A 72089-nucleotide genomic window follows, 5' to 3' on the forward strand; every position below is an offset into this window, starting at 1 on the left:
TACTTCTCATTTACTCACAATCTACTGCAGGCTGTAAAATAAACAAGTCATTGATAAGCTTTATTATCTGTTACCGCCAAATTTTGTAGTAAAGATCTCAATATCTGCATTATGAAAGTTCAAGGTTTCTGGAAATCTGACCTTTAGATAAGTGAGGCAGTTCTGCCCCTTGCCTCAAAAAAAAAACTCTTCCCCTTATGAAGGACAGTAGATTTCTACAGAAGCCTTCCACTTGTGCAGAGATTATTTTAGCTGGATCCTCAGAAGATTTTGTTATTTTTCTGACTCTCAATACTTCCAAGAATTTTCAAAAATGACTTTGTTGCTAACCCAGATATTCTGTTACAGAATATTAATTGCTAAAAAGATTCTTTATTCTCTTTTTTTAAAGCTCATATATAACTCCCTATATTTTCTATGCATTGGTCCTGAGACTTTCAATTAGACAAACAGAATAAGTCTACACAGCTGACTCTAGATATTAGCTTTGTATCACCGTGTTCTAGGGAGCTTTCTGCAAAACAGATGCCCAGGCACCATCCTGGGAGGTTCTGATTCATTTGGTCTGGAGCGAGCTGAGGCATTGTATTTTTACATGGTTCTGACAGGTGATGCAAATGCACAGTTAGGTTTGAGAAATATGCCTACACTTCCTACATGACAGCCCTTCCCTTCCAATGTGGGAACATGATCACGTTGTGTTCTCACCTTTCTGAGCCACATAGCTCTGGTTTCTTCAATAGTTCATGGGCCTTGATTTGCACATCTCTCTTCATTTAGATCACCACCCCTGAACTTAACTTTCTGAATGAGCTTTTCAGTGTGGCACCTGAGTTTTGAACTCAAAGCTGCAGATGTGGTCTCATTAGAGTAGAATTGAACTTATCTCTCCCATTGTCCATACTTTTATTGCTACTTTCTAACAATATATTTGTTTAAGTCATGTTGTACTATCCTCTTATCCTGAAGGTATGACTATAAATTACAGGACTCCTTACCTGATTTTTCCTTACTTTCTTTATTTTTGCCTGTATACATGTTAGCATTTCTCTTTTCCCTTATCAGTAATTACTGAATGTTACTTGGGGTTTGGCCCTGGGGTTCGGGAAGGAATTAAACAGACACAGTCTCAGCCATGCCAGAGTTGAGATTCAGACAAGCGAGTAGCAATTATTCCTTTAGTCTAATTCTTACCTGTGCTGTGCCTGTAAAACTGATTTATGAACATCCCTAACTTGAGCCAGAAAGGATTTAGGGCTATTGACAGAATTCTTGAAGGACTGCTGCTCAACTTATCTTGCTATGCGGAATGCCAGAATCTTGCCTGTACCAGTCAGGTAGGTTCTGGTATCTGTATTTAACAACACCTGGAAGGGGTAAATCAAAATTTTATGGGTACGGCCAGAGGATTTGACAAGAATGATGGGATTTAGGTCTTGTAGTGACAACTATAAACATTTTATTACCTAACCCTATATTCTCCGGTCATGGGTGCCAGGCTGGTGGAGACCATCTTCGTTCTGGTTCCTTTGAATTCTTTGTTTTGTCCCCCGGATGACTATAATGAGGGGCTCAAGCTGTGATTCAGGATACATTACTGTACTCAGTGAACTATTACTTTGTGAATGTGTAAAGAACTATTTTGTAGTACTGAAGGCCTTGCTCTCCTCCCAAACTCTTGTTGGCTGTTTTTCCAGGTGGGATGCTGCTGCTGCTCTGTGGTTTTTGATCCTGAAGGCTGTGTGCGTGTGTGTGTGTGCATGCTGCATGCACTTTGTGCGTTTCCTTTGCCAGTCCTCTCTGAGAGTTAACTGTCCTACATGTTCCTGCAATTGAGTGGGCATTTTAAATTCCATTTGAATGCAAGAGCCACTTGTTCTTCGGAGGCCCCAAGCCAGATCAACTCATGGAGCCCGATTGACATTTCTGGATAGACCTTTTGAAATACTTCTTGACAGCAGGAGCCCTGGGGCCTTCCCTGTCTATCTCCTGATGGCCACCGTTTGGTGTGCTACATGCATTATCCCTGATACATTTCCTCTTGTTGGTTTGGGGCTACAATGACAAGCCTGTCAAGACCTTCTTGAATCTTGATTCTGTCATCTATCTTGGTTTTATGCTTCTTCAAATGTCATAACCATGGCTCCTTCGGTGGCATATCAACCCTGAACCAAAACATTGGCAGTTTCAAATTAAGACTAGAGAACTGAGAACACAACCAGACACTTCTAAGCGGATATCGATCCACTATATACATCCTATTTTATTAGGGCCATCAGCCAGTCTATGTTTCTGTTATCATTTTGTTGTTTTGAACATCTTATATTGTTAAATATAAAATACATACTGAAACCTGCCAGAAGCAAAAGCATACATCATAATTATCACAAAGTAAACCAATGTGCAATCTCTTCCCACATCAAGAATAGAAAATTTCTCTTCCAGACACTACCCAATCATTATCTTTTTCTCCTATCCTCAGAGTTAACCACTGCACTGATTTTTATGGATGTCTCTGCTTTGTTTTATAGTTTTATCAGTATATACCACTAAGCATAAGGGTTTAGTTTTACTTGTTTTTTTGTAATTTATATAAACAGAATAAAACAGCATTTCTTCTTTTATGCTTAGCCTGTCTCTTTATACTACTTGTGGTATCTTTTGATGAACGGAGGTCTTAATTTTAATATAGTATATCAATTTTTTTTAATGCTAAGCATTCTTTCCTTTACCAGATCATGAAGATAATTTAGTATTTAATTTTTAGAAACTTTACCTTGTTTTTCCTTTCACATATAGATCTTCCATGAATCTAAGAACTTTTTTTTTTTGTATGGTGTGTGGTAAAAGAATCATGATCCATATATCCACATTATCCATTTATTTAATATCCCCAGGACTATTTATTGAGAAGCCATATTTTCTCACTGTTCTAGTTGCTCTTTGTCATAAATCAACAATCTCCGACTTCTTTAATCTATTCTACTTGACAACTTTGTTTCAAGAAAACAGTATATTAGTTTCCGTAGCTTTAAAATAAGCTTGATACTTGGTAGAACAAAATCTGCCAGAAACAAAAGCATACATCTTAATTATCACAAAGTAAACAAATGTGCAATCTCTTCCCACATCAAGAATAAAAAACTTTTCTTCCAGGCACTACCCAATCATTATCCTTTTCTCCTTTCCTCAGAGTTAACCACTGCCCTGATTTTTATGGATGTCTCTGCTTTGTTTCTTCTTCAAGAGTGACTTGCCTACTCTCAGTCCTTTGCATTGCCATGCAAATTTCAGAATCAGTTTTTCAAAACACCAGTGTTTCAAAATCAATAATATATCAAATCATTATTTTGTACACTTGAAACTGATATAATGTTATATATCAATTATTTTCCAATAAAAAGTAATTTAAAAATTAAAATATTGTAATGCGAAAAAAATAAATAAGAAAATCATGTTGGAACATTTTTAGTATTTTATTGAGTCAACGTGGGGAATATTCATATCTTTAAATATCGAGTCTTTCATATAATTAATGTGGTATATCACTCTAGATCATCTTTGATTTTACTTCTTAGCATTTTATAGGTTTTTTTGTTGAAAGTTTTATGTACCTAGATAGTTAAATTTATTTCTAGCTATTTGAAACTTTCTTTGCATGCTGCTTTAAGTGATTTTTTTCTTTCTAAATTTTATTTTCTGTTTCTTTCTTGTATATAGAAATGAACTTGATTTGGGGTACTTCCCTTTCATTTGGTAGGTTTGCAAAGTTCACTTTGTAATCCTAATGATTTTTTGTGGATTCTTTTGAAAATAAGATATTTTTAATTATTTATTTCTAACTCATATATTTTTTTATTTCTTTTTCTTGACTTAATAAGATTTCTAATACAATGTTGAATAGAATTGGTGACAGTAAGCAACATTGAATTTTTCCCAATCTCAAAAAAAGAAAAGTCCAATACTTTTGCAATTGGCACCATGCATGCTATATAGATTTTTTCAGATTGCTCTGATAAAATTAAATAAGTTTTTTTCTATCTCTACTTTGCCAAGTGTCTATTTTTTAATCGAGGATGCATTTATATATTATCAAATGTTCCTTTTGCATCTATTAAGACTATCATATAATTTATCTCTTTTGGTTTGCCTATATGGTCAATGCATTAATTAGTTTTTGAATATAAGACCAACCTTGAGTTCATGGAATAAATCCGACTCCTGATTTATTATCCTTTGTATATATTGCCAAATTCAATTAGATAATATTTTGTTTAGGAGTTTCGCATCTAAGTTCACGAGTAAGAATAGCTAGTAATTTTCTTTGTACTATCCTTGATAGATTTTAGTATCAAGGTTATAATTACCTTGAAAATGAATTGAGGAATATTCTCTTTTTTTACTATTCTCTAAAATTAGTTTTATTTCTTCCTTAAGTATTTGGTACAATTTATTCGAAAAGCAATCTTTGGGTTTCTTTTGTGAAAACATATTTAATTAGAAAATCAATCTCTCAAATATTATATAATCATTTAGATTTTATATTTCTTTCTGTTTCAGTTTCAGCATGTTTTACATTGTTGAGAATATGTCAATTTGCTCTAAATACTAAAGGTTATTGACATTACATTTATAACATTTTTCTTATTTTTATTTATTGTTGGTAGAGATATCTATTTTATATTTTAAAATACTTTCTAATTTACATTTTACTTTGTTATTTGACCCATGAATTACCTTTCTTGACTTCTGCAGAAGAAAAGAAAAAATTGTTGAGTTAATTTTAAAATTGATTTACTATGATATAGCTACATATTTATTATTTATTTTCTTTTCAGCATCTCTCAGGATTTAGAGAATTGTCCCTCTGCCAAAAAAAAAAAAAAAAAAAAAAGTCTTTCAGTATTGATGTTACTATAAGCTTACAGGTGATAATATAAATTTATTTTTTGCTTGTCTGAAAAATATTTTTATTTTATTTTCATTCTTGAAGGAAATTTTTCTATCTATAGAATTATATATTAGCAGTTTTTTTTCCAGATTTTAAACATGTTATTCCATGTTTATAACATTTCTGTTTAGCAATTAGCTGTCAGTCAAAATTTTAGCTTTTAAAAGCAATCTCTTTTTCTTTGTTTTTGCTATTTTTAAGGCTTTATTATTGTTTTTGGTTCATAATAGTTTTGCTTTAATCTGTCTAGATGTAGATTTTAAAAAATTTATCTTGCTCTGAAGTTTTACAGATTTCTTAATGTCTCTCATTAGTTTTGGAAAATTCATGGCCACTATTTCTTCAATTTGTGCTTCTCTCCTAGTCTTTCTCTTCTCTCTTTGGAGGGTTTCAATACACACGTATTATATCTTCTCTCTATATTTCTATGTCTCATACCAATTATTTCATTTTCCACCCTTTTACCATTCAGTGCTTTATTCCAGATTTTTCTCTCTAATTTCTAGTTCACTAATTCTTCAGCCAAGTGTAATTTGTTATTCACTCCATTCATTTAGACTTTATTTTTAGTTATTATACTTTTCAGTATTACAATTATAATCAAGTTCTCTTTTACAGTTTCCAAATCTCTGTTGAAATTTTAATTTGTCTCTTGTAGCTCTTAATATAGTAGAATAATTGCTTTAAATGCCGTATCTGATGACTATGTTACCTGGAGTTCCAGGAGCTCAGTGGTTCTGTTTCCATTTGTTGTTTCTATTGGTGTCTACTCACCTTGGCTTGTCTCCTTTTATATCTTGTTACTTTGTTTGTTGCTATTTAATTAGCAAAAATTGTTTGTAGAAATAATTTGAGGTCCGAATGACATTATATTCCATCCTGCTAGATCTTTCTGATTCTATCAATCAAATTTCAGAAACCAAGGGGATTCAAAATTGCTTTGTGGTCTCCGGTCTACTTGCAACTTACCATTATTCCTAGGGTTTCAACGTTGATTCCAACTATAAGTAAAAGGCTTTCATCGGGGCTCTCAAATGCGAGAATTCTAATTCCTATCTTACTAATTTATTGAAACATTCGAAGAACCAAATCTTTTTTTCTATAGCTTTATTGAGATATAATTGATGTATAACATTGTGTAACTTTAAGGTATATAATGTGTCGATCTGATACACTCATATATTGCAAAATGATTATCACCATAGCAGTAACTACTACCTCTACCTGGTCACATAGTTACCATTTTGTGTGTGTGTGTATGTGTGTGTGGATTGAACATTTAAGGTTCACTCTCTTAGCAGTTTTCAAATACATAAACAGTATTAACTTTAATCACCTTGTTGTATATTAGATCTCCAGAATTTATTTATCTTACAACTGGAAGTTTGTACTCTTTGTACAACTGGAGATATTATACCAACATTTCCCCTTTACCTCACCTCCAGCCTCTGGTACCCACCATTCTAGTCTGTTTCTGAGTTCGACATTTTTAGATTTCACATTAGCGACACCACAGTGCATTCTTCTTTCTCTATCTGGTTTATTTCAATTAGCAGGATGACCTCAAGGGCCATTCATGTTTTCACAAATGGACCATTAAGTTTTTTAGGTGCTCAGATACTCCCACTGAAATCAACAAGTGTACCTAGAAGAAAAACAATTCTAAAATTGGTTTCGTTTTCATGGGCATTAACATTCTTCCAGATCTTATCCCAGTAATTATTTGCTATTATTTTTTACTCCCCAATGTCATCAAAGATATTAAAAAATATTTTGTGTAGCTTTGCAAGTAGTCTTTAGCAGGAGTATTGGTTGAATTATCTGTAACTCTGTTATTACCAGATGTAGAAGTCTTCCAATCTACAAGTTTTCCTTTATCCATAGGTATAAATAAATACATTGTCAACTATTTTCTGAAATCAAGATTTTTGTTATTTTCTATAATATCAATATGTAATTAAATTTACCAAAAAAGTAGAAAAACTAAATTGACTTGGCTTTATATTAGCAATTTTATTCAAGTTTCAATGAATACAACTTTGTGTGTGTGTGTATGTGTGCGTGTATGTGTGTATGATCTTAATGTTCTTTCACAGACTTTCAAATCTATATTCATCATATTTTTCACACTTAGTTGAAGCGAAGTTTTTCTTCAAGTAGTGGTTTTCATAGCAGAAATTAGCCATGCAAACAACAGCCATTGACCAGGGTTTTGCATGATTCATTTAGCTATATTTCTTCTGTCACATGTGTAAACTTTAATGGTCATATAAATGGTATTATCAACCTCTATAAAATTAAATAAAGGTATATTTTTGGGAAAGTATTATCATGGAGAAGACAGACTTTGGAGACGTGTGTTTCCCATGAGTCGTAGCTTCTCACTGTTATGGCAAATTAAAGAAAAAATAGTACTTGCCACTTTTAACTATACAACATAGATTATCTTGAAATGGACTCTGATAAAAAAAGTTCAAATGTCATACATGACACATGGGATATGACAATGCAGTGTGGGTGGAGAGATGGGCTAGAACTGTGGAATTAATCCCCCATGGCAGAGGGGAATATTTTATCATTGACATTATTTAGAGTGGCTCGAGTATACTACTAATAAGAAGAAAGCTGACTTATAGTTTGACTTCTTATTACTATCTTGTTTTTAAGCCTTCCACAGATAATAAACTTCCTTAATGCCTATACTCAGAAGGCACCATTCCCCATGTCCTGGGATAAATGGCCTAAATCCAGGCTTAATGCTAATGACAAACAAAAATAGGAAGACTATAGTTGTTATTTTATGGCATAATTTTGATATCTTACAAATAAAGATTAGAATGCATTAAAGCATAATTAATATTAATAATAAAGTTGTATATTTTCTGTTATTTCTTTTCATTTCAGTACATGAGGGTGTATACTGATCTAACAAATACAATCAGGATAAATGAGTTAAGTCAAAAGTATTATGAGTCTTTTCAGAATGATCCATAATGATACATACAAAGAACACCGTATTAAGATTCAGATGGCCTCCTTAAAAACTTAAAATCTTTGAGCTTCAGTTTCTTCATCTAAAAAATGATACTTGTGACTTTATGACTACTTCACAAAAAGGCTGTGAAAATAAAAGATAGATAGCAAGTGAAAGCACTTTAAGCATTGTAAACGTGTGCGACATAAGCCAATATTTTATAACAATGAACGAAGATATTATAACTCTTTTAATAGGACATTCATTCATATTTGAATGTTGCCAGTACTTTCTGTGAAATGGTTTAGTTTTATATTATTACCTCAATTCTCACAGTATATCCGTTTCCAAGGCTACTCAATTCTTATTTTAAAACAAAGTAAAACAAACAAAAATTCTTGTTGTCTACCTTCATCTCTTTAGAAAATAGTCAATTGTCACATTCTATCTGTTTAGTATCCTATCATATACTAAACCAAGAAAACCACAAAACAAGAATACTCTCAGATCCCTTCTAGTTTTGTCTTCTAGATTTTAAGTTGAATGATACAGATTCAGTCATGACTATTTCTCCAAAATGAGTAATTTCTTTAGCATTTTGACGTGATTAAATTTTAAATTTTTATCATTTTATTTAATATTTTGATGTAGAAAATTACTTCATTTTCTCTATAGTATTTGGATTTTTTGTTTGTGAATTTATTCATATGAATGTCATTCTTTTACTGTTGACCTATCTGTATGAATGTTATTTTTTTCTCTGTATGTTGTTTTTTTATTAGAACTTTTAAAAATAGATTTGATAAGAAAATAGATATAGGTGGTTTAAATTACATGAAGTAAAAACAAAGAGAAGACAAGTAAAACATCAGTTTTGTCATTCTCTATTTTTTGAAGTAGGTATGAAGCTGCTACTAAAACATAAAAAGCCATTGTTGATTTTATAGAACATATCATTCATGGCTCAGTGAAAGGTATGAGGAAAATTTGGACCCATTTTTTTTGAAGGAGACACAGAGAAATTTTATTTTTTTATTTTTTAAAAGAGATGCTCATAGTAGCTTCAGAATAGCACTGATTCTTGCAACTACAGGTGTATGTATGTGTTTATTTACATTATTTATATTTATATTTATAACATTTTCCTCAAATCTACTTATTACAACAGTCAAGACTGTTATTTTGATTCTAGTATTATTTTTTCAATCATTTCTTCATCAGTTTTCCTTCTGATAGTATTTTCTATCATATTTAAATCACAACAACAGATGGATTTTGAACAAATTTCCTAATTAATTTCTAGAGTGGCTTATTATGGAGCAGAATTATTCCAATATCTAGGGTGTTTGGCAAAGTTTTGTCCAACACATTTAGTGAAACTACCCAACACCTGCAGTCATAGAAATCTTTTAAATGTCTGTTTAAATTCTTGGCTTTAGTAGGGCAACAGACTCTTGGTTAAATTAATTCTAAGGAGCACTCCTGTTGAAGTAATTTGTATTTGGTCCCATATAAAGGTCCTTAACATGAGCAGACATTACAGAAGCATACAGTATTTCAAATAAAATTCAAGTAGTCGCTAATAATTGTTAATATCATAAAGGAGTAGGGAACTATCTCATTTTTTAAAACTTTATCCTTCTGGTTAGAAAGGCACTTTATTAACATTAAGAGGCATGTATTCACTAGGAAAAGATGGATATGTAGCCAAATCGTTGAGATATTGGTTCTGGTAGCCATTCTTTCACTTATATATTCTGTTTTTTGGACACAATAGATCTTTAAGCATTTATTTTCTCATCTGCAAACCAAGAAGGTTAAGTTAATCAGACTATAAGGCAGCTCAGTGTTCCCAGTGGAAAAGTAGACACAATATTAGGGAAGGTACAAAGGCATACCAAAACCTTTCCTCTCATTAGCGTTGAGCAGTTGGAGTACTTCCACTTTGTCGGCTGTGTAAATCAGCAATCTAAAAGGCTTTTGATGACAAAAATGGCTGAAAGCCACGTGTTTGTGAAGCCAAATAAGCCCTTAGAAGAAACATTTGACTTTTCTAGTTAATAGAGATGGATTAAGTTAAAAAGGAATATGCTAAAAAGAATTTTGAATATTAAGCACAGGCACAAATTCAAAATATTTAAGAATTAGAGAAAAAGGCATTTCTTTTGAAGTGTTCTTCAGAACCATTTATATTTTAGATGTAGTATTATGCAATAATGAATAATATTTTAATTTAATTGATATTACAAGGAATTTTATTTGTGTAAAGGAACTTGTTTTATCTCTCTCTTTCACAAGCAAACTCCTTGAAAGTGCTGTCTCTACTTATTGTCACCATTCTGTCACCTCCTACATCTTATCCCCCTGCCACTGGGTTTTTGCTGCCACCAATTCACTGCAGTTGCCAAGGTCAGAGCGACCTATTTGTTATCAAATGGAATGGACACATCCCAATCACTCAGACTTCTCTGCATCACTGAATGCTCTGTCCTTGAAATACTCTCATTTCTTAGCTTTCATGATTCATCCTCTTCAGCTCCTACTTTTCTTCCATTTTTCTGATCCATCCTTTTCAGCTTCTTATATATTTTTTTAAGATTAAAAACAAAACTTGCATTAATGCACACAGTGCACATCACTTGGGAGAAACCTAAACCAGAAGTAACTCGAAATAGCTCAGAATTCTTGCTTCTATAGCATCTTGACAAAGAACGACTAAGTAGATAAATGACAGGACAAAGGAAAGCAGCTTTAGGCTTCCAGGGTTGGCAAAAGGTGGCAAGGTAAATATATAGGCAGAAACTAATGGAGTAAGGTTTGTTTGCAGATTCCTCTGGAGCTGTCTCTGGGCTGATAAGAGTGTCTTCTTTCCTCCTGGTGCAGGGAGGGAGGGTACCTTTCAAATGGGAGTAATATCTCCATTTGGGACCAATCAATCATTGCAGAGGTGTGATTTGGCTTTCTGGTCTAGAACCCCTCCTCTGTCCATCCCTTAAAAGTCTGTTCAGAATTGCTTCTCTCTTTTATCGCACATTGCCTGGATAACCTCATCTACTTCCAAGGCTATGTGCTGATAACTCCCAATTCTACAGCATTTCACAGATTTGCCTCCTGAATTTGGGGACCTTATATCCAATAGTCTTCTGAATATTTTATTTGGATTTCTGGCTAACACTTGAACTACAAAATTCCCACAACAGATCCCAGTCTGGGTCGTCTTCTAGGATCTTGAACTTGATTCTTAAGTTTCATACTGATCTCAACTATTATTCACTAAAGCAATGGAAAATTCTAGATATTTACTTTTTATTTCTAAAAACTACTCACTCCTTTCTATCATCATTATCATCATTGCCTTCATCATCTCTCACTTGGATTATTGTAATTGTTTCCTAACTAACTGACCTACCATGGCTCTGTTCTCTCTACTCCAGTCATTATGGAGTTTTAAAAATACACACGTAATACTATTATTGTCTTTGTTGAAACTCATCAGTGTCTTCTCATTGCTCTTAGAATAATGTGTAAATTTACTAACAAATTGAATAAGTCTCTGCATGATCTGCATGCCATTCTTTCTAGGCTCATCTCTCACTACTTTCTCCTCCCCCGTCTTATTGTGCTTACTACATTGAATGTCTTTCATTTCCTGAGACACTCCTGTTCTTTTAGGCTTAGCACTTTTAACGAATGGTTTCCCATTTTATTCCCCCACCCTCTCATGTTTGGCTAACTCTTACAGACTCTTCATGTCTCAAATCAGGGGCACTTTTTCAGGAAAGCTTTCCTTGATGCCCCAGCTGCCAAGTCTGAGTAAGACCTCCTGTTGTGTGTTTGCATAGGTTTTTATACATCCCTTTCATGATCCCTTATTATACATTACAATCTCCATGAGGACAGGGACAGTGTAGACCTCATTCACCTTCATATTTCACACACAGAGGGATACCTGACACATAGTAGGTGCTCAATAACTATTTAAGTTTAGTTTTCATCTCATATTATTTGTTTCATTTTTTCATATGTTTTATCTCAAATAAACCAAACTTTGGCATAAAACATGTTGGATGCTACACTGATTACCAGGAGTCATTGACCCTAAATTATAAGATCAGTTTGTTAGAATCATGAAAACCATCCTTCGAATGCTGGAACATACAAACATAGACACAACTGTTAGACTGGGACCATTCAGCACTAGCAAGGTCTAAATTGGAGTCATATGCAAACTGTTTTTATATAATGATGATGATGATGATGATGATGATGATGTTAGTGATGGCCATAGCAAAGTAAATGTCATCACAGCACCAAACCCCAGACACAAGTTATTATTTTAAACCTGGCAATCAGCAACGTTCACAATATATGATTTTTTAGAATGTAGTATTGATAAAATAAGTATTGGTTATTCTAATATAATCAAACATTCAAGTCATTTTTAAAATCAAGTCTGTGAATTCCTTTAAGCATATTCAAGTCCTGGCTTCTCTCTCTACTGCTTGTTTCAGTGGCCAGCAGATGAAAAATAGAGTAGGAGAAATTAAACGAAATCAAATTTATACCTTCTAATCTTATTGCAAGTAATTCTACTATTTTAAAAATTATCAGCTTTGGGGTGGACAAGGATAACATAATCAATAAATGAGCTTGGGAGACTGTGGAATTCAGTGATTCTCTTCTTGCCCCTCATAACTAATCATAATTAAATTATGTGAACTTTGTGTATAGGCTGCCCTGACTCACAAACTGAATACACACACATCATTTAAGAATTTTTCTTACAAAATACACACATTATTTAAGGGTTTTTCTTATTTTCCTTTCTGAAAAATAAAATATAAATGATTGCTACCTGTCACTTTCTTTTTCACTTTGGAGATTCGTGAACGTCTTATAATATGTTCTACCCGAAGATTATGCCATTATGAATACTAAATGGAATGCTGTCTTGTTATGAGAAAGAATGGTATGTAGTGAAAACAAGGCAAGTCCTTCACAGACCTGAGCACGATCCAATTCCTTAAGGATGACTGCACAGGGGATAGTAAAAATTATATAACATTAGCAGATTTTCTCATTAAAAACAAAACTCTTTTGATTTAATGTGCTTATGGAAATCTTGATGAGATTCATCTGAGCTACATTAGCTTGAAATCAGAACCAAGTTTTTGCTTTAAATCTTCAGCCTAACTAATAATGCATAGATGCTTCAACAAAACTCATGGAATAGGTGTTTCTTTGCATGTTTGTTTGTTGTTTTGTTTTGTTTTGTTTCTTTGTGTGATTGTTTTTAAGTGCAACAGATGACCTACTAATGTATTACACTAGTAGGTGTTATGGCTAGAAAAGAGAAGGTCTCATTTATAGGTGTAGTCATTACTGCTCCATCTTGAAACAACTTTTGTCCCTTTCTTATCATAGCTCATCTCTGTGCAGAGTTCTAAGGAGCTTTGTCATAATTCAAGACACCCTTGATTACATCTGTAATTGAATCAAGATATAAGATTGAAAATTGATTTCTTAGAGGTAGTGTTAAATAATACAGTTGAATTATCTTCCACTATACAACTACCACCATCTAACTCCAATTCATTATGATAACAAAAAATGCATCTTAATATGTGTTCTGGTTAAAAAAGTCACCTCTCATAGTCCAAATGCTAGACCATTCCTTTGTACTTTTATGTTAAAATTCTTATTTTTGCACTCTCAGGCATAATAGGATGCTTAGAAGCTCACAGAAAATCTATTTCGAAGCAATATTTTAGTTCAAATGTGACATTAAATATTCATCTTCTTAACTATTGTTAGCCATTCATCTTATTGATTAGCACATTTTGAACCATTTAAGTATTTATTTTAAAAATGTTTCTTGCCATGGGGAATGGTGTGTGCCTTCCAGACATGGGCTAGGCGGCTTGGAAAGAGAGTGTAAAGAAAGATTTCCTGTGGAACTTTTGTACTTCTGATATTTGAACTATGTGAATATTACCTACTTAAAAATATATACTAAATGTTTTTTTTTTAATGTAATACAAATATTTTTTATGCAAATTAAATGTGTTTTCCAATAGCTCAAAACCACTTTCTTAGGGTAGGAGATCATTGCCAGTCACAAGTCGTTAAGAATTCAGATCAAATGTCCCTGTCTCACAGACCTATAAATAAAGCCTACAGAAGTAGTTGATGTAGCATCAGAAAGTAAAAACGTTTGCCTCAGATTAACACTTGTAGTTTGATTGAGAGATAAAAATTATTCTGTGACTTTGAACCCAGAATCTCAGGAAGTCATGGGGATTACTATGCATAATCCACGAGAGAGAGATAAAGTATTGAGGTACTCCTCCAGGACAACATTCCAGAGAATTTCCAGTGTGCACCTCTGGCCCGCTAGACCCCCACATGTGGTCTGCATTATCACTTCAGGGCCAGGAAGCCATAAAGAATAGTAACGTATACAGGAAATGGTTGAAAAGAGATAAGTGGCTTAACAAAAGAACGTGGAAGGTTCCTGTTCATTATTATCATTTAAGGAATGAAAAAAGAAAGAAAATGAAAACTGGCTTCTATAAAAGAGAGACTTACCAAATGATAACTGAAAATTCATGTGCATTTTTAGTGAACACTACTAGAGAAGATGTTTCGTGAACTCCTGAACTCCTCATTTAAGTAATTATATACAAGTTTGTATAGGGAATATATGTGACCTTTCTGTCTGAATTGTAGACCTTTGGAAAAGAGGTACAATGACTTGTTTGAAAGGTAAAGGGTTAAGAGAACATACCTGGAGACAAACCCTGGCTCCAACATTTACTAGGTGTATGACCTTGGGCATGGTTGGCAACCTCTCAGAGCATTAGCATCTTCCTCTGTAAAATCGGATTAAATAGTATGTACCCAGAAAATAGTTTTGAGGATTAAATGAGTTAATATTTATAAATCACTAAGACAGTGACTGGAACATAGTAAATATTATATCAGTGTTTGTTAGAGAAAAATACATGTGAGTAAAACAGAAGTTTGCTTGAGTAAAATTGACTTGTCAATGCCCTATGGCCTCTAAAAGCATTAGCTGAACCCTTAAGACTCTGTTCATGGTTATTGGCTACTCTCTTGTCTACCTCTGATCCCACCAGTAGAATTGTTTGCTTATCAAGATTTGGTTGTGTTTATTGCCATGTCTATTTATAACATAATTTTTGCTTTTTTAATTATGCAATTGAATCTTATGCGTAAATCTATTAAATGCGTATTGAAAGAAGAATTTTTTGTGTGACAGCTATGTCGAAGGCTTTGAAGAAACTTAATAAAGAGAGGTTTTTTTTTAAAAAAAATGCTCTTGCATTCAGTGTTTATAAAGCAACTGAACAGATTGAGGGAAAAATCATAGAAATCTGGAAAGATTTTTGTGCTGAAAATTGTTTTTTAAATGTCCTTAAGTTCTGGCTTCACTTAATAGAAACTGAAATTGGAAATTGTAGACAATATTTTGTGGGTGTGATTTGTTCAAGAAAGACAACATAGGATTCCAAGGGAATGATCCATAAGCAAGAGCAAAGTTTGGCTCTACAGTGAAAGTTTGGTGGATTTATGTTTTAAACACAGAGAAAACATCTTCAAATATTATAGATCTTTTCTGATGATTCTCTGAACAACTAAAATTTTTAATGTCATGTAAAGATTTTTTTACCACAATTAAGACTATTAGGTTTTAGAATACCTGGCCTGGCTTTGAAACCAGACTTGGCCACTTACTAGTATGAGATCTTGGGAAGCTAATTTGCCTAACTTCTCTAGAAGTCAGTTTCCCCAACGTTGAAGTATCAATAATTCCTCTGAGGTTTTAGGGAGGATTCTGTGTAATACTACATTAAAAATAAGTACTTGGCACAGTGCATACCACATGGCGATCATTGACCACTATTATTATTAATGCTCTCCTGCATTCCACTGATTGCCTACCTTAGTGCCTTACACATAGTTGTTACAGAATAAATAGAATAAATGTTCTTTTTATTTTTTTAGGTAATGCTGATGATTAAATCATTCGACAAATAATTATTGAGCATACTATATGTCAAACACTGAAATACGATGCTTAGAACACAGAAATGAATTAAGATATAGTTCTCTGCCTCCTTTGAGAATCTTTTTCATTAGCCAGAAGTTAGATTAGAAATTGCAATGAACCTAACCATTATTGATCTTGTCTTGTGACCAAATGCTAAATGAAAAAAAAAAAAAATGATATTGATGATGATGGGTAAGGATCTAGCTATTAGTGTTTTAGAAATATTCATTCATTCTTTTCACTATTTATCAAGATATATTTAGAGGAAGAAATAGGGTCATAGATAATAAAAACACATAAAATAAATAATTAAGTAGAAATGAAATACATTATAAGGGAGCACGGAGGAGAGAGAGAAATGACAACAACGTTGTATAAGGATGCGTCATATTTCTAAAGTTTCTGTCATATTTTGTCCATGTATAAATCTAAAGAGTCTATTCATAAAATCAGACATGATGTCAAGTAGGATTAGCTTTTACAAGTTGGTGAAAGTATACGTTGTGGATATAAACATGGATTTTAAGTAAGTCCAAGACTGGAATCCTAATTCTGCCATTTATTAGCTATTTGGCACTGAGAAAGTTACTAAACCTATTCAAGTCTTAATTTTCTTGTTTGTAAAATAGAGTTAAACTTAACTATCCCCAAGGGTTGTTGTGAGAATTCAATGAGGAAAACATACCTAAGCTGTCTAGAGCTATGCCTGGTACAGTAATACTTCAGAAGGCAGCTGTTGTTATGACATATAAGAATCAACACTATCCTCAGGCAGCATGGCAGATTGCCAAAATGTGTCCCCAAGACCACAGGCAGCACAAAGGCTCCTTAAAAATCCTTGACATAGACTTATGGAGTTTGTAGCTTAGCTCGGTGCTAGGTTCCTATGCTGATCCACTGAGTCAACTTTCTACTGGGCAGCTGTCCTTTTATCTGTTCCTCTTTTCAGTCAGAGCTTATCTGTAAAGTTGAAAAAGTTAAATCCACTCAAAGACATCAACCCTGTATATTTAAAGAAAGACTTTGATGTTTTTGTTTGTTTGTTTGTTTATCAAGTTTATGCTATTTGGGGTATGCAATGGGACTCCCGATATTCGATTGCAAGTTCCTTTAGACTTTGTGTACATTACTCCATGAAACATGCACAATTTTGCACAGACTTTTTCATGGCATAGTCAGTTCCTCTGAGTATCTTCTAAATAATTATCTACAATATTTGATGAATATTAGACGTTTTTGAGCTTAAATTCTTTCTCCGTGGATTAGAAATATGTTCCAACTCTAGATATCTTGGTCTACCAACATTCTACCAACAGAGATGTCCAATAGATATTTGTCAATTGATTTATTGTGCAGAGTGAGTGAACTCTAAGGCCTCATTCAGTGTCCTTATGCACAGCTGTGTAAACTGTATTGAATGAAACTGAAGCTTGCCACATTCCAGGAGTAACAGGGAATGAGTTAGCCAAGTACCTCTTCTCTAACATGTCATCCATCAAACGGCTTTAACATCTTGCTGACATAAAAGCAGCTTCAGGAGAATAAAAACACTATGACAAAAAAAAAAAAAAAAAAACACCAAACCCCCCCCCCCCAAAAAAAAACCCAAAACAAATAAAACATGGAAGCACTTGCACAAAAGGTTTTAAAATAGGATAGTAAAAGGACCAAAATGCACATGTCTATTAATAAAGGAAAGAAAGAGAGAGATCACTTTCAAATTGCAAGTGAGAGTTAAACACAATTGTATAAAGTTCTCATGGTTTCTGCTCCACCACTGCAGAATTCCAAATCAACATGCTAGGAGGCTGATGCACTTTAATTAGATCCCTAGATATGCTCCTGAGTTTAACAAGCAACCTCATACCTTTAGACAGACTCGCTGGGAGGAGGGATTGTTCTGAAGCAGCTAGCGCACAACTTCAATCCCCTTTTCTCCCCTCCAACACAACAGACTCAGACCTGGAGGAAAATGGAAATGGCATCTTATCAAAGTAATCTCTGTTCATACTTGCTCCAAAATATAATTTTGGAAAAATTAGATTGCATATTAGGGTTTTAGAAAATCGATTAGTTCTCATCTCTGACTTGGAAATGATTCGCTAGCTAGATAAATTGACTGATTGACTTTCCCCATTTCTCATCCTAAACATTTTCCAATTTAAGTCTAAATTTATTCCTTGCATTTAAGTGCGACAGAAAGAAGCAGAAATGGAATTATACATGATGTCTTGCTTAAGCCCAAATGAACAAGATGAAGTGACAGAAGGAAAACATCTAAACTCATCATGAGCTTCCTAAAATGTTATTTCCTGCAGAGGTTTTTGCATGGCGAAGGTCTTATCCTCAAGGGCTCTTATTCTCTCCATCTAATGTTCTAGCATTTCGACTGCTTTCCTCAATTAGTGCCAGGCTATATCCCTTTTTTGTCTTATCTATCAGTATAAATTAACTTGGAAAGAAAAGGGGGATGAGATAGAAAAGGAGGAAGTTTTGCCCTGCAGCTCCCGATCACCATATTTTCGCAGAAGCTGTCTAGAGACAAGAAAACGTCCCATTAACATCAATAAAGAGAGAAAACACCCTTCTTTGTGATTGTCAAAGATCTTTGGCCTTGCTTTATGGAAATCATGCCCTGGATAGTTCTGCATGGCTTGGAATGTGGCCCCAAGGAGGCATACCCCTTTGAGTTTAGCAAGCGCTCTTCCTATTACTCCCTGGAGCTCAACTGAGCGCAAAGGAAGAAGTTGACGTTCTGAGCTTTATAATTTATGCTCTTAGAGCTTATGTTTCCCCCCATCTTAAAGGCACTTAATTCACAATGAACTGGACTTCCATAGCCTTTAGGGAAGCACAGAGGATTTTTTCCTAGAGCATTCATTTCTATCTCCCTGTCTTACCGTCCATATGGAAAGCAGATCTGAGATCCAAGCATTTCAGCTAATTCAGAGACTTAAGTGGGAAAATATTTCAGTTCTGAACCATAGGTTTAGAGATTTGCACTTCTCTTCTGTTGATTGTGACTGAAGAAAGTAAGCACACAACTGAAATGGAGAAGGGTATTCCTTCGAACATACACACACATGCATGCACACAAAAATGTGGAAGGACACCTGATCCAGTGTCCTTCTATCCCTCTGAATATCTGACTTTCTTAGTACTCTCCATCTTAACTGTGAATTGGTTTTATAGACTCTTATTTGAGTGCTCTTCATGAACTAGGTTTTCTAACACCATCTATTTGACAGCTTCTATGTACTGTAGCTAAAGACGCTATTGTCATGAGATTGTATTATGATGAGATTAAAGTAGAAATATGCTAAGGCATAATTGCGTTTTGTATGGAAATTCTTGTGCATGCCTTTATTATTTTGGGATAATTAATTAATAATTATAAGATAATTTAAGCAACAGAAAAATGAAAGTTCTGATTTCAGATGTGTAGTCTATTATACCTTTAAATACAGTCACACACTTTACAACATGTGTTTTAATTTGGGGCTAGGAAATTGTTTGCCATGCTCAGAGCTTCTATTTCTCATGCAAGGTCTGTTAAGACATATTGTTTACTAACTTAAATCCTCATAAACTAAACATATGTTTTCACTTGGGCAACCTGAAAAGGTCAGAAACATGAAGGTTGTTGGTTAGTACCCAGTATTCATTCTGCAATTGATATTCCTCCATCTCAAGTTTCAAGGATTTTTCCTCCAGCCATTTAACAAACTGTAGAAATACCAACACTAAATAAGGCACTAATTTTAAAATATGGCTTTAAAATGCAGCTCTGCTATTAATAGTTGGGCAATATTGAATGGTCACTAAACCCTACTGGGTCTCAGTTATTCTACCTGCAAAATGAAAGTGTTGTAATATGCTATTTTTCAAGAAATGTCCAGCTCTATTATTCTGCTCGTCATATGATATCTCTCAGGTGTTTCAGCTATGTACAGTTGTTTGTTTCCATTACCTGTTTGCAAGAATTTTATATTTTTTGAAGAGTAAATTTTACATAGGTCTGACTAGACATAACTGGGAGAGTGCTGTAAAACAGCTATTAACTAAGTCCATTATGTTTTCAAGTAAGAGTTTCACCTAGCAAATTAAGGTTTCATAAAACAAACAAACAAACAAACAAACAAACAAAAACTATTATGCTGATCTTAGAGAAAACTCAGCAAGGGCTTGAAAGTGTATCGATCCATACACATAGTGAACTTCAATGTTCCTGCTTCAATTTAAAAAGAAAAAGAAACACATCTGGCAAATGCACTGTTATTTCACATAGCACTCACACTCCCTCCCTTTTTCTAATTGTTTTTGTTAATACTACCAAAGTAACAAAACTCACTCTTAGAATTACTCCCATTTCTAACACTGGTAACCCTATGAATCTGCAAAGGATAATTAAAACTTTAAAATTAAAGTCACACTGAGACTGAATCTCTTGCGATGTTATTTTGTCAAAATGAAAACCACCAGGGCATGCAGCAGGACACATGCGGTGCCTGTGACTATTGGAATGCAGGCTTTTGGCAATAGGAAACAACTCTTCTTAAGCCGTGAGTGGCTATTGCTCACACATATACGATGCAAACACATCATCAGTGCTTTACTATTTGTCTGAGGAGAAATTTTCTTTTTATTTCTAAGTAAAACAATAAGACATATGGTGCCATATTAAAATTTAAATAGAATTGTAGCTGGCAGAGTATAACCCTAAAGTATGTGTTTAGAAGTGGCAGATCGTGATGCTCCACAGTCGGCCCAAGAACGATGGCTCACGGGCTTAGTGTTCTTCTCAGAGCACATCAGTGTATACTCACTCTACACTTTTAATTGCTTACCTTGGGCTCTCTCAGTCTTACGAGGGGAGAATTGTCAAAAAGAACAGAAATAGCAAAGGCAAGTAGGCAACACATACGAAAATCCTTCTTTATTTGAGTCGAGTTCGATGTCTCTTAGATCTGAGTTATGTGACCGTGCAGAGGAAAGAGATGTGTGGATAGGTACACACATGTCAAAAATCTGTTATTCTTTTACATACTCGTAAGAGCTCTTTACTTAAAAACAACTTTTCTGGAACTTTACAGTCCAAAGGGAAGTTGACAATCTATAAAACTCACATTAAATGCTGGGGACTGAAAGATATGCTTGGTAATTTTCTGGAAAGACTTCTGCAAGTCTTTCCAGAGGAAAGGAATAAGCCTTTCCCAAATGGATACTATTTCTCTGTTGTTTGTGAGAGCATGTTAAGTGAGGAAATGGTATTCTAAATCAGAATTGTCTCAGGCCCATTTTTATTATCTGGAACCTACAAGCGAGTGAAACCTTGCTCACAAATTTTAGTTGTGCGTAGTGGTGCTACATTAGATAACGCGCAAGAGGATCCTCCTCCTTCTTTTCCTTAATACTTTTCTTTAATGAAAAGAGAAAAGTCCTCTGAGAAGATATTTTTTTTTTCAGTCCATTATTCTGACCATCCAAATAGAAACTATGTTATTAACTGATATTGTTGACTGAAAACTATAGAATAACCAGTATATCTACCACTTGAATTGTCTGCCCTGGAGAGCTCTGCTGAATTCTGGACTCTTCCAAAATTTTAACCAAAGCCCAACAGTCTTTTTAAAGTCTAAAATTATGGAGTGATTATACAGCTTCTCATTTGATAAAGGAAGTTTAAGTGTGAAAGAAACTTCCAGCTACTCATACACCATGTCAACTCATTAGGATTTGTATCAAACATAGATCTGATTTTCTCAGATGAAAAGAGTGGAATCTGATTCAGAAGTCAGTGTGTACTGTGCAATTTTCTTCAAATAAATATACCTAAGCCTGTGTTATCATCCCCCCCACCAAAAAAAGAACCTAGTATAGTAATATTTACTTCAGAGTTATTGTGAGTAGAAAACAGTGAACATTAAATTTAAAAATTAGTGACCATCCTATCCCTTTAATTTTTCCTTGAAGCTGATGCTATAGTTTACAGATATATCACATCATCTCAAAAAATAAAAGAAAATATAATATTAGTGAGCATATCAGTCATAGTTCAATCAGAAAACAGAAATACTCTGAAATTTTCAAATAGACATGAATTTAATGAAAGATATAGGTTATAAAAATTTTAGTTGAAGGGGGAGGAGCACTATACAGAATTTAGAAATATGCATTTGCTGCTGAGATTGCCACCAGTGTCACTGGAGCCCATGGTCATCTGTTATTCTCACTACTGGCTCCTGCTCTTCCACAATCCACAGACGCTGCCAGAGGTCATAGTTGCTCCCAGCCACCTGCACCTTTTGGCCACTGCTCCAGCTGGCCTAGAAGCAGAAAGCTTTCCCTGTTCATTGTCCTTGCAATCCCACTGAAATGCTTCCTACTGTTAATTTCCGGACCTTTCAATACAAAGGAGAAAGTGGGCTGAGCACTGGAGGACATTATCCAGGAGAATAATCTTAGTTGTTACTATATTAACACCAGGAAGTCAGGAATAATTCTGGCTCAGAATGATGATCTGTTTATCTCTCTTCCTATATCCCACGAAAATGTCATGAAAAAAACATAATGGAACTAAAAATGTTAGAAAATTATCTGTGATAGTTAATTTTATGTATCAGTGTGACTAGGACACAGGGTGCCTAGATATTTGATCAAAAAATATTCTGGGTTTGTCTGCGTGTGTTTTTTTTTTTTTTAATGAGATTAATGTTCGAATTGTTAGACTAAGTAAAAAAGATAGTCCTTCCTAAAGTGATTGGCCCTCATCCAAGTCTCTGAAAGCCTGAATAGAACAGAAGGCTGAGTAAGGAAGAATTCTCTCTCTCTGTCTGACTGTCTTCAAGCTGGGACATTGGTCTTCTGCCTTTTGACTCAGGCTGGAACTTATCACTATCAGCACTCCTGGTTCTCAAGCATTTACCATGGCCATCCTTAGTGCAGGTGAGAAATATGTGACAAAGAATATGCTACAAGTTTTTCTTCCTAGTACTACAATGAAAATAGCTATTCTAAGAAGGCTTACCCACAATATTTCCATAAGTACTAAATAAAGTTTATGCTTTATGGAATATTCTTTCAATTCTTCACCTTATGCTTTACATTGTCATTTTCGGTTCTCTACAGTCTCCATTTTGCCAACTGCAGATCTTGAGGCTTCTCAGCCTCCATAATTATGTGAGCCAATTCCTTATAATAAACAAATATAGATTGGTAAGTACTTAGATAAGTAGATGGATAGATGGATGGATGAATGGATGGATGGATGGATGGATGGATGGATGGATGGATGGATGGATGGATGGATGAATGGATGGATAGATAGATGAATGGATAGGTAGATAATAGATAGACAGACAGATAATCTCGTATTGGTTCTGCTTCTTTGGACAACCCAAACGAATAGAAGATTCATCAATACATTGGAAATTTTGCTAAGTTCCTTGAAGAAAAAATGTAGATGGGATTATATTAATGAATAAACACCAACAGAGAAGACTGTATCCTGCAAAGCCACAGGAGTAGGTCCTACTGAGAGGGACAGCTACCACCCCTGCTGGTGCCCAGCAGATCCAGCTGATCCTATAGCCAGAAAGCATAAAATGGGCTGTAAACAAGACAATTGCTAATGGAGTGGCTGTGGAAAGCTAAAAGAATTTATTCTTTTCCACCTCTTGTATGAAAACAAACAAAATTTTCACAGGAAAGGTATGGTCCAAACATGAAGTGAAATAAAATTTGGTATGACTTTATACCAATTACAGAGCGAGAAACTCTCCATTGACTTTGAAACTTGGAATATTGTCAATCAAGTGAAGAGCTTAATAACACAGGATTAGATTTCTTTCTCTATGAGTATAATCACACTATTTGGTTCCTGCAATGCAAACATTTTGTAAATACTGGTTTTCAATTAATTTAAAGTAGAAGACCGTATTACAGTTACAGAGCAGAATGCGTGAAATAAATTTTAGCAATGGAAAAGCAAAGGTGCAGCCAATCAAGGTTGGGAGGGAGAGATGGAGAAAAAGAAGTAGGAGAAAGTGCTCATGTGTTTATTTCCTCATCTAAGGCAGTGTGAAGTCAATGAACATACTTATGTGTTTTGTTTAACAATTGTAAAGTTAACCTGTAGAAGAATGAAAAAAATTAACAACAGATGGAGATGAAAGAAGAGATGGAAATAAGGCTAGATTCCTCATTTTTCATATTCAGGAGTAAATAAAGCCTAAAATTGACAAATTAAGAAATCAAGTTACAAATATGTAGTTCAGCATTGTGAATACAGCTACAGAAAAGATCAGAAAGAGTATAATTTATTGCCTTTTGTGAGTAATGCTATGGTTGACAAAAGGAGATTTTATTTTTTTTATTTAATGCTTTTTTTTCTATTTAAATGTTTGATTCTGTGCATGTATTATAATTTTATAATCAAAATAAATACAGCCAGAGGAAATTTTCCTGTCAGTGAAGAGGATGTAGGGAGGAATGTGCATAGAAGTGGCTCCCTTTTATCTCAGCTCAGTGCTTAGTTGTCATGATGTTATGAATGTAAAGCAGCTACAAATATAAGTTGAAAAGATGGGTAAACGCTACTGTCTGATAAAAGAGAACCAACAGCATATGTTACCAGGGCACCAGATCTAACCTATCATTTCAGTGTGAAACCTTTCCTAGCGTCAGCTGTCGAAGAGCAAGTTTTCAGGATTGTTTAATACCCGCCTCCCTTCTCTTTCCAACATTGAATTATAGCATTTAAACTCAAAAAGAATTATTAGAAAGACAAACATGAAACTTTCTCAATTTCAAGTGCTCTTCAGTTCCTCATAGAAAAAAAATCAGTGTCCCAGAAAAGTAAATGAACAAAACTTACTGTGCCTGACAAGATTATATGGTCAAGAAGTCACTTTGGTTTTAGATTAAGGAATAAATCAAGTTGGCTGCACATTTCTTATTTCTGGTAGAACATGCACAAATTGCAAAAAGTCCCCTTATATTTTGTATAAGTCCCCATAAAAATAGTCTTCGAAATGAAGTGCCAGCTTCTCCTGCACTACTAGAAGTCAGCCCGAGGTGCACACTAAAACATCTGGCATCTGGACCACACTTCTGTCACTCCCTAAGAACTTTACACTAAAAGCTCACCTTCCTAATGACCCCTGATATTCACTTTTTAACTAATCCATAAGCAAAGTGTAAGCAGTCTCCTTTGGTCTTTTTGTCATGAGGCCCAAATGTCAGGGTCGAAATGTTTGTGCTAAAATGACAAGTCAACACATGCTTTTTTTGATCATCTTTTTATTCCCGTTGCCTTCACTTCCTCTAGTTAAACCTTAGATTTGTAAGTTCTTTGACAGTTTATAGTTTATCTAGTTATTCATAATCCTCATTTACAAAATATTTCCAGTCTCTTTTTTAAAATAAAAGCCCACTACCTCCAAACAAACTTGTCGAGTTACTTTTCACTTGGTGTTTAGCTTTCCAGCTAAGACTCAGAGCCCAGAACCCCCATTTTGAATGGTTCTACTTCTTTGAAGTTCTCATGAAAGTTTCTAATTCCATCAAGAAAACTAATGTGGTCAGAGAACATTTGGAAATTCATAGATCCTTTTGAAAAATGAGGTCTTTCTGCTTAAAAATGAAAGAGCAAAACAGCCTATGTTAACCTGTAAGCAAAAGAATTTAAGTACTGTGGGTGGAGAATTTCCAACTTCTGAACTACTTGGTGTTCCCACATGGTCAAGATTAATATTATTCCATTCTGACTGGTTCTTCCTGTCCCTCTAGGTGGAACTGGGCTCAGAAACATGTTGGATGAAGAAATTTCCCAGTGTATCACAGTTACCAAGCCAGCTGTGCAAAGTTGTTTTTACACAGATACAGAAATATTACGGATTTCTGACAGGCCTAATTATGGTACTGCTTTTGTGAGCTCTTGTACCCAGGCCAGATTACAGAAAATATGGGAAATTTGCTGCACAGTGGATGTTCCTGTGTATCATCAAGAATTCCGGCCTGGGACTTAGCAGTTCCAACTCCATGTCAGCATAACCACAGACCCTTGGCCTTGGTTGCTTATCAGAACACATGCAGCAGTAACAATTAACCACAATGTTTAGAGAATTGGGGGTTTAGATTTCCATTTAACTTAATTTTCTGGTTGACATAGGATTAAACAAACAAAAAACACTTTTTTTATTCAAACTTTTGGAGAAGGGAAGGAAAGAAACTAGTATTTACCGATTATTATAGCAAATATTATGCTAGATTTTAAATGTTACTTATCTTCACTAGAAGCCTGTAAAGTATGTATTTAAATTTAAACTGAGTTTATTTGTGAGAAATATATGTTCACCAGGTAGGGAACAACACATGCAATGGTCAAAAGGCATGAAAGTACAGAATATATTTGAGTCTCTACAAGTGGTTTGGCACAGTTAGAATAAAAGGGACACATGGGACACTTATGAAAGTCAGCCTAGAAAGAAAGGTAAAGAAAGCGCCATAGCACAAATGCAATATTATGTGGTCTGATTTGTTCTGTGCAAATGATAGAAACTGAAAAAAGGTGGAAAGACACTAGATTTGCATTTTAGAGTAATCTCTTCAAAACAGAGAGAGATCATTAAAAGTTACCTTGTAGACTCTAAAATCGCGATGAGGAGATTACCATTTAAAGAGATGGGGAGGTTTCTTGTTCAAATGAGGACTCTGCTCATCTTCAGTCATCTGCAGGAGGCTGTCACCTGTGGAAAACACTAAAGGTATCAAAAGCAGATGATACCAGATTGAATCTCACTGGGTCCCAAGCTTTAAGAAAAAATATGTTATTGATTTAAGTATCTGATATTTGCTTTTCTAATAACTGAAGGGTACAGAAAAACTATTTTCATTAATACATGTTTTACTGTACATTTTAAAAGATTGGTTGCCATTATTTGTCCCGATGCTGTCATTCAAATCCCTCACTACAATGGATTTTACTTTTTATCTGCAAAGTGTCCTTAACAGGGGGGAGGGTGAGTGGTACCCCATGATGTCTAGGAATAAGTCTCGAAAAGCTTGTTTGTACGTTTTCTTCACCTTCACCTATAGAACTGATACAAATTTGAGTTCATTCTAGCTTATGTGTTTGTTTAACAAGTAGCTCCGTATAATTTAGAATTTAGTTAGCTTAGCTTCTAATATGGATGAAGATACAATAACTTCCTTAATATCTCTCCACTATTATGGACATCGGTATTAATAGAAGTAAAGTATGTTAGACCATGTTAGATTTTTTTTATTCTTTAGTTTTCTTAAATCACTTGTAAAAAGACAGCAGGTATAATAGTTATTTCCATGTGTTGCTAGCCTAAATTCAGTGTTTATCAGGGAATCTGAGAACTTCTTCAGAAAAATGTAATCATGAAAGTTGACATTATCCTTATGGGAATAAAATTGCTATTTTTATTTTTTAAAAAAGCTTGCCACAAGCTTCATATTTCATTGAAGTAATTTTTATTTAAGGCATATGAATTATATATTTTACTCCATAATACATTCATTTTCAAAAATATAAAATACTACTGTAAATTTCTTCACTTTTCTTCAAAACCCTTGAATAAATTTAAAATTCAGGAAAACGTACCATGTGTATCAGGTGAATTTTTATTCCTTCTCTAGTATAACCCCACTTAACTTGGAGACTTCAACACTACACTATTTTGTTAGCCAAAAGCAGGCCATCCCGCAATTTAGGAAATTAACAAATGGATCTTCATTTTTTATGTGAATATGATGTAGGCACTCTTTCTTCAACTTGATTCACAAGAATCTCATTAGTTGTTAGGAATAAATCAAATTCCCAGGGTTTATCTGCTGATACTATTCTAATTTAACATGTCAATGCAACTGACATTAAAAAAATGCATGCATGTTCATAGAACATTTGTTACAACACAAATGGACTCTCAGGTAAAAGAGCCAAAATTCCCACATCTTCTGGAATGTGGGTATTAATGCAACTCGGACTAAAACTGCATCAGTGGAACTATAGCATATTGTAAAACCAAATTAGGTTATGTGAAAGAATATTTTTAAAGTATATAAAAGAATATTATAAAGTAGTCTAAAGTAAAAAACACCAAAGGCAATAAAAATAAAAGGGCAATCTAGAACTAAATTGTTATAATGTACCTTCCAAAATCTGTTAAGCTGAGCCTTCCACAATCATTTCAATCATTTAAAGAATGTAAAGGAACTAATTATTATCAAACACCCACTGTCTATCAGATTGAGCCATTAACAAGGTATGAGTATCTTCCTATTTTTTTCTAAAGAGAAGACAAAAGCTTATTGAGGTAAGTTAAATAGTAAATTTAAACATGAGAGTAACAGAACTCTTCCAAACTTATAATTAAGTGTTCTCTGGAACCACTGATACCTGCTCGTCATGGGGAACTTGGCAACGTTTATTTCCTTTGGGGTTGTCCATTCACAGCTCTTTGCCACAGCTTAGAACTCTAAACAAACTCTCCTCATCCACAGAGTTCACAGGTGAGATAATAGATAACCTGAAGAGAGCCATTTGTCACTGGAGATGCCAGGAAGACCTCAGAAGAGAGGGACATTATGTGACTCTTCTAGTTCGCCTGTATGACCTAAGCTAGCATGAGCACCACACCCTGCACCACCTTACCTCCATGTTCAGTGTTATATCTCTGCTCTAAGAGCCAGGGGTGCAAATGCATCGATCCAACCCAAGTGTGCCAGGGAAGAGTCTCTGGTTCTAGAGGAAGATCACTGACCACTTATCAGGACCTCAGTTAGCTTTCAAAATGAAGCAAAAGAATCAATTAAGCATGTATTTCCATGCTAAATACTCAATCCCATGTCAGTATTAGAATGCGCTGGCATGAAACTGGAAGGGAAGACCTAGGTATCTTTTTCTCTACATCAGCAAACAAACTTGAATATGGAAGATTTTCAAGAGAAAATTTAGTCCAGTGCTTCCTTGATTTTTGGGGGTATTGCATTAAGTCCTGTGGAGAGAAAACCTCTAAGACCTAGCAGGCAGAGGCTGTATCCTCTAAAGAATTTACAATTTAAGTGGTTTTATTCTGAGCAAATGGCTCAGCCCCAAAGGGTTTTACAAAAATGGTAAGTTGGGAAATGTCAAAGTGATACTTAATTGGTCACACCCAAATGCTGTTGTTTCCTGCCCTGGAAGTAAAATCTTGCTGACCAAGAAGGCTTGCAATTGAGGGACATGCTTGGGGTCCAAGTCAGGCAACTCATGTACCCATTTAATAAAACTGACAAGCAGAGTTGAATTTCTTGGCAGTTCTCCTTCTCGGGCCTTCCTGTTGCTTCTAGAGAAATTTTGATGTTAAAGTCACGTTTGTTTACTTACCCTAGTGAAGAGATGTGGTGGTTATTTAAGTGGCTGGTGTCAATCCCCTCATTTTAGAGCACGAACTGTCTATTATTTAGGCAGAAAAAGTCTTCAGGGAAATGGAGAACTGACTCTTTCACATTAGCATCTCATGGGACTTCAAAACCAATTACAGATTGAACTCCAAAGCACAGTTTCCTCTGTCTCCAACATGTTTTGCTGGGTTCTGCTGAGCTAAGTGGAAACATTTCAGTTCTGGAATGTCTGAAGAATGAAGAAAAACAAAACCTACCAGTTGCTCGCTCCAATCTAAGAAGGAACTTTTAGTAGCTACCGTGAGCTTTACTGAAACTCTAAACCCAGAGGCCTTTAAAGACTCAGTAGCATTTTGACACATATGCAGAAGAAGAGAGCCAGGTTCTAGTTCTGATAACGTGACCGTGGAGAGGCCAATGACCACTTTTATGAAGTAAAGGTGAAGAATAAGCCACAACAAACATATTTTTTCTGATAAAAATTCCCAAGGTTCTGGCAAAGTATTACATGTCAGAGAGAAAACTAGACAAAGAATAAGGAGCAAGTAATAACAATGCCTTTCATACAAATACACTTTGTACTGAATCCTCTCAAAAGCTGTCTGAGGCAGGTTTCAGTGTTCCCTTTTCACAGATGAAGAAACAGAGACATGGAGATGTGGAGCAGGCAGCCCATGGTCTCATTTAATGGGTAGCAGAGCAGAGATTCAAACCCATGTCTGTCTTATTTCAAAGTCCACTGCACTTCACGGCCTCCCATCTGACTCATGAAGAAGATGTGAGTCTCTATGCACATTACTTTCTTGTATCTTAAACCTCTTTTGCACTCTTTTCTGAAGGGACTTAAAAACTATACCTCAAACACATCAAGGAGGGGTCCCTGAGGAAGCGAGGGAGGAATGTTCAGTCCTCACTTTTCCCACCCCTCTCCTCTGCTTATAGAACAGTTCAGCTTTTAGATATTGACAAACTGATCTTCTTAATGAGATTTTTTTAAAGGGTACGAATGCTTAAGAGAGGAAAAAGAAAGGGAAGGAAGGAAAAAGAAAGCAACAAAGAAGAAAAGAGGAAAAAAAAATAAAAGAAATCGAAAACTACTGACTTTATTGCTTTAGACTCTCTAAAGTGGCAGATCTAGAAGAAATTTCACATTTATAAACTATTCTATAAACTACTTCATAATCCAGGTTGCACTCACCGACTTCTATGCTGCACTAACAAAAGTTCCCAAATCTCAATGGCTTCCAGCAATTAATGTTTCTTTCTCACTTACATTATTTGCCTTACACAGATCGACAACGGTTAATATCATGGTGTCTTCATTTCAGAAATAAATTGAAGAAGAAGCTCCTATTCAGGACATATTGTTTTGTGCCAGAGGGAAAAAAAAGCAATGCTAGATCCATGAGATGCCACTTAAAGCTTCTCTGCAGCAGTAAATTATGTTGCTTCCACTCTCATTTAATTGACTCAAGTCACATGGCCCAGCCTGATAGTGAAACATAGGAAGAAATTATCTTCTTATATGGAGTGGTAGCAAATAATTAGAAACAGTAGTGTTCCTTATATGACTTACCATTTCACCCTGAAGTCACAATTTTTTGTTTCTGCCCTTTCCTTCAATAAAATATATCCTTTCTTCTCCAGGAAAAAATACTCCTAAATCCACTGCAATTTAGTTATAACAACAGGCTCAATGGTCCAACATTTTATAATATTATCTATATCAAGGCCCAATGGGGGTCTTTTTTGAGCCACAGACTGTGAAGTTAAAACAAGTCACTGCCTCACTGTCACATATGCATAATAGTTGAATAAAGAACACAATACCTTCAGGAAAATAGTCTTTTTAAGAAAAGGGAAGGTGAGAAGAATATATAAGTCATTGGCTTATAGCAATTCTGAAATTATGCTGGTCAGACTTTGAAAATGTCACCTTCTGGGGCATAGGGAATGCTTGATTAAGCCCTGTGTCTGCTTCTTAAGAGGAGCTCCACAAACTATTTGCCCCATGGGGTCTTGGCTCCACTCTCTGTGAGAGTGTCTTCTTTCTCAGGGTGATTCTTGGCCATATATGAAGACAGCATTGGAAATGTACCTTTTGGGGTAAGGGGCTATCTAGCTTCCTCAGACTGCTTCCTGTAGAAGGTTGGGACAGCAAAGTTATTTGAAATATCAAATAGTCATAGTCTCTTACAATCCAGGTTGGTGGCTTTTTTGATAGTATAAATCTCTCTACAATGCAATTGCCCATTAATCTATTTGATTCCTGACAGTACCAGGTACAAGTAGTCACATAAGTCTCTTGAAGACATATCTCTCCCGTAAGACTTAAATGCAGCAAATAACGGAGGAGAATGATACAATGTACCATGTGGAATAAGAGAAAAAAGTCCAGTGAGTCATATGAAAGATATAGGTGCTGTAGTCTCTTTGCAGGTCTACATGTACAGGCTCAAATTTACATTTCTCAGAACTGGACTGGTGTGTGTTAGTCTGTGTCTTTTTCTTTGATAATGAAGATTGATCCACTGCCTGTCTCTGTCTCCATCTCTGAGTTTGCTCCAAATGCCCTTAATGACAGGACAGCTAGCTGAATAAGACTATCTCCCCCATTCGCAGTTTATGAAGCTCAGGGTTTGACACCTGAACTAAGATGTTAATCAAATTTCTTTCTGAGACTTTAGTTTGGAACTTAGAGAAATAAGTCTCTGTGGGAGGTTTGAACAAAGAGGCCTACATTATCCTAGATACAGAAGCCGATAGTCTGGAGAGAGAAAGAGAGAGAGAAATAACAAAATGTATACACCGTTGGAAGCAGAGAGACATGTCTGCCCTTAGGGCCAAGATATATTTCTATTCAGAAAGTTCATCTTTGTCTGAGTCATTCTAAGTTAGTATTGATAACTTGCAACTAAATAATATTTCAATCATTTGAACTTAAATTCAATTTCTTCAACAAATTCTTCTTGAATTTCTACACATAAAAACTAAGAAAAAATCCTCAAAAAATAAAAAGATAAATAAGCCACAATAGTAGAACTTAAGGTATTTAAAAGCCTTTAAGGAGGATTTGGAAAACATGGCAGAGTTAGAGACAACTCCAGATCTCTCCCCTTGAAGCAACAATAAACTGAACATCTAAAACTCAACAGAAAACACCCAAACTGCACACCAGCATGACTGAGGGTGGGATATGTGCATAAGAGCTACCACAGGTCAGAACCCTGGGTGTCGGGCAGTGGACTGTGAGAAACAAAAAAGCTGCCTCTCGCAGCTGCCCAAGTTCTCTTCAAGAAGATAGGGAGGGAGGAGAAGGTGCAGTGACTTCTCTGAACAGCCTAGCATGGGAGTGCTGTGAGCTCCACATGGTCTGAGGCAATGTCCAGTCATCAGGGCAGAGAGCACAGAAGCAGGACAGCAAAAAACAGCATTTGATTTTTACTGGCTGCAGTTGCAAAATCGAGGCTAAGCCACAGCCCCCATCCCCCAACCCAGAGGACTCCTCACCCATACCCTCCAAGACCAAGCACTGCAGAGCCCCAGAGGAATCGGAGCAAATGCTACCAAAACTGTTGCTAATACTGACAGAGACTGAAAATGAGGGTAGTGAGCATGATTGAATATCTATCAGAAAATAAAAAGGCATTTTTAAGGCTTTGTATAAAGCAGGGATTCAAGAGGCTTAGACAGTACCTACTGGAAACCAAAAGAAAAGTGCCTTCTCTGCAGCAGGTTAAAGAGAGACATTTATATAATAAAACTTCTTTCTGGAAAAAAAAGGAGAATACATTTCAATTAATGCCCTGATGGAGAACAACCAAGGTGACAAGGTAGCTCAGAAAGCAAGAGAAAAATCTCCAGAAAATAAGCTTAAAGACATATAAATATGCAATTTAAATGACAGAGAATTTGGAATGGTACTTCTGAAAAAAAAAAACTCAGTAAATTCTGAAACAAATCACATCAACAATTTCAGGAATTGAAAAAACACCTAGATGAGCAGAACAAGGAGACTGAAATTGTCAAAAAGAACAGAATAGGTCTTCTGGAGGTAAAAAAAAAAAAAAAAAAAAAAAAAAAAAAAAAAAAAAAAAAAAAAAACACATGGCAAGAGTTGAAAAATGAAATAGCAAGCTTGCGAAATAAAGTCAACCAAATGGAGGAAAGGATAGGTGATATTGAAAACAGAAATCTAGAAATAAATCAGAGGGAAGAAGAGAGAAACCGAAGAATGAAAAATAATGAAAGAGAAATTCAAAAACTAGCTGATATCAGCAAAGTGGAAACATGAATAATAAGCATTATCGAAGGCCAGGAAAAGGAGCAGGGACTAGAAAGCATTTTCAGACAAATAGTGGACAAGAATTTCTCGAATCTAAGGAATGAGCTGGAGCTTGGAATTGAAGAAGTCAACAGAACATCCAATTATCTCAACCCCAAAAGGCTTTCAACAAAACATATTGTATTAAAATTATCAAAAAACAAAAACAAAAACAAAAAAAACAATGACAAAGAATTCTCAAGGCAGCCAGGGAGAAGGAAACAGTAACTTATAAAGGAAAACCCATTGGATTATTCTTGAACTTATCAGCACAGACCTTATAACCCAGAAAGTAATGGAACCAAATATTTAAACTATTAAGTGAAAGGAACTACCAGCCTAGAATATATATCCAGCTAAGCTCTCCTTTAGATATGAAGGAGAAATTAAGACCTTTCCAGACATACAAAAATTGAGAGAATTCTCCACCACAAGGCCCACACTACAGGAAAAAACTGAAAGGGGTCAGCTCACCTAAAACAAAATGCCAAAAAAAAAAAAAACCCCAAAACAGAAAACATAATTAGGAGTAGAGCGACTATCAGGCAAATAGAAGCAGAGACGTGCAACCCGTACTATGAACAGGGCATTATAAGCTTAAATAATAAGAAGAGAATCGATATAACAAGATAGTAATGAACGTTCAACATATATAGAGATAAATTGAGATGACAATGACTGAAAAAGGGAGGATTCAAAGATACAAATTTGCAAAGAGAAATGGAGATAAGGCACATGCAGAAGGCAATGGACGCTGAAAATATATATCTATCTTTTTCATATTTATAATGGTAACCACACACCAAAGATTCAGAACTGAAGTATATAACTTAAAACAAGAAGAACCAGAGGCAAAACCCACAAACGCTAACCAAAATAAAGAAAACAGAAGCATGAGGACAAGGAAGCAATGGGAACACTGAGCTACCAGAAGGTAAAAGATAAAATGGCTATAAGAAGATCTCATATTTCAACAATCACCCTAAATGTAAATGGACTGAACTCACCAATAAAAAGGCACAGAGTTGCAAATGGATCAAAAAAACAAAACCCTACCATATGCTGCCTCCAGGAAACACAGCTCAACTCCAAAGACAAATATAGACTCAAAGTGATAGGGTGGAAAATGATATTTCAAACAAATTGCATTCAGGGAAAAGTAGGAGTATTGGTACTAATATTGGATGAAATAGACTTCAAAATAAAAAAGGTAAAGAAAGACACTGAGGGACACGTCATAATGATAAAGGGAATCATGCACCAAGAAGACATAACACATCAATATCTGTGCTCCCAATCAAGGAGCCCTGAAATATGTAAAGCAATTACTAACAGAACTAAAGAGAGAAACAAACCAAAATGCTATTGTAGTAGGAGACCTAAATACCCCATTGTCGGATATGGACAGATCATCCAAACAGAAAATCAATAAGAAAATAACATCCTTAAATGACACATTAGACCAGCTGGACATAATTGACATTTACAGAGCCTTCCATCCTAAAACAGCTGCTTATACATTCTTCTCTAGTGCGCATGAAACATTCTTAAGAATTTACCACATACTAGGATGCAGAAATAGCATCAACAAATATAAGAGGGTTGAAATCATACCAACAATATTTTCTGATCATAATGCTTTAAAACTAGAGATCAACTGCAAAAAGAAATCAGGAAGAACCACAAATATATGGAGATTAAACAACATCCTATTGAAGAATAACTGGGTCACAGAAGAAATAAAAGGAGAGATCAAGAAATACATAGAAATGAGCGATAATGATAGTACAATATATCAAAACTGTTGGGACACTGCAAAAGCAATCATAAGGGTAAAGTTCATATCAATACAGGCCTATCTCCAAAAATAAGAAAGAGCCCAAATAAACAACCTGACACTTCATCTTTAAAAAACTAGAAAGGGAAGAACAAATGAAACCTAATGTTAGCAGAAGGAAAGCAATAATCAAAATTAGAGTAGAAATAAATGAAATTGAAAACAAACAAACAAACAATAGAAAAAAAATGCAACAAAGAGCTGTTTCTTTAAGAAAGTTAATAAAAATGACAATCCCCTGCCTAGACTCACTAAAGAAAAAAAGATAAAAGAAACAAATAAACAAAATCAAGGATGAAAGAGGGGAAATTATGACAGACACTGCAGAAATACAAAAGATCATACAAGAATACAACGAAAAAATATATAACACCAAATTTAATAACCTAGAAGAAATAGATCAGTACTTTGAAAAATATAATCTTCTTAAACTGAATCAAGAAGGACTGGAAAATCTAAATAGATAGATCATCAGTATAGAAATTGAAACAATCATCAAAAACCTACCAAAAAGTAAAAGTCCAGGACCAGATGCCTTCACCAGTAAATTCTACCAAACATTCAAAGAAGATTTAATACCTGTTCTCCTTAAACAATTCCAAAAAATCGAAGAGGATGCAATAATTCCCAACTTACTTTACGAGGCTAATATTACTCTGATACCAAAACCTGGTACGGATAACATACACACAAAAAGAAAACTACAGACCAATATCTCTCATGAACACAGATGCAAAAATTCTAAATAAGAACTGGGGAACCAAATACAGAAACATTTTTAAAAGATTATATGCGTGATCAAGTGGACTTCATCTCAAAGGCACAGGGATGGTTCAACATACGCAAATCGATTAACGTGATACACCACATAAACAAATTAAAAAATAAGAATTGTGTGATCATATCAATAGATGCAGAAAAAGCATCTATTGACAAGATACAGCACTCATTTGATCAAAACACTTAATAAAATTGGTATAGAAGGAATGTATCTATACATAATAAAGGCCATATGACAAACCCTCAACCAACATTATACTTAATGGTGAAAAACTAAAAACCTTTTCTCTAAGATGAGGAACAAGGCAAGGCTGTCCATATTGCCACTGTTATTCAATATAGCATTGGAGGTCCTAGTGAGTGCAATCAGGCAAGAGAAAGATATAAAAGGTATCCAAATAGGAAACAAAAAGTCCAATTGTCACTATTTGAGGATGACATGATTCTCTATATAAAAAACCCTCCAGACTCCACAAGAACACTACTAGAAACAATAAGTAAATACAGTAAGGTTTCTAGATACAAAATCAACGTTCAAAAATCTATAGTGTTCCTATATGGTAATAATGAAGTATCAGAAAAAGAAGTGGAAAACATAATTGCTTTTGCAATTGCAACAGAAAGAATAAAATACTTAGGAATAAATTTAACAAAACATGTGGAGGACTTCTATAATGAAAACATAAGACCCTGTTAAAAGAAATCGAAGAAAATATAAAGAAATGGAAAGATATTCTGTGTTCTTGGATTGAAAGAATCAACATAGTTAAAATGACTCTGTTACCTTAAACATTATACAGATTTAATGCAATATCCATCCAAATCCCATCAGAATTTTTTAGATAAATAGAACAAAAAATTATCAGATTTGTATGAAAGTACAAAAGACCCTGAATTGCCATCCTGAGAAAAAAGAACGAGGCTGGAGATATCACTCCGTCTGACTTCAAATTATGCTACAAAGTGACAGTAATCAAAACGGCATGGTATTGGCAGCAAAATAGACACACAGACCAGTGGAACAGAATTGAGAGTCCAGAAGTAAACCCATATTTATATGGGCAAACAATTTTCAACAAAAAAGCCAAAAGCATACAATGGAGAAAGGGAAGCCTCTTTAATAAATGGTGCTGGAAAAACTGTAAAGCCACCTGCCAAAGAATGAAACTAGACTGTTGTCTATCACCACACACCAAAATTAACACGAAATGGATTAAGGACCTGAATATAAGACTTGAAACAGTAAAATGCATAGAAGAAAACAGGAATAAACAAAACACAGGAATTATCAAAAGGACCTTGGACTTCAAGAGGATTTTATTAATCTGACCTCAAAAGCAAGAGAAGTAAAAGCTAAAATAAATAATTCAAACTAAAAAGCTTCTGCTCAGCAAAAGAAATAGTCAACAAGGTATACAGACAACTATCTGAATGGGAAAATATATTTGCAAGCAATGCCTCCCATAAGGGCCTAATATCCAAAATATATAAAGAACTCATACAACTCAATAACAACAAAAAAGCAATGATCCAATCAAAAAATGAGCAGAGGACCTAGACAGACTCTTCTCTCTAGAGGACATACAAATGGCCAACAAATATTTGAAAAGATGCTCAACATTGCTAGCTGTTACAGAAATGCAAATTAAAACCACAATGACACACTATCTCATACCTGTTAGAACGGCTATAATCAACAGGACAAGTAAGAACAAATGTTGGGGAGGATGTGGAGAAAAAGGAACTCTCATACACTGCTGGTGGGACTGCAAATTGGTACAGCCACTATGGAAAACAGTATGGAGTCTCCTCAAAAAACTAAGAATTGATCTACCATATGATCCAGCAATCCCTCTACTGGGTATTTACCTCAAAGACTTGAAAACTCATATCCAAAAAGATATTTGCACACCGATGTCCATAGCAGCATTATTCACAGTGGTCAGAATATGGAAGTGACCCAAGTGTCCTACAATAGATGATTAGCTAAAGAAACTGTGGCACATATATACGATGGAATATTACTCAGCCATAAGAGATGAAATACTGCCATTTGCAACAACATGAATAGACCTCGAGATAATCATGCTAAGCAAAAAAAGCCAGGCAGAAAAGGTTGAAAATCGCATAATATCACTTATATGTGGGATATAAATCTAAAAACAACAAATGAGTAGGACAAACAAACAGAGACTTATGAACATGGACAATGGACTAGTGGTTACCAGAGGGGTGGGGGAAGGGAGAGGGGGAAAATAAAATGTAAATAGATAGATAGATAGATAGATAGATAGATAGATAGATAGATAGATAGAGATAGATAGATAGAGATAGATAGATTAGATAGATAGATAGATAGATAGATAGATAGATAGATAGATAGATAGATAGATGATAGATAGATAGATAAAAGCAAGCTTTTAAGAGAGGGTAGGTAGTTCACAAATACCCATAATGAAGATAGTGAGATGTACATATAGACATTTAAAATACTGTGGTAGCTCAAAGAAAATCATGATCACATCTGATTTTAAAGATCATGAAATTTTTATGGAATAAATGTCATTTGAGATACAGTTAAAGGATGGATGAAATTTAAGAGGCAGAGATAACAGAAAGCTTCAGTTAGAGTATCATAGATAAAAGCCTCATCTAAGGAAATTTGGTGTGAGTTATGGAAGCACATGGAGTTATTATTTAGCTGAAATATGGGAAACATATTGGGAAGAGGAGGCAAAAACTTAAAAAGTTGTTTGGGATATTGTTCCAAAGGACAGTGGATACAAATATTTATCGACTTAAATATGTAGATAATAGAAATCCACAGAAGGAAAAACTAATCATTTGAAGATATGGTCTAGCAGCAATGCATATAGTAGGTTTGAATGGGAAAGAAACTATAAACAGAAAAATTAATAGTCTGTTGAAAGAAGTCAGAAAGTCTTGAATTAGACAGTCTCAGTGTTATGGGTAGAGAATGTGAATAACTGGAAAGAGTCCTAGAGGGTCATACATCTGATTAGGAATGAACACTAGGAGAAGGAGGATTCAAAGAGAACAAAGATTTCAATTCCATCAGAAGAAATGAGGACAAGAATGAGATGTTTGATGGGAAAGGCATTTGTATTTTTTGGATTAAACATGCCAATGGCACATCCAGGTTGAGTCAGCTATCTGGTAAGAAATGGATATCATGAAACCCTAGGATTTTAATCTGGGAGCATGCCTAAAAATCATCAGTACAACCCCATCACTATATAGATAAAAACTGAAGTCTGAGTACTTCTCAGTACCTTGACCAAAATGATTAAGCTTATAATCTAGGAAATCTGTTGATAGAGATCTAAGGAGTAAAAATTCAAGGTTGACTGGTTAAGCAACTATCCAGACTGAGCAAGAAGAGCAAAAAGAGGCTATATGATGACTCTCTATCTTGTCAGTCAGTGTGGGAAGTGTGTAAATGCTGGTCATTGGCCACATGGTGTGCCTGCTATGGGCTAATACCACACTAAACACTGTGCAACAGTTCAAAAGACACACACGAGAATAGACTATGTGCCATGGGAAGCTCAGGGTTCTAATCGGGAGGGCAGGCCAACCCTGAGAGAATGGGCCTTACTGAGGGGTTCCAACCCAGTGTGTTAACAGAGAGGCCTGAAACTCTTGGGATTAGACAAGGAAGAATTGTTCTAGGTTTCTAATCCAAAACAAAAGTGGAAAATTGGTTACACCAATCACAAAAGCAAGATTTATAATTTTGTAAATTCTGCCAAATATGCTATTGTTAGAATTGGGAGTGACTTACTTTCTTTGTTCAGGGTAGTTTGATTCTGTTTACTGAATCTACATTCAGGAAAGTTGGTGGTATTAAATATGTTCTGGACTATCTACAAGTTTTCAAATTAACAAACTGGAATTAGTACAATAAATATCACATATTATCTGTTATCTTTAGGTTTTAAGGGCTTCTAAACTATTTTAATTAGAAATTGTATTTTTACGATGGAGTAGAAAAGGAAGATTAATTATAATTAAATTTTATTAATAGCTATGCATATGTTATTATTAAAATTTAAATATATTCCTTTGGGAGATTTGGCTGCGATTCATGGGTTTAAATTTGTATTTATTATTGAAAAGTTTTAAATTACAAATGAAAACTATTTTGAGTAATGCAGTAATAGAAGCATCCTCGGAAGATTTGCTCCTAAAAAAACATTCAATTTTTTCACCTAGCCTCCTCTTACCCTCATTGTATTTGAAAAGACTAAGGAAGACAAGATAGACTTTTTAGAATTCTCATCTGTGGCCATGTAGGCTCCTCCGTGCCTGTTGGTGATTATTTTGACCTATTTATATGCTAATGAAGAAGGTCTCTGTCGACTTTAATTTGGAAATCTTGCTTTAATAACTGGGATTTTGCCTGCTTTAGCAGACAGCATGTTCTCATTCCCAAGATAGAACTTGCCGCCCTGGTAGGTCAGCCCCTCAGAGGTCCACATGGGAGGGCAGCAGGGAAAACACCTCACACAACATAACCGCTGTTAGGCAGAGTGTGGGAAGCCAAGTTTTCTCTCAGGAACAAAGCTGTTCAAGGCGCCCACATTTTAAGAGACACACAGATGGTGCCACTTAAGACCTGAATAGGGCATTCTTCACAGCTCCACAATGCATTTCTTTCAGAAGCAGCATTTTCAATCCTGCAGGTTATCAGAATGTCAGAAATATTTGGGCCACAAACACCTACACAAAAAGAAAAACACATACAGCGCAGTTCCTTGATCAAATATATTTTAAGGCACTTTTTTTTTTTTTTTTTTCTGATACTCACTTTCTGCACTGGGAAAAACAAAAACAAAAACAAAAAAAAACAAAAAAACATCCTCATAAAGGTTAGTGTCAAAATATCAAGGTAGGCCTGTGAAATAGAGACTCTCCACTATGAAACGTCTTTATCTCTTCCAGAAGGATTCATGGCTACAGAATAACATGCAACATGCTCCACTATCACTGGGAGGAAAAGCAAAGAGAATAATTCTATTCTACCAGCATAAAAGAAATCATAATGACATATGTCCAAAAAGCAGTCAGTTTAGTTTACTGAGCATTGATAAAGAACCTGGCGGTTTGGTTTTGGCTGTAGAACACTGATACTGATCTTCCTCCATTCCATACATTGATGAGTGACTTACAAATTTATTATAAAATAAAAATTAATTTAATAAAATTAATAAAATAGAAACATGTTTTAAAAAAGACTTTGTATTAAATTCTGGCTTAGATATGTACCCGATATAGAATGTTGGGCAATTTACATCTGTGAATATCAGATCCTTCATTGAAGTATTAATATCTTTTGTACATGTCAAACAACATACACTGAATTTAGGAACTAAGGCCAAAAATCAATTTACTGGAAAGAAAGTAGTTCACAGAATCAGCTGAGGGTCTGGAGACCCATGTTGGGAAACAAGAAGAAAGTAAGGGAGTCCAGGCATGTAAGAACAGGCATTGAGACAAGGGGACTGCCTAGTAAGAGCCCCATCAGAGTCACCACTGCCCCCAAGCACTGGACATTAAATGCTGCCAACACAATTAATTTCCACAGGTCTTTGATTCTTTGGGGATGTTTGGTCTAGAAGCCAAATTCCTGCCAGAAGCAACTGTTTGGTTACACTTAGATCAAATATCTCAGGCCAGCTTCTGGAGAAGAAAGGTCTGGTCTTCTTAGCCACTTAGGAGGGAGGCCTAGACCAGCCTTCCAGCAAGAATCACACAAGAAGGATTTCTGAAACATAAATAAACTGCATCTTTTTATAAGATTGCTTCAAGAATAAAAATTAGAAAACATTAGAATTTCATAGTACAATTTGCTTTAATATGAAGAAAAAAAGCATTTATTATCATCTATGTTGTCAAGAACAATTATACTTAGCAAACCAGTTGAAGAGAATGATTATATATACATACACACATATAAATGATATAAATCACAATTATATAATTTATTTATACGTAAAATATATATTATGTAATATAAATCTGTAGTTTGTTGTTCGGATGATATTAAGGTTTTATCTTTTCTACTTTACTGTCAATAAATTAGCCAATATGGTACCGCCTGTCATGGATAGAGGTTAGGGACTTCCTAATGTAGAAAAGGCATGAGCAGAAGTTAAGAAAGTCCAAGTGTGAAACAAAATAAGATATATATATTATATATGTATATATAACATAAAATCTTTGGGGGTTCATATAATCCTATTTCATTTAATGGGTTAAAATTCCTTACTGTCATTTTGTGAAGTTTTTTTTTTTTACATATTATGTTATATTAAAATATAATTGTTGAGGTATAACAACTAGATTAATTATAGAGACATTGCCATGTTTTAAATTAACAGACTAAAACAAGACAGATATGGGGTATGATTAAGGGACAATAAATAATGAATAAGACTGAAGTAGGGGGTGCTGGAAATACCTATCTGCCTGGATTCCTTTCCCAGGGAGAAGAAGGCTCTGCATGTGAGCCACCATATGCCAGCCATGAATACAGCTGTAAGCAGAATTTCAATGTGTGTCAGAACATACCTAGTGGCTCCAGGTGTGGTAAAGAGTAGCCTAAGCAGAGAAATACAAAAATAACACTTCATGTGCACAGTTAGATGAAGAAGTAACACTTTCCTTCAGCCAAGAGTTTTCAGTTGCTGGATAGGCCATTTTTGGCACCTGTTGTTGCCATTCAGGAAGCGGATAACTAGGACATTCTAAAACAGTTGCTAATAAAAGCCAAGGATTGAATTCAAAATAATCCACTGGGGCAATCACTGAGAGACAGACAGGCCATTTCTCCCTGTCAGGAGCTTTAAAGAAACATAGGTGAAGCAAGAGTTATTTCTGACTGAGATGCCAACATGGTTAGGAGAGCAGGAGAGGTAGAGCTAGATGTCCTGCCAGTGAGTGCTGGGTGGTTCCAAAAGAAGCACTAATATGGACATACTTGGAGACTTTTAAAAATTATTTGAATATGATATACATACAGGAAAATGCCCACATTATAAATTCATTGTTCAGTGAATTCGCACAACTGAGCACAACTTTGTATTCAGCACCCAAACCAAGAAACAGGACATAATCAGCACCCTGAAAGCCTTTCTTGTGCCCCTTTCAATCGCTACCTCTTTTCTCACTAAGAGGAATGTCTTACAGCATGAGTGAATTTGCCCTTATTTATATTTTATAGAAATGGAATCATAGAGTATGTACTCTTTTGTGTTTGCCTTTTATTGTACATACTCTTTTGTGTTTGCCTTTTTTTGTTCAACATAATGTTTGTGAGATTTATCCATGCTGTTTGTGTCAATGTAGTTGCTTTATCTTCAATGCTGTGTAATAGCTTACTGTGTGAATATGCCACAATTTATCCATTCATTCTACTGTTGATGGATATTTAGATAATTTTTAGTTTAGAGTATTATAAATAAAGCTGTCACGAACATTCTAGTATGCATCTTTTCATGAATATGTGTACATTTCTGCTTAGTGTCTACCAAAAAATAGAATTATTAGACCATAGCTATGCTTTAGTAGACACTGAAAAACAGGGAATACAAACCCCTATTCTGACCAGCCCACACATACTTAAAACACAAAGGTTAATGATAACATTTATTAATAAATTTAGCTACATTCTTGGAAGTAAAGAAAGAATGGCTTTAGGAAGTAGCATTATTTCACATAAATTATAATGACTTCACATAGATTATAATGAAAACATCGGGAAGCAAACATAAGAATATGATATAAGAAAACAAAATGAAAAATTCTTACCTCATAAGAGGGATTTCCTTGAATATGCAGACTTTGAAATCTTCATTTGTGTATCTCCATAAAGCCTGAAAGAGAAAATGGACTCATGAAATGTTTCCTGTTTGTAAAATGCTTTTTTAAAAAACCCATGATTTTTATTATGCCATTTAAATTTTTTAATGAATACACACACACAAACACAGATTTTGAGAGAGAGAGAGAGAGAGAGAGAGGGCATGCCAAGGTTTAACAAAGAAAAGCAACTTACCTATGATAAAAGGAAGTGAAAACTGGGAATTCAAATCTATTAGGACCTGTCATCAAAATTCTGCGAGTCAGTAATAATACTTGGCACAATGTTTGCTAGAAGAATTAATTAACGAATTATAATCAAATGACTGTTTCATTTGCATCATATAATAGTAAAATAGAAGTTAATTCTAAGAAATCAGGAAAATTTTACAAGGAACATTTGGAATTTTTCTCTGCCAGCCAAGGAGTATGAAATATGGTGATGCTATTCTAATTATATTCACTGACCATCTACTCTGTGCCCCAAACCATACTGAATGCTCTGATCAACAGAAAAAAGATCTTAGGGCATTTTCCAAACCCAGAAGTGTTAACACACAAACCAACTTTTTTACAATTTGGCTGTGAAAATAAACCAAAACCACTAAAATTCCAAATGAAAGTGCAAGAGTGGAAAATAAACAATTAATAAAATAAAAAGAGAACTTAGAGTATTGCACATGAGACAGTAAGTACGGTGAGGTTTCAGGTTCGGAATGTGAGACCCTGTGGGCGGCATATATGAAAAAGGACTTACCAAGGAAGTAAAACTGGATTTAGAGCTTGAAGAGCAGACGGAATGTGAGTAAGTATGTTGAAGTTGAAGAGCACATTTCAGCTAGAGTGACAATGTGATCAAAAGTGGGGAGATAAAGGTGCACATAGCTGTTCAAAAAACCATGAGTAGGACTCGTTTGGCTTGAGCAAAGGGTTGAGGCCAGTCTTATGCAGCAATTACTTAATCCAAAGCCAAGGGAAGATTACAACCCTTGGAATGTGTGGCATTTTTATTACTATCAGGATTTAGGGTGAGGAAAGCCCAAGTTTCTACGAGAACTGTGGCAGCATTGCTGGCACGCCTACGCCTCCTACCTTTGAAAACTGTCTTTAAATGTGAAAGTTCATCCCAGCAGCTGAAAGGCTGTCATTGGGGCTGGGTCATGCAGATCTATGACATGATAGACACATAATCAGCCACTGACGGCATGCAGCTCTGGGAACTTGGTGTGTCCTTCAGGGCAGGATGTGCATGAAATAACAAGCATGAGATGTAGGTGTAAATATGGCAAGAGAGGTTTAGCTGGGAAGATTATCCATCTGGGAAGGTAGGCCAAAGGCGGTCATAATATCTTTTAAGTGCATCAAAGGGTGTCATGAAGTTTCAGAGGAAGAGACATTTCAAGTAGGAGGGAAACTGAGCAAGATGAGAAATGGAAGGAGGTGGGGTACAAAACATCTAGTGAGCTTAAAGATCCACCACCTGGGCAAAGCATGATTATTCACTTTGAAAGAAAAGTTTCCTGAGCATTTAACAGAAGAGCCATTTCCAAGTTTAACCTTTTAAAAAGACTCCATCTTCCATTTGAAATTAAAAGGAAAATATATAACATTATTTATTTGCACATACTACTTAGAATAAACATTATTCTTAATGGCCAGAGTCGGGGAGCTTAATGTTCTCGCACTGGTGGGATAAAACAATATTTCTCCATAGTTTAATAGACTCCTCATGCTATAAGCCCCATATATAATCGGTGTTGCTCTTAGAACAAAGATTTTGGGAAGAAAAACACTTAGAGTGTAAATAAGGAGAGAAATATTAACCACGGAATATTTGCTATGCTGAGCAAACACATGAGAGCTGACAAAATATACCTCCCTGAGACTGGTCACATGAAGCTATTTAAGTTTCAGTTTAGCGGGGTTCTTGGTGGTTGCTTAACAACAGTCTATGAATTATGACTTGCAGAAAGTTAAAGTTGCTATTTTTTTTGGAAAAAGTACTTTAAAAGTCCTAAGGGAAATTTAAATCTTAATATTGCCAAGTATAACCAACGCTTTCCCAGACTTCTGTAGCCTATGGCTAAAAACAAGGACACACTGATATTGATATCCCAGTGCTGTTGGCTCATCAGCCCCGGCTGGCCTTAGCATCTTCGTCCTCTCAAATCTCCTTATGCTCTGTCCCCAAGGTCTCTCTCAAAAGGTCACAAGGACAAATCTATATAATAGATGCTTGCTGCCTCAAGCTTACTTGAGTGGCCACCTTAAATGTGCCAACATCTCCATGAAAACAGCTTTCCTGTTTGCTTGCCATCTCCTTGGGTTGCAGAGGCCTGTAAAACCATTGAAGTGCCAAATTAACTTGTTCCCTTAAACTTTCATGATGCTGAAGAAAGAATGCTCCCCAATTCTAGACTTCAAGTTAACACCGTTTTGAGTCCAAGTTTCATAATGTCTTTTGTGAAAAAGTTCCTCTTGCTTTCTTCAGAAAGCCCAAACATTAGTCTCTGTGGTCGAAGTAGAAGACAAATACAAACCTCTACATTTCCTGTTTCTGCCCCAGGGACCTGCACTCAAAACTTACTCTTTACCAATTCCCAACAGCACAGTCTCCCAATTGTTTACATCAACTCATGCTGAAGGCTTAGAGTATTATAGGCACGACCAAACTTTCTTTCCCAGTTTAGTTTTAGCCCAAATGCCCCTGCTATGTGAGAATGTGTTCGCCATAGTACCTAAGCCTCAACTATTTTTGAAGTATGCACAGTTCACAACAGAGCAGAAACAAATGTGCTTGTAATCTATGATATTCCCCACCTAGGGATATGTGTACAACATCCATGCTGAGAACAGAAGCCCATCCATGGACCTTGTATGAAAACCTTCACAAGGTCTAGAATGGCAGGCCTGAGAACTCTGTCCTCTGAACATCTCAGCTGACTCAGGAAACCTGGTACTCTTACCAAGTCCCTGATCATTTAGTATCTTGGGCAAGATGCCTACTTGATATGTTTAATGTAGTTAGATTAGGTACTTTTAGGTTGCTCCCACTATCAATTTTCTTGATCTAGAGGCTTTTCACAAAGCGTTTTCCCCCCTTTTAGCATTTTTACTTTGATAGTGCAGGAGAATCAAAATGCTTGTACTGAAAAGGGTTAAAAACAGAGTCACACAAAGATAAAGCATCAAAAAACAGAAACCTTGCCAGCATAAAGCTAGTGAAATGCCCTTGGTATCTAAGGAACAATCACTTCTTTAAACATGAACAACAAGGTCCTGCCAGAAATTCAGCATCTGCATTTTTGTGGTCCCCTTTCTCAGAGATTATTATCTTCGGATCCTGTTTGGGTGGGTGGTCCCTTGTGCCTAATGGAGACTGTTGATTCTGCAGTAGGGCTTGACTTAAAGTGGCCACAGTTTTGGTATTTTCTAGTACTTGTTGCAAATTTCCATTCCTAAACACCTCCCTGTTTTAATCTCCAAAAGGAAGTTTGGAGTCCTGGTAAATTTCTCTTTTAACTAGGAAAAGGCTGGTAGTCCATTTGAGGAGAATTAAAGTACAATATCAAGGCAACATTCTCTTAGTTGCAAAGAACAGGAAAGTTCTGGACTTTCTCTGAGGAAGCTAGTTCCTCTTAGTTGTGATACCATGAGAAGAATTTTAGATACCAATCTAAGCAAACTAAACTCCAGTTTCCCAAAAGTTAAAAGGCTTGGCTGCAGAACAAAATCCCATGCCCTTTTTATTTTTTTTTTAATCTTACATGTATTCTCAGAATATCAGATTACTAAATTGTGAATGAGATGGAGTTGATTCACTCTAAAATAGAGGTTTACAAACTGTAGCTCCTGGCCCAGGTTGAGGCTGCTACCTGTTTTTGTAAATAAAGTTTTATTTGGAGCACACGACATCCATTTGTTTAGGTATTATCTGGAGTTAACTTCACAATCGACCAGAGTAGTTTCAACAAAGACTGTGTATCTCACAAAGTCTAAATTATATACAATATGTACTTTATAGAAAAGTTTTGCAAACCCCTGCTTAAAACAATTTCATCTGAAGATTACCAGAAAACAATTCTGTAGTTTTGAGAACTCTAACTTTAGAACCACATTTAGTTATGTTTATTGTATTTAGACTAGAGTCACCAAAGCTGGGGCTCCTGGAATAACCTCTTAGTTCTGCAGAATGTTACTAGATTTAACAAAAGAAAAAGGGAATTGTGATCAAATAAATGTGGCAAATGCGAGAATAAGCCAAGCGAGACAGATTTATTTTAGGTAGCCCTTCTCAGGTCATTTAATGTGTTAATACATATGACTAGCCTACGAAATGAGTTAGATTATACATTTGGCCTTAGCAAACCTTTTTTATGGGGCATCTCATAGAGCTAATGTTCAAAAACATACTGTGGGGAAAATGACTTGTTTAGAGCTGGCAAATTTAATAATAGTATATCAGATCACACCATCTATGTGTCTTCAAGAATGTTTAACTTTAAGAAGAATAAGTTAGATGACAGGAGAAAGGTAATTACTACAGGTTATACAATTCCCCTGGGTTTATATAAAATTTAACTCCTTGAGTAGGTTAGCTCCTCATCCAGAATACTTTAGCGACAATGTTATGCTGATGACATCATTATAATGACAGAACAGGATAGAACTCCGTGTATAAAACTCCCATTTAATGCAGCAAAATTCTCAGGCCCTTTCTTCACCCTCCAAAATATTAGAAAAGCAAAAAGTCTATGGAACAAGTGTTCAAATCACAGTCCCCAGTGAATGCAGTTTACTTCTGACTTCCAGCACTTAGTATGGGAAGGTTATGTGGGCGTCAAGAGGTTTAGAAAAGCCTTATGTGTCCTTTGGGGAACATTACAAGGAACAATGGAAAAGTTCCTGAATATCAGGAAATGTTTTCTCAAGATCAAGATATGTATTGGTATGTGGGCGAGATTCCAAAGTACTCTATTGCCTGAAACGTTTCAAATTCGACTGCTAGCTGCCAGTGCCAGTTTTGTCAAAGGGCAATTTCAGTACTGTGGCACACAGTGTCCTAGCTGCCTAACTAACTTAGTCTGCTGAAGTTGAGATTGTTTTTCCAAAGGGTTTTTACCACCAAACATATTTTAAAAATTCCCGCTGACATTGCCACTTACTTGCCTAAGAAAGTTATTGATAATAAGCTAGGTAATTTGTTTACTGTAGTCAAGCAGGACTTAGTAACTAAAGAAATTACTCCACAGTCCGAAGCAGATTTGGCAACTCTAGTAAGTAACTTTCAGGTCAGGAAGAGATCTGTCTGGTCGCAGGAGACTGAGCCTTCATCAGGCTGATGCTTCTGCAGTCATCTAGGTCTAAGAACAAAAGCCACCCTAGCTTAGCACTGGGTAAGGAGTAGAGTGGTTGAAAGGCAAGGCTGATCACAATCTATTTGAAATTGTGAGGTTTCTCAGCATAATATTTTGTAAACATTTGAAAATATGCACAGGGGAAAGGCCCTACTCAGGGATCCTTTATCAGGGTGTTCATTATATAATAGTCCTTGGTTGGATGCTATAAGGAGCCTTCCCTCTCAATGATTGGCACCCCACAGCCTTCCAGAATCAATAAACACTGTAACTCAGGACTTCAAAAACTAACAAGAGATTGTATGGGAAGAACCAAAATAATAACATCGACAAATGAATCTTAACCAGAACAATTATCAATATTAATTGTAATAATGACCACTAATTTTGAACTCCCAGCAGACCATTATTGACAGTACTTTTGTTACCTTATTAACCATAATAGTAACCTATAAAGTAAGGATGAAATGAATAAATCTATTCACACAAGAGGAAACAGAGGCTCAGAGGTTGGTTGTTTTGCCTTAGGCTATGTATGATTCAAATCAAAGTCTGTCTGCTCCAAGACCTAAATCCTGTTGCCTGTGCTTTATGAACTGAATCTTATTTAGTTCCTTCTCACTAAGAACAGCCTACTGTTCAGAAGCTCACAATCAAATCCTTGCTGAATAGAACATTCATTTAGTAAATATTTACCGAGGGCTTGCTGTATGTCAGGCCATGTGCTTCATGCTGCGGGTTATAACATTGAACACAATAGACTTCAGTCATGTGAGGAGGGATTGATGCTTAAAAATAAATTTATAAATAACATTATTTATAATATATTATATAGTATTATAAAAATAATTTTTATAATACAATATAATATAATAATATAATATATTATATATAATATATTATAATATAATAATATAATAATATAATATAATATATAATATATTATATTATTATATTATATTGTATTGTATTATTTTATTTTATTTTATTTTATTTTATTTTATTTTATATTTATTATAGGGTACTAAGTGCTTCGAAGGACATAAGCCAGGAATGAAGGACACAGAATGCCAGAAGGATACAATGTCAAATAAGATAATCAGGGAACGCCCCTGGAGAAGCTACCATCTGAGCAAAGACCTGCAGGAGGTGAGAAAATGAGCACTGGGAATATCCAGGGGAAGAGTGATTTCGGCAGTGGGAACAGCAAAGACAAAGGTCCTGAGGTGGGAACATGATTACCATATTTGATCCAGAGCAAAGGAAGCAGAGTGGCTGGAGATGACAAGCAGAGAAAACAGCTGGGTGGTGCAGGAATGAACCAGGCAATTAGTTTCCTTTCACACTGCAATGCATAGGCCCTTGGCTCCATTCTCTTTGACCACCTGTCCACTACAGGTGAGTAACCTTTCACTCTTCTAAGCTATCCTTGCCTATCTGCTGGCACTACAGTTAATATTTCTCACATATATTTTTTTCTTTTATTTTTTCTGTCTTGGTTCCACTAACCAGCGGATATCATGGCCATTGCGTTATGGTGTTGCAACAGCCTGCATACAAATAATTCTAAGATTGTTATCATTGATCTCTCTTTCCCCTTCTCTCTTTTCCTATCTTTTCTTTTAGGACTCAACCATCTGACTTTTTGTATTCATGAAGGAGTTGGGTATTTAAATTCTGGAGGAAGTTCTAGGCTTTGTCACAAAGAGATAAATTTTCCATGGTTCTGGTTCGGCAAAGCCCCTCTGCCTCCATATCTCTGAAATGGAATGGTACCCGCCCTGCACTCCCATCTTTGCTCACCTCGGAAACCCAGTTTATTTTTAATTTAACCTTCTAAATGTCAGCTGATTATTATTTTCACAGTTATGATCTAGTAGTCAAACATAAGTCTCTATAATTAGCATATGAAAAAATAATAATTTCTCTTGGTAGCAGAAGCAATTCTTGCCCTTCCTACATCCTTCAGAACTACCAGCTAACTTCCAACTGCCAATATCTACATCTCTGTGCCTAAGGGAACAGACTCCCAGATATGCAGAAGGCACTTCAGCATATGCAGACACAGGGCAGGCTGGAATCACCACTCCCTGAGGAGTGACCCCCACCTATAACACTCAGGAGTTACTGTATTAATACACCAGTTTCATTCCCTCTTGGTAAAGATAAATTGAGATCAATTGGAGCATGTACCTGCAAGATTAAATTCCATTCACTCACTGTGATAGATGATTTAATAACTTTATCCTTTATTGGCCCCTTTCTTTCCCACTATCAATTCTTCACTCCCTTACTGGTATATCCTAGACCTGCCAAGTTAGTTACTTGCATTTGAATCCTCTTCTTAGCTTTTGCTCTGGACAAATCCAAACTAAGGCAAATTCCCACTAACATTTAGATTATATAAAAATATATATTACTTGAATAAAAACACTTTCATTTGTTGGGAGAATTGACTACTACTTCTCATTACCTAAACTGTTCATCTCTCAAATAAATAACTGAAAGCTAACCATAAAAATAAAAGTGAATAAATTAGAATGAACCAGTGATGCTTGAATCTGGATATGCTGCATCTATTTAGGAAATGCTAGTCAGAATATATGTAAGTTAGATGAGTGCTCTTAACAATGCTGGAAAATAGAGGTTTTGTTTTTATGTTTTACAAACTGAATGATTACATGTAGTCCAAGACAAAGCTATAAAGAGCAAAATACTGAAGAAAGAACACTTTGGAGAAGACAGACTTTGATGCCTTGCCTGGATCCACAACATTCCAGATGGCTCATTCTGGGAAAATTTTCTAAAATTTCTGAGTAATTTAGGAAAGCTACATTTCCTCATACAGTGATTGAATCAGACAATGTAAATTAAGGGCTTATTGAAGGCCTTGGTTATCTAGCAAGTTCTCAATAAATGTAGCATTCCTAAAAAGGTCAGGCAGGTATTATCCAGGCAGGTGAAAATTCCTGAATCATTTCCCAAACCATTCCACACCACAACTTTCTTGATGTCACATATATCACTAATGATACTTATTCTAATCTGTGGTTACTCAGACACTGAATGTGTATCTACATACAGACAATTCACATTACTTAATGGTAGTACAGAAATATCCTACTTAAGGTAAAACATTTTATTATTCCAAAGTAATTTACAGCCATATTTCTCTTGTTCTCTATTCTGAACTCAATCAAAACCTTTGAAGCTGACCAAAATTTGTAGGCATTTTGTGATGGGACTAGAGGACATGGCCTCCATCGAAGATGGATTTAGAGATAAATTGGCAAGTAGTTTTCAGTGCCTGCATTCCCAGTGGTTGACTGAATCCTGATATGGAGTCCTACTTCATGGGTTAAGCCATGCATGGCTTCTCTTTCACTCTTTCTAGCAGTCTCATTTCTAAGTAATTAGTTCCCATCTTAGTTTTATTCCATAGACAATTAAAGTTCTAGTAATTAGAAGAAAAATATTTAAAGAGATCAATTTATTTTAATTCTATCAGGATTATGTAATGGTTAAGATCATTTAATACAATGAAAATTTTGATCTAGTTTTAGCTTTAAACTTGAGAATACCAGATACCAAAACTATAAGCTTCTTAGGAACACACTGGATGACAAAACATGCTGATTATTTCTCAGATGCTTTCTGTGGGTATTAAACCTCAGACATTGAAATTATGTGGAATCTTCATGTTAGAAATTATAAAGTATCATGATAAGGGGCCTTTGCTGAGTTATTTATACATTTGTGGTTTTTGGAACTTATCATTATTGTCTTTGGCTTTCTCTGTGGAGGTGGCTAGGCTTAGCTTCTCTGTGCATGGCTCTCATGAGCATGGGGATACAAGTCCAGTACACAATGGTCTGCAAGCTGAGGTGCCTCTGCTTTGACCCCTTCAACCCTCAGCTCACACAATGAATTGCTTCCTTCCTCTCTCAGGAAGGCCCTGGATAACAAGTTAGACTTGCTTTCTTATTATCTGTACCGCCTTAAAAACCCTCTTCTAAAATACTTTTTTACTCTTAGGTATTTACAAGTAAATATTCCCCTTATACCTTCAACTAGAATTCTTTCTAAAGACCCTGAACTCTGTGTGAATGTATTAGTTTGTTACAGTTACCATAACAAAATACTATAGACTGGTGGATGGGTGAGGGGCTTAAACAAAAAAAAAATTCTTTTCTCACAGTTTTGGAGCCTGGAAATCCAAGATCAAGGTGCCATTAAGGTTGGTTTCATTCTGAAGCCTCCATCCTTGACTTGTAGATGGCAACTTTCTCATTGTCTCCTCACATGGTCTTAATTTTTTTGTGCGTTTCTTCGTGTGTCCTAATCTTTTCTTATAAGGATTCTATTTATGAGGATGATCACTTTGTAAGGTATATAAATATCTAATCACTATGTTGTACACCTGAAACTAATATAATATTTTATGTCAATTATAATTGAAAAAATAAATTAAAAAAAATAAATTAAAAAAAATAAGGTCATTGGTCAGAAAAGGTGTGGGTCTACCCTAAGATCTTTATTTTACCTTAATTACCTTTGTAAAGAACCTATTGCCAAATACAGTTCCATTCTGACGTACTAAGAGTAAGGGGTACAAAATACAAATTTTGAGGGGAAACAGTTCAGCCTATGACAGTGATATTTTCATTTTTCATTATTGGCTTTATTAGTTGCTGCTACAATGTGAAAAGCTACGTTTCTCAGAAAATTCGTGGCAAAAAAAAGAAGAAAGAAAAATCAGTAATTGTTGTTTATTTATATGAGCACAGGAATTTATTATTTTAAATTTTTTAACATCGCTTTTACTTACAAAATCCCACCTTTTATGAGTACTGCAGCACATAAAGAGCAGCACATAAAGAGACTGCCCGCAGGTTCTAGCTGGAATAATTTGAATTCCCCTATCTGTGTCAATGACTTCCAGAATTCAGTAAGGGCTGCTGGTTGCAACTGACAGGATTTTGAGATGCTCACTCTATTGTAGTATTTACTACTAAGTGAAACTGTGAATTTTTTAAGACTCTTATTAAATCCCTTTGAGACCTAACCTCTCATCTTTGGCTTGTTTTTCTTATGATTGGTCTGAGTGGAAGAGTTAGCACAGGAAACCAAGAATTAAATATGTTGAGCTCATCTGAAAAGCAGAAATCACTGAATCCTTGTACATTTAACCTTCATTAAAAATATATGAACATTTTAGTTTGCCAAATAGATGACTAATTGATACAGTCTAAAGACATCCTTAATTACATTTTTTAAATGTTCTTTAAAGAGATGTCCCAAATCTATTCTCTTAAAAGTACTTTATACTGAATTCTTTGCACTCAGTATATTGGGTTAGGTTTATCTAAACTCACCTACATGTTAAGTTATTTATCCAACAATCTTCAAATGCTCTCCCAACTCTAAAAATGCTGGGTCAGATTTGGATATTGCCAAAGATATTAGAAAGAACTCCTGGGAAAGATGGGAGAGTCTCAGAAGCTAGAAAGATGTTATAAGTATTAAGAATATTGTCCACATATCATTTTAACATAAATTTTATTAAAATAATAATTTGAATTGTAAGTATAATTCCACTTAATTTTAAAAAATGTAAATTGTGAATTATTTTATTTGAAATAATCTCAATTCATATTTTTCAAGTCATAAGAAGTTTTTTTTAGAAGTTACCGCCAATGTAAAACATTTGAATTTTTTAATTAAAAAAACACATTATTTTTAAATCAAAACACTGCAAGAAGGCATAAAGTCATAAGTAAATGGTTTATTTTTCTTGCTGCCCTCCTCATCATTTCATCTTAAATCCTCTCAATTTCTTGCTCCAGAGGAAATCACTGGTAATGATTTCTTCTATGCCACTACAGATATGTCCTAAGTATATACATACATATCTTTCTAGGCAAATGAAACCACACTTTGCATAGAGTGCTATGAGTTGTTTCATAAGCATAATTATAAATATATTTCAGTATGCTTGCAAAGTTTATCTACTGTATACATCTCTAGATGCATCAAATGGTACTCACATTTTGAATTTTGGGAACCAAAACTGTTCTCTCTGTTCCACTACATACTTATTAGAATGAATAATATCCAGGGAAAAAAAAAACTGTCAATACGAATTACTGATGAGGATGCAGAGCCACAGGAACTCTAATGCATTGCTGGTAGGAATGCAAAATAATACAGCCACTTTGGAAGACAATTTGGCAGTTTCTTACAAAGCTAAACATAGTCTTACAATGAGATACAATTGTGTTAGCCATTTACTCAACAAATTTGAAAACATGAATTTATGTGCACACAAAAACCTGCAAATGAAAAGCATGTGAATGTTTACAGCATCTTTATTTAATTTTTAATTAGCCCAAACCAGAAACAACCAAGAGATCTTTTAATTGGTGGATAAATAAACAAACTGTGGTACAAAGGATAAAAATAGATGAGCTATCAAATCACAAAAAGATATAGGTGAATCTTAAATGTATATTACTAAGTAAAAGAAGCCAATCTATAAAGGTTACCTACTGTATAATTCCAAATACATGACATTCTCAAAAAAGCAAAACTTCAAAAGAATATAAAAATACAAAGTAATTACAAATGATTTATGTAGATTTTCTATCAAGGAGGCGAAACATAACTCCCAACTCTTTAAGTGTGAGCTGACCATAGTGACTTCTTTCCAAAGAAAACAAGATGGGAATGGTGAGAAAGAGAGTGATTTTGTAGTGGGGTAACATCACAGATCAACATCAATAGTGGCAGCTTATGTTCCTAGTATGTAACCTTGATATGTATGATGTGTTGAAAAAGGCACTTTGCCTCTACGCTCTTCCTTCTATGGCTGGTCTGATCATGAGAGAAACATCAGAAAAATTCCATTTGAAGAACATTCTACCAAATACCTAACTAGTACTCTTCAAAACTCTTAAACCCATTAAAAACATAATGACATTTTGGTCAAGGATAGATTGTATATATGATGATGGTCCCATAAGATAATAATGGAGCTGAAAATCTCCTAGTGCTGTCATGGCACAATACATTATTCATGTGTCTGCAATGATGCTGGTATAAATAAACCTACTGTACTATCAGTCCTATAAAAGTATAGCAATACAATTATGTATTATTATCATAGTACTTGACAATGATAACAAAGGACTATTTACTGGTTATGTATTTACTGTACTATACTTTTTATCATCATTTTAAAATGTACTTTTTTTATTTATTAAAAAAAAACACGTTGCTGTAAAACAGTATGGTATGTTTCATGAGACAGCAGCTTCATATCCTTCATATTTATTTCTTGATCACATAATTTTCTCTTGTGCTTGATTTAATCTCATGTTGTTTTATATAGTAACATACTGTACAGGTTTGTAGCCTAGGAGCAATAGGTTATACCACATAGTCTAGGTGTGTAATAGGCTATACCATCTAGGTTTGTGTAAGTGCATTCTGTGATGTCATACGATGACAAAATCCACTAACTACACATTCCTCAGAACATATCCCCATTGTTAAGTGGCAAATGACGATAAAATAGACATTGATGACATTTGTCAGGAAGATAATACCTAATCTATAGAATGCCCTTTGTACGATATCCTTGGCCAAAGGATTACTTGTAGTAAATAAACACTGGGTCTACAGATTTTGAAGCATGTCCCTGAAAAATTGTCATATAAACAAATCAACTTTCTGGACTATAAAATGGAGATGTTTCATAGCTTAAACATTCTCTACTATGTGAATTAAGCCAACAAACCTCACTTAGAGAATCTTTTATTGTTTTGGGCCAGATGTTAATGTCCAGTGTCAGAAGGAAGGACCCAGAGAACCGTATGGGATGTTTCATTATTCTCTCTACTTCATCTAGAGTTTGTATGATTACCTGTATTCTTGTAATTATTAATAAAGCTTGATACTGGCTAAAATCTCTGATTTGTGTGAGTCTAATTGACAATCTAATCCTGTGGTTTAGCTCAATATCCATCCTATTAAACCTTCCAAACATTCTTTGTCTATGAATCCCCTCTCTCACATCCTGATTTCCTTTCCAGGTCTTTCTGTCCTGCTATAAAACATAACGAATTCATTTCAGTCCTGCTATAAAGAAACAGACTAATTCACCGAAAAATGAGGCTCCATAGTATGAATTTAGTAAACAACCAATTTGCCAAATTGACCTAATTAACCTAATTGACCTTACTTTTAGGAACACTTAAAAATATTATGTTATTGACTGTACTGAGTAAATATTATTCCCATCTTGAATATTCGAGAATATTCTATATAATTAATAATATATTTATTATGAAAAAAAAGCCAGAATTCAAGAGAGAATTAAAGTACTTAATGTTAGTTAACTTTTAATAAATTAAACATTTTTTAAATAATAGTATAATATTCATGTACATAACTATACAAGAAAAATGCTAATAATTACCAAAATAAATCATTATAAAATTGGAATATTTAGTCAATTAAGTGAATGTGTATTTTGAAAATTGATCCCTTAGTGAAGTGATTCACAAGAAATTTCATTTTTAGCAAAACAGCCATTAGGTATATTGATTAGCTATAATTCTGGGACATTTGCTTTGCCCTGTTTTCATAATTGCTATTGTGAAAGTTTTATGGTGAAAAACCATTTCTTGTTAATCAACAAAGACTGACTTTCATTTGATACTTGAGAATTTTAGAAATAATTGCAACTGCTGAAAGTTCACGGCACATTGTGACTTACATTTGAAGCTTTAAGCAAAAGTGTATAAACGTTGTTTGTAATATTATAGAACTTAGCTGTATAACCCATATTCTAAAATTTTAAATTACTATAGGTAAATTTTTTAAAATTCTAAATTAACGATATGTGGGTCCTTTACATTCAATAGCTCATTTAAACCTGACAACAATTCTATCACAAAGGAAAAGCTGCAAATTATTTTTATGTTAAAAATGAGAAAATTGACATTAGTGAGTTTAAATGATTTTCTCAAGGCTTTTATCATCAGTGGTAGCATAAGACCAGCTTTCTAGAGAATTTCTAATGATTCATAAACCTTTATATTATTTATTATTAGAAATGACATTATACTAAACCATTTGTTATAATTCATTTTAATCAAGAATTAAAATTTTTTGCTATTGTACAAGTATCATACATAAAGAAATTCTATAAAGCTTATATACAATAAATAATAAAATGAACTCATATGTCCCCATAGCTAAACTTTAGAAAAACAAGATCATATATACTTTTGAAACTCCGTGTGATTGCATTCCCTTAATTTCCCTAACAAATATCTTGACTTTGAGTTTATTCTTATTTTAATTATATTTTACCATGTGTTTAGTGTTACTATTTTCCAAGTTTATATGAAAAGATTTATACTGTGTGTATTCTTCTATCATCTGTTTTTTATATAAATATAAGCCTTTGAGATTCATCCATGTTAATGTTTCACTGTAGTATAGTTTTCTTTGAAATACCAGCATTTGTATTTATCTCTTTTTATCATAAATATGTATTGCAGTTGTTTTCAGTTTGGGATTAAAAAATATTTGTTTGTTCGTTTGCTTTTCATGAACTATGAAAATTCTTATCCATGTGGTGGGGTACACAGGCACAACAGTATCTACTAGAAATTTTAGAGTGTCATTTGAAGAATATGCTGAGTTCTCTGTAAAGACCATAGAAAGTAAAAACAACATTTATAAATGTGATAAAATAAATTCTTAGATTTTATCTATATGAACAGGTACTAGACAAGAGGGTTGTAACAAAGAGATGCATTAATGTTCGAACAAGTATCTCATCTGACTTTTCTGCACTCATCAGTGATACTTGGTGCATAATGAAAAATGAATGTGACACACTGATAGATAGTGTGTATATATTAATGCATGTGTGCATGTCCTTCTTTACTAGTATTTATGCTTCTTTATCTCTTCTTCTTGATGAAGACCCTACAGTGTTTTCCTGTAATTTTTTAGTATGCTGAATTGTTTGGAATAAAACCTGCATTCCAGATTTTACTTTCGATAACAAAATATGAAAAAAAGGCTTTTTTCCCAAAAGTAAAGTGCATTTTTGGTTAATTTAAAAAAAAATGGAGTGATAAGGAGATAATCTGTCAATGCCATAAAAATTGAGGCTTGTAGCGATTTCTGTCATGGAAGAGTAATGATCATATAAACTCATCCCACTTGAGAAATAAATAATTTTTTATTTTATTTTTTCCAATGGAATCTCTGATCCACCAATACATACATATTTCTTGGTTCACATAATTTCTATAATTAGAATGAAAGATCCAAATATATTGTATTTAAAGAATTATTATTTCTATGGTGGGTTTTGGTATTGTAATATTCTAGCATCCATAGCATTTTCAACAGATTGTCCTATGAAATAAATTATAAATATGCATAAAACGGCCCCTAACAAAATAATGCAGCAAACTCATGACAGCTAGCCCTCTGAGTGTTATCAAAAGACAAGACTTATGTTATGAGATGTCCAAGGGCACTGTAATCCCATAAAGTAGGAAAATTATGAATTACTACAAATATATGTTATCTGTAATATTTCTTTTTCAAAAATATATTTAAATATTTATGCATTCTGATTTTTTAAAAGAGTACAAACATGACAAGAACATTTTTCTCTGTTGTCTGAACACTTTAGTGAAGGTTCTAGTGGAACGTTTTATCTGTCTTTCTTTCCAAAGAAAGGTAATTTATAACATATAAATAATTCATGCCATATTATGGGAATTTTTAGTAATTCCTATGTATAGAGAATTGCATGTGAGATCTAATTCTTAACTGGGAAAATGCGTCAGGTACATAGAACACATTAAAATATAACAGATAATAAAACTAATAGATGAAATACATCCTTCTGAAGTGATTTTTTTAAAAACATGAAATATAAAATGTTTACATTTCAAAACCACCAGGTAGAAAGATAGAAAGATTTACCAGAGTAAGCTTCTCAAACAGTATGCAAATTACTTATTGCTGCATATAATTTTTCCATCCCTTCATTAATTTTATTCCTAGTCAGAGGATGAGATGTGGAAATCCTAGAGAAAGATATCTTTAGAGAGATAGAAGATCTCGGGCATTCCATGTAAAAGGAAGGCCACCAAAACTTTCTGGAAATCAGTATTTATCTATAGTTAAACTATGCCACCGACTTTTTGAAATAGGTAAATAATAAGCTTACTATTTTTTAAACAGCTCCCATCTAAAGTAATCAAGGTAGTGTTGTGGAATAAGAACTGGGTTAGGAGACAAAAAGCAAACATTTTATTCCTTGAATTTGTAGTCATGACTGGCTCTATGATAAATGTATCTTTCTTGCTTTGTCAATTAAATTAGAATTGAAATATCTACCTAGTATGGTAGTTGTAAATGTTAAGGAAAGATTCATGAGTATAAATGTTGTATATAATGCCTGAAACAAAATGTATATTCAATAACAAACAATGTATAATGATCATGCTTGAAGAATCTTTAATAAATATTTATTTCCTTTGGCCCAAAAAGTTTACTTCTGGAGATATTTTCTAAGAATATAATCCTAAAAGCCAAAACAATTTTATATACAAATATGTTTACTGAAGACTTGTATCTATTAACAAAATTTTAGAAATGACTACAAAGCCAAAAATAGAGAAATTATATTGTAAGCCCTAGTGCATTCACTTGCTATACTATTATAGTCTTTAAAAATGATGTTTACAAGATACCTATTAACATTATAGTATTAATTTATAGCATATTAAGAAAGAGCAGTATCAAAAGCTGGATATATAATATAATCATAACTATATGAACCAAGTAAAGATTATGTTCTAAAAAAAAACACTAAGGATGAACACCACAAAGTATAGCAGAAATTGCTTTTGTGTGATGAGGCTATATATCATTTTTATTTTTCTTCCACATGTCTGTATTTTCCAAATGCTCTGTTCCAATTATTAATTAGTTTTATAATGAAAGAAGAAATGTTGTCATTATAATGAAAGAAGAAATAATGAAAGATAAAATGTGTTTTATCTTCCCCAAAAATTGACGTGTTTCTTGAGGGCAAGAATTGTGTAATTTACTCCTTTGAATCTCAACATGCTGATATGTCTAAATTAAGTGCCCACTAAAAATTTTCTAAGTAGCCAATGACTGATAGCTTTTTCCTTCTCAATTCAAGTACTTTCTAGGACATCAAAAGGGGGAAAAAAATGTGACCGAATCTGCTTTGTTTCTAAATCTCATCCAAAAGAGTTCATAAACGTACCAAAATATGAGGCTAAAAATGAGGCTGTTATAAACTGTTTTGAAAGGGAAATATTAAAGAAGAGTCAGTTTTTTTTCCCATTTTTAATTCTTTAATGTCACTACATATATGACCTCATTTACCCCATCTACCTCCCCTGTTCCCCTCCATAAAAGAGTCAGTTTGCTAAAGCTGTGTAATATAACATGTGCAAGATTTGGCACCAACTCACGCTCTGATAACACCAGACTCCCAAGAGGAAACCATTTCTTGTCTTTTCTTCATTCAAAAAGTAAATATCATCTCCTACATAGGAACTAAAAGATGAGGCAAAAAAGAGTTGGTTGAGTATTTTGACTGAAAATGCTGTCCAACATCATGGTTGATAGCAATGCATGGTCTCAGAGCCTTCTATACTCTGTCCCATCTGTCAAAATGGCACCATGCCTAACCTCCAGATGGTGTACTGACTACACAGGGACAGAGGCGCCTAAAAGATGGCTTTAGTAGACATTGTTAATAACACTCCCTTAGACCTCCCGCCTCGATAACAACTCATCCATGTTGGCGGCCCTGTCATATCTCATACTGCTTTCATAATTCCTAGAAATAAGTGGTTTCAAGTACTTACTAAGTCACTTCCTTGAGTTTTCTAGTGGTTTCTGATCTTACAAAAGCTGGGGGGAAAAATACCAAATTGGTGGAAGGAAAGACTGAGAGTACCCAAACACTTGAAGAGGCCAACACCTACAGCTTGTGCCGAGGGCCGTTAGGATCATATGATGTGTCAAACTCTATTATGTAAGTGTGGAATGTGTAGATGCTGCTTGTGAAATTTAACCAGTCTCAATGAGAAGAGAGTAGCTCTGTTACATGGAAGAACCAGTTTATAAAGTCCACTCAATGTAAGGAAAAAAAGTAGCTCTAGTAATTTAAAAAAAACAAAAATAAAAACATGCTTCTTTCTCATGTTTTCAATGGAAGAAAACAGATTTCCAAAATGCATTTATTAATGGCTTAAATGTTTCTTAAAACTATTATAGTAAATAAACAGGAATTGGCATATCAAAGGATAATTTTCAAAAAATTAAAGACAAGTTTTTATACAAAAGATGTATCACCAATGATTATTAACTCATTAATTATGTAACCAGTATGATGGTAAAGCTGGTTCAAAAAAAATTTGAGAAACTAGTTACACAGACATTTAAACGCATGAAAATTAGTTGTCTAGGTAAGATACAAAGCTTGTTCAGGTCCAATAGGATAATAGGACCACAATCTTTGGAGTGATCTTTTCTATAGAAAAAAAGAATCTCTAAGTAACATTTAAGTTCAAAGCTATATTCTCCAGGAAGATCAAATAATAAAAGGATGGACCTGTTAACAAAATGTTCCAGTTCTAAGTATGTATTGAAAAAAAATATCTTGTACTCCTTTTTGTCTTATTTCCAAGTTTAGGATAATTTTTCTTATCTCCTATGGTCATATAAGGATAGAATCACAGTAATTTCATTTAGCTACAATAGAGATGATGTGGGTTCCCACTCTTCTGGGTTGTAGTCAATTTGTTTTTATAGGCAGTTAATCTCTTTTCCTATGATGGTACTCATCCCCTGATAGTCACATCACCAAGGAATTCACTTGTATTTCATTCTGAATCCTTTTACTCTAGCATCTTCAATGACTTATGCTTATCTCAAACGTTTAGCTAGCCTCATCACACATATTCTACCAAGGTAGTATAAATATTTTCTTTATATAATTTGTATAAAACAAAATATTTCAACATAAAATAAAATAGATATTTGCTGACTCATTCAGATTATACATTCCTCTTTGATCAAATGGGTTTGAAGGCGTCTCAAGCTCTGTGGTTGTTACATAAAATTCAGGCCTATTCAACATCTTCTTGCCATATTCTCACACACACACACACACACACACATACACATATATACACACACATAAACACACACACATATATATGATACACATAAATACAAAAATACACATATAAATGCACACATATACATATGTATATGTGTGTGTGTATATAGTGTCATATACTTATTTAAACACTAATTCTAAGATTCTGGCTTTTCAAGTTTATGTGAGTTCGATCGTTCATTTGTTCTACCTTATGTGCAAGGAAAACATTCCAAGACCTCTAGTGAATGGGCAAAAACATGAATAGTACGGAACCCTACGTATACTATGTTTTCTCCTATAAATACATAACTATGTTAAAGTTTAATTTATAAATCAGGCACAGTAAGAGATTCATAAAAATAATAATGAAATAGAACTATGATAACAATATTCTATAACAAAAGTTGTGAATGTGGTCTCTTTCTTTCTCTTTAGTAATTTTTATGTTTTTCTGTCCAAATCTATTTCTGAATCTGTGTAACTACCCTTTTCTTGGAGTAAATGGCTTAGTGTCACTCATTTTAAGGGATCCCTTGCTGAAGTCTTCGTATAAGCTTGATGCTTTCTCATGAGACCCATTGCCAGTTAGAATATGTTTCCGTTCATGTCTTCTACTCACAAATTTAATGACCAATCACCTTAACTAAGCATTTATCACTCACTGTGGCCATAACTTTTGCAGTCAAAGTGCTATTACAAAACTAGCACGAATTTCTTTTTCCTTCCAAACAATTTCACAAATACAAGATTTGTTCTTAACAAACTCAGCATATAATTTTTTTCTTTCTTAATTAACTTGAGAACTTTCACCTTTTTATTTAAAGGAAGCACTTCGAGTCTTCTCTTTGGCATATCCTAATTGCCAGCATCACTACTCATGTACTTTGCAGCCATTATTAAGTAAAATAAGGGTTACTTATTAACCCTTATTTGGGACAAGCACTGTGATTCCACAACGGTCAATCCAATAATGAAGAAACCTACTAGGTGAGTAACAGGAAGGTAGTGTACACATCGTGGATACACTGGACAAAGGAATGATTCATGTCCTGGGCAAGATGGAGAGAGATAGTCAGAGATTTCATCGTACTACTCAGAAGAGCAATTAGTTAAAACTTATCCATCGTTTATTTCTAGAATTTTGCATATAATATATTCAGACTGTGGTTGACTGCATGTAATTGAAACTTTGAAAAGAAAAACCACAGATAAAGGGAACTACTGTAATATTCTTTTCATAAGAGATTTTGGGCTCAGTGCTGGAAATATAATTTTTAAAATAAGAGTAAACATCAAGCCTCCCTCATGGAGCTTATAGACATTGTAAGACATTGAAAACAAATGTATCTGTTTATCTATCTATCTATCTACCTATCTATCTATAATATGAAAAAAATTACAGGGTGCTATGAAAATGTAAATCAAGTAAAATAACCTATTCAACACCAGAAAAGTTTTTCCTGAGGCAGTGACAAGAAAGCTAAGAAAAAAAGAAGTAAGATTTATTCAGGATCTCATGGGCATGATTGAAATAACATTGGAAATAATTAGATAAGGTTCTTATATCAGAAACCAAAGGCTCTGTCTTCCATAGTATTCAAGAGGACAATGATGCCTGTGTATCTTTGTTTTCTGTTAGTGATGGAAACTCAGCTCAAACTTATTTAAGAAAGAGAGGAATTTATTGCCTCATATAATAGAACATGGTTTCAGATATGACTTATTCTAAGGATCAAATAATTTCTCTCTTTCTTAATTTTAAAGCATTGCCTATTTGGTATTGGCTCCCTTATCTAACCCCACATAATTGCAAGACAGTAGCTTATAGCCCCTAGAGCACTGTCCTTCTAGGTCTGACTTCAGCAAAAATGACCTACCACTGTCATTGGATCTGAGATTCAAATCTGACTAGCTCAGATCACTTTCATGAAATAGTATCATGAAATACCAAAAAATTTAAAAGTATATAATATTAATGCTTAACCACATCTCTAAAATGTTATTAATCTTACCTTTTTGTATAACTACATACTTGGCTTCTTCAAATGACAATTCTGTAATATTTTCTACAGAGAAAATAAAAAGCTAATTCAATGTTTTCTCTAACATGGCTGATACTTCTTTATAATTTATAGATTTGAAATATATCTTTGCTATGTGGTTTATTAGTAATATTATATTATTTTTTAGTATTATTGTCAAATATGTAGAAAATTCTTAAGACTATGCCTACTTCATTTACAATAAAGAATTTATCCTTACTGTCAATTCCCAAATCCCATTCCAATAGCTTTCTGTTGTTTTAACCTGGGTTTCTTTGAACACAGAGCCTGAGTTAAAGTCATGTCTGTAGGTATTTCAGTTAGCAAGTTATATCAGAGGGCAAAAGTAAGAGAAAGGAAGAGTAAAGGGGAAAAAACAGTAGAGCACTTGTATTGGACAGCACTGCAAGGGGCCATTCAGACCCTTTAGGGAGCATTATTAGATGAGTCTTTGAATTGTCCTTGGAGAGAAGAAAGGGGAGCATATTTACATTTTGGATTCCATCTTCCACTGGTCAAGGGTGATCCTTGGGCATTACCATCACATTGTGCAAGGTGTTATAACATGCCTGAGTGCCAAGTGAATTCCCACAGGTATCTCATATCACTGTGTTGGAGAAGTCCCAGGGCAGAAAGTGATAGGTTAGTACATTGTGTAGGTCCAAGATCTATTTTGTTAGATTATGCCTGTGCAAAGCTGATTAAAGCAGGTGCAGAACTGGTTGGGGCAACAATGACTACATGCAAAGTAGAATTGAGAGTATTCGAAGAAATCACACAACCTCATTTATTTTGAGGGAAAAGTTACTTAGCCCAAAGTTTATAAAATTTCTAATTCAGGGGCTATGAAAAGGCAGACAATGTGCATATATGTTTATTTTTAAATATATATAGATTCCAAGAATGCTTTTCATTCATGAAAAGCAATCTTATAAAATGTTTTCTCCATATTTCTTTGATATATTTCTGTATTATTGCTTTTTGTCACATGTGAGAAAAATTAGACTCTATCTGACTTCACATAATATCATCTTAAATAAATCATTAAACGATAAGTACACAAATAAAGACTTTCAAGAAAAAAATTATACATATAAATAGAATTTAGCTAGCTATTTCCATGTCTGTATTTTTATTGATCTCCTAACAGCAATATTCCATTGAAAATTCCAATTATCTAAATTGGAAATGTTCATGCAATACTCTTAGCACTTTTCTTCTGTGTGTTTCTTCTAAGTCTTCTAAATTAAAATAAAAGAAAATGTAATCATTCCCACTGGGTTAAGGTTTTTCGTAAGCCTAAATGGACAATAAATTCCTAGTTGGAGAAGGTGATTTCCTGTCCTTGACTTATTTCTCAGCTGTTATAATCATTTGTAAAACAGATTAAGAAACACCTCTGACATTCTCTGTGGCTTTGAGATTGCTATGTAGCTATTCATTCTCGCTACAGAAATTGAATGAATGAATTACTAGTATTTGATAAAAAAAAAAAAAAAATCCTCACATGAAAGAAAGCTGGGAAATAGTTAAAGAGAGCAGCAGACTATAATCTAGTTAGCAAATAATAATGCAAACCACAGCTCAATGCAAGTGAAAAAGAGAACAAATAGGTTGGCCTGATGAGATTTCATAAAGTTTTTGGTATCAAACAGCTGGGAAAATTACCTTGCCTATTTAACCAGCTAAAAAATTCCCTATTAAGAAAAGCATTAAAAACAACAACAACAACAACAACAACAACAACAACAAAACCAGAACCTTTCCGTAGGGAGTTCTAATAGGTTTATTTGTTGTGCAATTTTTGCTTCACTCTGCTTTTGTAAAAGCATTAATTATTTTAGGACACCAGGGAACCAGGTAAGTTTACCTAATTTACCTTTGTAAGTTTTTATGTACAAAGTAAGTAGGAAAACAAGCCCTTCTTAGAAACCATAGATATTTTTCTGAACCTCTCTAGGAATATAAGTTGATACATTTGTTCTTTCAAAAAATATTTTAATTGAACAAGTAATTCATATTAATTTGAAAAATTAGGAGAAAAAAAAACATGAGAAAAAATACTATTTGCCTATACACTTAACACCCAGAGAGAACCACTTGACATTTTGATAATCTTCCAAATAGCTGTAATGCTTTTACATCCACATAAAACTTACAAACAAAACACACACTCATATATATATGTGTGTGTGTGTATATATATATATACACACACACACATATATATATGAAAATCTCCTAATATATAATATTGTAAAAATCTTTTTTTTTATCAGTAAACAATCTATACATTTACTATGTATACCCTGCGCTTTGAAACAACATGGATGGACTTGGGAGACATTATATAAGTGGGATAAGTCAGATAAAGACAAGTACTATCTGATCTCACTTGTATGTGACATCTAAAAATTTATAAAATAAAAAACAATAAACAATCTTATAGAAAAAGAGATCAGATTTGTGGTTACTGGAGCTGAGGGGTGGGGAAATTGAATGAAGATGGTGAAAAAGTACAGATTTCTACTTGTAAGATAAATAAGTACCAGGGATGTCATGCACAACATGATGACTACAGTTAATGCTGTGTGATATATTTGAAATTGTTGAGAGAGTAGATTCTAAGAGTTCTCATTTAAAAACAAACAAACAAGCAAATAAAAAATGTTATTTAAAACCTACATGAGATGATGATGTTAACTAACCATATTGTGGTAATCATTTTACAGTATATGTAAGTCAGGTCATTACGGCGTACATCTTAAACTTGTAAGTGCTGTATGTCAATTATATCTCAATAAAACTGAAAGGAATTAGTTTTGATAAAGCGATGAATTAAGAATATTAACAAAAGCATCAATTTACTTCACTTTTAAATGTGAAAACTTGCATAAAAATGTATAACCCTATGCAGATTAGTACTTAATAAACACATTTTAAGGCAAATGTTCCAGAGATTATATTTTCTTCAAAATATAACCTTTTATCCCTAAAAACCAATCAACAAACAAACAAAAAAAGCATCTTGTTTTCTATAATTTGAGAATAATGAGAACTATTTCTTCGAATTCTTTTTTTACTTTTCAGGAAACTCCTCTATTCTTCCTATAATGTATGTTTGCATTACCTTTTATTTATATTCTTTCCTTAGTTTTAACAAATAATGCTATGTTTTCTGTGGGTTCCTTAAGCTAGGCAGGGTTAGCAGTAAAAATGGTTTATCAGTAAGGCTTCTCTAGTGCTCATGAAGAATTCCTACTGAGACACCTCCTTGTTCTTCAATCTTGACCTAAAATTCTATCATTCTATTCTATGCTTTTAGTTACTGTGACTCTTTCTTGCAGGAAAGCATGTAGCCCAATCCAAGACCTTTAAAGTATATGTCATTTCCTAGCATTCCAGTTTTAGTCTCTGTAGTGTCACTGATCAGTCAGATATAGCATAAAATCTATGATTTAGAGTTTGGTTATTTTTTTTTCATTTAAACAGAATGCTTTTTATTTAGTTTTTGTTCTTTTTCTCGTTTTTAAGTGAAAGAGAGAAGTTGTAGAGGAACTGCTGGTTATTCATCAATCCATGTTTTCTTCCCAGGAGGACAGCTAGATGACATTTATCATATTCCCTTGCAACTGAGTCTTAGACAGTAAGATGTAAGTGAAAGTGAGGGTCACCACTTCCAGGACCAGCCTAGAAAACCTCCTATATATTATCCTCCATGCTCTTTCTATTTCTGCAACAATATGAGAAGCTGTATTTTAAAGACAATGAAGCCAAAAGACGGAAGGAAACTGTGTCCCTGTATCACTCCTGGCAGGGAAGCCACCCACCAATTAGAAATATCCATTTTGTTTATGTGACTCTGAAGCACATTTCTTTTCTGTTAAACTATTGAGAAATGGGAGTTTATCTAGCAGCTAGCATTACCTTAATAACGCAGGACTAGAATAAAAGTGAGGAAGAAGAGAAAACCTTCAGAATGATTAAGAACCAGACAAGGTCTTTTAAGAAAATCTAATTTTTGAGAAACAAGAGGATACGAGCCAAAGATTGCAATCTCAAAAGAATGCAGATTCTAGGCAGATAATGTAACAGAGTAACAAAAGGCAGAATAGGTAAAAATATTGATTACCACACACATAATAAAGATTTCTATGTTTTAATTAAACTATCCCATATAAACATACAAGATAATTCAACCATGGACTTTAAGATTATGTTTCAAATTAATTTTTTTAATTGAAATTGAAAGTAGACTTATTACTGAATTTTTCTTTCTTCATTGTCATTATATTGATTTTTACCTGGAAAACCACATCTTTTCTTCTGTACCAAAATATTCATTCAGATCTTATAATCAAGTAATGATATGTATTAAATAACTCATCCTTAAAAATGTTAACTGAGAATAATGTTTATTTTTATTCTGTTTCATAATGTTAAACAGCTTTTCACAAAGAAATATATTTTCAACATGGAAAGAAGCCATGAACGGTCCTTTTTATATTTAGAGTATTTCAGAAATCTGGTGTTCTAAGTTTCAGATTCAGTTTTTAGTACCATTTTGCCCTTCCGTTCAGCAATTTCCTGGTGTGTTTCTTCATTTATATTATCAGCATTGACTGAGAAAAAAACTAATCAATTTTACTTCATTTTCATAAGGTCTACAACTATATAACTTTCTTTGAAATTCAATTTTCATCTTTACAATGTTGGAAATGTAATCCAGCAAATTATTTTCATTTCTTGAAATTGATTTGGGCATAGAAAAATGGGCCAGAGTTTTCTTTGTCGAATGAATTTCCCAAAGACAAGTGTGGTGGACAAAATGGTGGCTCCAAAGATATCATGTCTGAGTCTCTGGAAACTGTAAATATTTACTCTATTTTGGGAAAAAAAAATATCTTTGCAATTATGATTAAGTTAAGAGTCTTGATGGGGAAGGTATTTTAGATTATCTGGGTGAATCCTAAATGCCATCACAAATGTCCTTATGAGGGATACAGAGAGAGACTAAATGCACAGAAGAGGAGGAGGTACTGTGACCATGGAGACAGAGACTGGAGCGATGCAGCTACAAACTGAAGACTGCCAATAGCCACCAGCAGCTGGAAGAGGTAAAGAACAGATTCTTAACTTGAGCTTCCTGAGAAAACATAGCTTTGCTTCCCCCTTAGTTTCAGCCCAATAAAACTGATTTTAGGATTCTAACCTCCAGAACAGCCAGAGAATAAATTTCTTTTTTTAAGTCACCATGTTTGTGGTAATTTGTTACAGCAGCCATGGGAAACTAATACAACATACTTTCACTAGACATGAATGAAAAAATCAAATTATAAACATTTCCTTGCATGAAAATAGTCACAGATTTTTATTATGTTATTTTTTAAACCTGCAAAGAAAGTTTCGATCTATTCTTTTATTAAGGAATAGAGCCAGGAATTTTCTTCAGAAGACATTAACAAATTATTTTATTCATTATAACCTAGCTTCAATGTCATACAGAAATCTACTCTATTGTGCATCCAGTTCAAGGATGAGTCCAGATATGGGAATGATTTCAGTTTACAATGTTATTTACTATGTTCCTTATGTATCTGATTTTCAACTTTTTAGCATGAATAATGCTAAATATACCAATAAATAGTAAAATTTTTAAATTGAAGTTTCTTGTTCCTACCAACGATGCAACTTTGGGTATAAGTTTTCTAAGAAGTTTGATGTCAACTTCAGTCATCTCAGGACTAGTCTTTGTAGATAAGCTTATTGATTTTGTTAAAACAACATTTAATTTTTCAACACAAAAAAAATGAGCACTTTTCTGAAATTTTGTCTATCCTAGTCTAATGTCCACAATTTTTTTGTCATATCAGAATTTGCATCAAGACTATTGAGATAGCTAATTTAGTGATATTTTTTAATCTGTGTTTTCACCAGAAAATGCTCAAAATAATTCATATTTTTTTCTTTAATTTTTTTTCCTGCAATTCCTAAACCATAGCTTAAACATTCTAAGCAATAGTGTTTTACTTCTATTTACAAATGTGAACACTTGCTCCTGTTTGGGGAACATAATTTTTACTGTGTTCAATGGAATTTTTTTTAATAAGTATGCCATTATGAAAAGCTTTTAATTTGGGGGTAATTTTATCATCCAAAACATTCTGGAAATAAACCTCGTGACACATTGAAACATTAATACCAT

This window comes from Rousettus aegyptiacus, unplaced genomic scaffold (genome assembly GCF_014176215.1).
Source record: "Rousettus aegyptiacus isolate mRouAeg1 unplaced genomic scaffold, mRouAeg1.p scaffold_m13_p_2, whole genome shotgun sequence".
NCBI classification, from domain to species: Eukaryota; Metazoa; Chordata; class Mammalia; order Chiroptera; family Pteropodidae; genus Rousettus; species Rousettus aegyptiacus.